Here is a 72,089-nt window from a genome sequence, read left to right on the forward strand (position 1 = left end):
GCTGCTACGGTCGCAGGTTCGAATCCTGCCTCGGGCATGGATGTGTGTGATGTCCTTAGGTTAGTTAGGTTTAATTAGTTCTAAGTTCTAGGGGACTTATGACCACAGCAGTTGAGTCCCATAGTGCTCAGAGCCATTGGAACCATTTGAACCATATGAGCTCCTTTTTGTCGAAGCAAGTAAGGAGGTCATCTGAATTTCCTTGACTCCGCTGCAACGTTTCCTCGATTCGGCGGTCTTTGTAAAGGGGAGTGAGCGGTCAAGAATTTCGTTTGTCATCTTCTAAATGTGCGTGATGCTGAACACTGATTCAAATGGTTCAAATGGCTCTGAGCACTATGGGACTAAACATCTGTGGTCATCAGTCCGCTAGAACTTAGAACTACTTAAACCTAACTAGCCTAAGGACATCACACACATCCATACCCGATGCAGGATTCGAACCTGCGCCCGTAGCAGTCGCGCGGTTCCGGACTGAGCGCCTAGAACCGCTAGACCACCGCGGCCGGCTGAACACTGATCCATGACTGATTTTTACTTTCCTCACTATGACCTAAATTGTATTCGGGCTCAGGGCTTCCAGTTCTCTTGAAATTCCTGATTCTTGACAGAAAAATAGTCGCAATTTTTCCTTTCGTAAAACAACTTACTCCTAATTTTATGGAGCCACAAATGACTAAATTTTTAACAACAGTATCATTAGAGTGAAATTTTCATTCTGTAATGATGTGTGCTCTGATCTTAAACTTCTACACAGATTAAAACTGTGTTCTGGACCGGGACTCGAACTCGGGACCTGGGCTGTGACTTAGCCATGTCTCCACAAAATCCTTTCTTCCGGGAGTGGCAGACCTGCTAATAGCTTCGCAGGAGAACTTCTTTGAAGTCTGGGAGGTTCTAGATGAGGTGCTGACGAAAGCAGAGCTGTGAGAACGGGTCGTGGGTCGTGCTTGGATAGCTCAGTTGGTAGAGCACATGCCAACCAGCGGCACAGGTCTGGAACAAGAGATCCGGTCCGGCAAACCGTATCAGTCTCCCAGGAAGTGACAATAACAATAATTCACAGGGTGATTCAGCTGCCCCTACCGATGCTGTTTTATGCAGCCTGCAATGTTATATCTGGCCTTCAAAAACCACTCGCGAGATTTTCGTACCCTTTCGCTTGCTACGTGCCAACTATTAGTGCTACAGAGAAAAATCGACAAGTGACTTTTGTAAGAAATTTGATTTAGTTAAAGTTTGTACTTGAGTACGTTTTCGCTGGAGGCCACGGTTTTCTAGTTACTCAAGAAAGACGTACAAAAGTGACCTCCTTGCACACTTCCAGCACCACACTCATCCCTCCCCAAAATTACGTTGACAATTTGAGCCGGATTTAAGCTCTACGACCACAGTAGTTTCGTAGTGGGAAGGCCTGACAAATATAACGACTAGATTGCTTGTTTTATGTTTTAGAGTTCACAAAACTGCTAGGTAAAATTTACGTGAAGTCAGTTTTACAATACGTGAATTCTTGTCTGACCCGATGGCGAAATAAGGCCAGGAAAAGGAGACAAAAAATTTTCAGCAGCCACGGGTTAAACAGAGTGAAAGAGGGTGAACACGCGCCGCATGATGTCAAAGTCAGCCAATGGGAAGCGATTTACATGTCGTGTGTTAAGACCTGAGCATCTATTTTTAAAAATGTACATGTGTTTAACTACAAGCAGTTTAAGAAAAGGAATTTCAGTACTCTCTGGATTTCGTATAGGTTAAAACAGTTTTATAAACATTAAAAATTAAGCCAGCATGATGGTTTAAACTGTAACCCACGACGCCGTCTGGTGGCAATAATTAGCACTACAAAGACACTGTTTCCACAGCAACTGCTTTTAAGTCATCAATTATATATTCGTAACAAAATAAGATGAAAAAGGACCTATGTAACGATTAAGTGCACCAGTATTTTTAATGAACCGGCTATAATAATGTGAATGCTGGTATATTTAATAGTTACGTGGATAAGTTTAGGTCTTATTTCGTTACGAATATATAGCTGATGATTTAATAGCAGTGTATATGGAAACAGCGCCTTTGTAATGCTAATTATTGTCTCCAGACGTTATAATTTAATCGGTCATGTTGTCGTGGTAGTCAATGTTATTGAAACTGGTTTTAACGTATATGATATGCATAGCATATTCAAATTCCTGTTATTTAGCTGTTTGTAGTTAAACCTATGAATATTTTTAAAATGGATGTTCAAATCTTAACATACGATATGTAAATCGCTTTCCGTTGGCTGACGTTGATCATTTGCGAATCATGCGAACCCTCTTTCATTCTATTTAACCCGTGGCAGCCCATCCATCAGCATCACTTTTGCGACTGAGGTCAGCACAGCTGTTCCAAGGGTAACGATAAATCATTTTAATTTGTATTCTTCCCTACGTAAATCAGTACCTTTAATTTTTATCTTTACAGTGCGTCATCTGAAGATGGCCTACTACTAGAGGACGAAATGGTCACACTTTTAGCAAATAACGGTGCGATTGGGATTGTTTTTTACTAATTTTAGGAGATTAGAAATCCTGACCAGAGAGTTGGAATGAGGGTTTATTTGAAGGTCACTTTTGTCCGATTTTCTTGAATAACTCGAAAACTGCGACATCTAATGAAAATATATCTCAAAACAAAATTTAGCTACATTAAATTTCATACAAAAAGCTTCTGTTGTTTTTTATCTATAGGACTAATAGCTTGCGAATGAACATTTTGCGATTGATTTTAGGTCAGGAATAACATTTCGCGTTGCATAAAGCTGCATCGGTAGTGGTTACTGAAACGTCTTGTAGAATGAATATTTTGATATCAAAATAACATGTTTATACCTCTTCAGTATAACTTCTAGAAATGTAAATAAGGAAAATAGATCACGTGGAAAGCTTCTGTACAAAAATTTCAGAAGTACAAGTGTTGTGAATTTGATTTAAGAACTATAATAACAAAAAACGTTTCAAAACTTCGACACATTAATAATTTCTACAGTATAATGTCGAATATGGGCTCAGAGATATGGTCGAAGTTCTTTAGTTACGAAAATGTGTTTATGCTGTGTTTTTCGAATAATATGTTCTGGAGTAATTTCACTAGTACATTGAATTAACAATATAGGTACACTCTCTATATGCAGACAGTGCGAGATTACAGACAACATGTGTCCGTCATTGAAGACAAGTGAACTGACATAAAAACTGTCTTACGTGCTTGTACACACAAAAATAATAAAAAAGTACCAACAATAAGGAACTTCTCTCTCCTGTAAGCAAGTCCAAAAGTACAAGAAAAAATTGGCCAGGTGCTTCGCACTTACCGTTCCAATCAAACTTTATTGTGTATATAGACAGTTTGTCCATACCGGAAATCAAGGGAATTGACGATTTTTGATTGTTATCGACTTTGATACTGGCAAGATATCGATTCCAGGGATTCCAAGTATTTCGAGAATGTTTTAATTTCAAGTTTGAAGTCAGATAACAAATGACAAAAGAATAATTTTTTTCGTCTGATTTACTTACTAATTAACAACATAAGGTTTTTTTCATTAGTTTTACTGTCGAACTTTGCATCATGCCAAATTTAACGGTAAGTACTGTATAGATTTTGATGAGGGAGTTGGAGTTTTAGAGTATCAAAATAAGTGACATAAATGGTCCTGTCTTTTGACTGAATTGAATTAGAAGTTCAAATTTTTTGCTTCGTCAAGAAACAATAGATTTTTTTATGACATAAATTATAACATCATACATCCACCCTTTCCTGAGAAAAAAGGGTTCTTAACAGTCAGAGAGGTAGACAGGCGACAAGTGGATTGATGGACAAATAACAAAGTTATCCTATAAGGGTTCCGTTTTTGCAGATTAATTAATTAATTAATTAATTAAACCACTTGTTATTGATCTGGGGAATTACGTTCAATTAGGAAACACAGTAAACAATAACTGTATGATATATTACCATATTTAGCACTTGTAATAACGAAGCAAACATAATAACAGAAGGCATTTCATTGGTGTATTAATTTAATGTGTTGATTGCTAGTTATAATTTTAGTCCTACAGGTGTAATTACATTCTAAATTTATGATACGCTCTCAAATGCCGCCTACATGGCGAGCAGCCGAATTCATTCCAGTCTGTTACCTTTGTTATACATTCAACACATAAATCTTCAAGAATTTCTTGAACACATGAGATACATGTTAAGAACTTGGACACTGAGACCATTAAATTTTTATAGAAAGCTTACGCATAATTTGTATTGGGTTTCTTGAGAAAAGATGAAAATGTTGAAGCGTATGTATTTATTGATAGAGAAAGCAACATTTAGGAGATGATTCTTAAAAAAATTATTGATAGATACTTTATATGTGTACTACATTTCAAAGAGCAGTACATAGTTCTTCAGATAATTAAAATTAAACTGGTGAAGCAAATGTCAACTGACATGGTATTCAGACATTTCTCTGCATGTGCCCGATAATGATCAATCAGCTCCATTGCCTAGACATTAATTGAATCATCTTTTATTGCTCTGAGGCGCTCCGATCCACTAGAAAACATAGCAAGTAATTAGACATTTATGTGTGTCGAACAAAACAATAACCCGAAAAAGAAAGGTTATCAATATCGATATATTTAACCTTGTTAGAATGATACGCGATGGAAAGTGGATATTAAGAGTTTTTGCAAAATTAGAAGTGTGGTGAAGCAGTATGATACAGCCGGTTTGCGTAGCATATTCCGATATTTTAATTGGTATAGTGTTGGAGGAAACTTGTTTGATACTGCGTATAGAGTTTTAGTCTGTCAGGCAAGTTTGTGTAGCATGTTCGGATGTTTTGGTAGAGTGCTAGTGAAGAAAAGGTGTGAGTCTGCAGGTGCAGTATTAATCTTTCCGGCAAGACCATATTGACGAGCACTCACTGACTGTTGAAACTGCTAATTTGGATTTAGTGTAACGCTGAGTACGGAAAAAACGAGGAGTTTGCTCTACCAATGTTATCAGTTTACTATCCTTTTTCCTACGCTGAATCGTCCGAGGGAAAAATGACTGTCCATGTGCCCCTTTGACATGCGCAAATCTCTATTATGTAATTCTCACTACACGAGTTATAGACTGAGGTGACAAAAATCATGGAATACCTCATAATTACCTGTGTGGCGTCCTTTTGCCCTTCGTAAAGTAACAAATTCACGTGGCATGGACTCATCAAGTACATGGGAGTCCCCTGCAGAAATATTGAGCTATGCTGCCTCTATAACTGTCCATAATTGCGAAAGTGTTGCCGGTGTAGGATTTTGTGAACGAACTGACATCTCGATTGTGTCCACAAATGTTCGATGGGATTTATGTCGGGCGATCCGCGTTGCCAAATCATTCGCTCGAATGGTTCCGGTGATATAGCGCATTGTCAAATGAGTCTGATCACTATGGGACTTAACATCTGAGGTCAGCAGTCCCCCAGAACTTAGAACTACTTAAACCTAACTAACCTAAGGACATCACAAACATCTACGCCCGAGGCCGGATTCGAACCTGCGACTGCAGACTGAAGCGCCTAGAACCGTTCGGCCACACCGGCCGGCATAGCGCACTGTCATCTGTAAATAAATCCTTTGTCGTTTGGGAACTTGAGGTACATAAATGTCTGCAAATTGTCTCCAAGTAGCTGAACATATTCATTTCCAGACAAAGAAAAATTCATTTGGACTAGAGGACCCAATCCACACCATGTAAACACAGGCCACACCATTACTGAGACACCAACAGGTTGCATAGTGCCTTGTTGACAACTTGGATCCATGGCTTCGTGGGGTCTGCGACGCACTCGAACCTTACCATCAGCTCTTACCACGTAAAACTGACTCATCTGACAAGATCAGGGTTTTCTACTCGTCTACGATCCAATCTTTATGGTGGTGAGCCGAGGAGACGCGCTACACGCGATGGCGTGCTGTTAGCACAGAGACTCGCTTAGGTGATCTGCTGTCATGTCCCGTTAACGCCAAATTTCCACGCACTGTCCTAAAGGATACATTCATCTAACTTCCCATATTGATTACTGCGTTCAGTTCACGCAGTGTTGCTTGTCTGTTAGCACCTATAACTCTATGCAAACGCCGCTGCTCTTGGTCGATAAGTGAAGGCCGTCGGTCACTGGTGAGAGGTAATACCTGAAATTTGGTATTCTCGGCACAGTCTTGACACTGTGGGTTTCGAAATATTGAATTTTCTAACGATTTCCGAAACGGACTGTCCCATGCCTTTAGCTCAACTGCAACTCCGCGTTCCAAGTCTGTGAAGTCCCTTGGTGCGCCATAACCACGTAGGAAGCCTTTCCACATGAATCACCTAAGTACAAATATGTGCTTCGCCAAAGCACTATCCCTTTATACTTTGTGTACGCGGAACTACCGCCATCTGTGTACGTCCATATCGTTATCCAATAACTTTCGTCAGCTCAGTGTACTGTGCTCCAGACACCTAGCGGAAGTCCCTAACCCCGCAAGAGCTTGCACTTTCCTCGAGTGAAATAATCCTCAGGGTATTCGTCTTTCGACTTTCGAAAGGCGTTCGACTCAGTTCCGCACTGTCGCTTGCTCCAAAAACTGTGTGCTTAAGGTCTATCCGATAACATAAGCGGTTGGATAGAAAGTTTTCTAACAGACAGGGAGCAGTATGTTGTCCTGAACGGGGTGACTTCAACGGAAACAAGCGTAACTTCAGGTGTTCCACAGTGCATCGTATTAGGTCCTCTGCTTTTTACGATTTACATAAACGATCTGGTTGATGGTATTGACGGCGGCCTTAGACTGTTTGGCGATGATGCTGTAGTCTACAGGAAAGTAGTATCACACGAAAGTTGTGAACAAATCAATGAGGATTTGCAGAAAATAAATGCGTGGTGTAGTGACTGGCAGTTATCTCTCAATATTAGTAAGTGTAACTTACTGCGTATAACAAGGCGAAAATCCCCATTATTGTACGAGTACAAAATAAATGCTCAGTCTTTGGAAGCGGTAACGTCCGTCAAGTATCTGGGTGTGACTATTCGAAATGATCTCAAATGGAATGATCAGATTACACAAGTCACGGATAAGGCGAACTCTAGATTGCGGTTTATTGGTAGAATCCTGAAGCGATGCAGTCCTTCAACAAAGGAAATAGCTTACAATACGATAGTTCTTCCAGTCTTGGAGTATTGTTCGTCTGTGTGGGACCCTTACCAGTTGGGTCTGATTCAAGAGATTGAGAAGGTCCAAAGAAGAGCGGAAAGATTCGTGAATGGTACATTTAGTCATCGCGAGAGCGTTACAAATCTCATAGAAAGTTTGAAGTGGGACACTCTTCCAGATAGACAGCGCGCTTGACAGAAGGGGCTGCTCACTAAATTCCGAAATCCGATCTTCACCGAAGATGTAGAGGATATATTATTACCACCAAGTTTCAAATCGCGCAATGATCACCATTCAATGATAAGGGAAATAAGAGAGGCGTTCAGACAGTCGTTTTTCCCTCGCGCGATCCGTGAGTGGAACACAGGGGGGGGATAGAACTTTGGCGCGAATTGTGCCCTCCGCCACACACCGCTTTGTTGCTAGCGGGGTATATATATATAGATGTAGATGTAGAAAGAGAACCTGCTGGACGGATGTGGGAGGCTGCGCCAACCACACGAGAGACGAGCTGCCGCGGCGACAGGTCAACGACCTCTAGCGACGCCGAGGTAGACGCTACAGCTGCCTCCGGGTCGTGTGATGTACTGCGGCGCAGCTTCCGCCTAGGAGAGCGAGCGACGCGTTCACAGTAGCGTTTCTCTCGTTACGCAAGGCGAAAAGAAGGGTGCACGAGGAAGAAGAGGATGATGTAGGTGGGGAAGGAACGACGTCAACGAATTGGGGACGCAGAGGACGGACAGGCAGACCGCCTGCCAACAATGCGGTGCAGACGGCGGTTCCCTATCAGCGCCCGAATCATTCAGCCAGCGGGCCGTGTTCTGGCATGCGCCAGCCAATGGACAGCCGAGCAGTCATTAGCTCTTGTGACCGATCGCACAGCATATGTCTCCTGCTTGTACCTCTGACTGCGATACGAGCGTGGATTCTTCAGGTGGAAAAACAAAAGGCACCTTGTCCTTTGTCACTGCTTTCCTACACGCTCTAAATTCGTTCTGCGTGTATAACATGCGGTCCCATCTATATTCCTTTGTTTTTCTGATCAGGTAGAAACGCGTTTCTATTCTAGCTCTTCTGGAATATTCCTCATTCCCTTTCTAACAGAGTGAAAGAGGAAAGTGGAAAGACATCTTCACCGTATCAAATCAGCAGCGATTTCCCAGTACCTGTTGCAGTAGAATTGACACATTAGGTGCCTATGCGTGAGAAGAACTGAGTGTATAACTTTTTTTCTTTCTGTGGAACGTCCCTACAATACAGCAATTATTTGATCTGGCTACATATTGGTGCACATCCTGACGGGACCCTCGAGACCAGTCTACTATGGAATGTACCCACATTTACTTCAGTTACAGGTGATGCGAACTTTCTTTTCTATGAGAAGAAACGGAATGTTTACGGTTGGGACAACGGTCACTCCCGCACAGATCCAAAATTCCAACATTCAATTGTGTGGTGCAGTCAGGACGTTGATGACAATCTTGTTCTGTGATGAGAGCAGGTTTCCCCTAACTATCATAACTGAGTCGAGAGGAAGTAAAGCCTCCCTGGTTGCTATGGATTTCTTCTGGGGAATAGAGAAGAATCGTTGACAGGGGTGGCTATCTTCCAAAGTAGATGGGTGATATGAACTCTGTAAACAAGTTTGGCTGCTACGGTCGCAGGTTCGAATCCTGCCTCGGGCATGGATGTGTGTGATGTCCTTAGGTTGGATAGATTTAAGTAGTTCTAAGTCTAGGGGACTGGTGACCTCAGATGTTAAGTCGCATAGTGCTTAAAGCCACTTGAACCATTTTTCTAAACAAGTTTATTTACCATTAGACCAACAAATGCACTAGCTCATACACATCAGTCGGAATCCCTTTTCACTAATATTCGTCCTGTTACAAATGGGCTCCATACTATAAAGAGGCAAGGAACACCTGGCTTCCTGGTCTAATCGTTATTAGATGCGTTATCTGGCATGCCTAACTCAAAGACAACTGCAAACGTTGCCACTTGTTCTAATGTCTACTGAATCAATGGTCAATTATCCTAGCTCCTAAATCAATGGCCATTTGACCTAATTATTATATCACTGGCCCCTTGGTCAAGTTCACAGGAGACAACTGCTTTGGAGTTACTTTTTACTACTAGCAAATGAAATCCGCTGCACTACTATTTGAGACAAAGACAGACAGTCTCTGTTCAAGACTATTCGATGAAATATACACGATCGAGTCACAATAATGTGACCATCACCTACGTTCGATGTCAACGTCCAGTAACAACTCACAGACGCTAGATAGCAGCACTAACCTTGCACGGTATATGAAGCGTATCGGGAAGGATGCGAAAAACAGTAGAGTCGTTGCGGAAACGAAGAAATTTATCTACGTCCAAAAGGGATCCGTACCAGATCGGGTTTACAGAGGAGATAGAGAAGATCCAAAGATGAGCTGCGCGTTTCGTCACGGGGTTATTTAGTAAGCGTGATAGCGTTACGGAGATGTTTAGCAAACTCAAGTGGCAGACTCTGCAAGAGAGGCGCTCAGCATCGCGGTGTAGCTTGCTGTCCAGGTTTCGAGAGGCTGCGTTTCTGGATGAGGTATCGAATATATTCCTTCCTCCTATTTATACCTCCCGAAGAGATTACGAATGTAAAATTAGAGAGATTCGAGCGCGTACGGAGGCTTTCCGGCAGTCGTTCTTCCCGCGAACCGTACGCGACTGAAACAGGAAAGGAAGGTAATGACAGTGGCACGTAAAGTGACCTCCGCCACACGCCGTTGGGTGGTTGCGGAGTATAAATGTAGATGTAGATGTGAGGCATGATCATTGGCGCTCGAGCCAAGGATGTAAGCATTTCCGAAACGGCGAAGCTTCTGAACTGTTCACCTAACGCCGTAGTTAAAGTACAGTATACCATGCATGGTAAAATGGTGCCATCCGAAAGAGGCGCCGTGGCAACTTTGGTACACCATGGGTGATAAATGACACAGGTGAACGATGTTGTGGAGATGTGTACAGGCGAAATGACGTGCAACTATTGGGCAACTATCCACACTGATGAACCAAGGCGTACCACACTGTCTCGGTAACGAGCCTTCAGCGAATGTCGCTGTTTTTTGACCTCTGCAGAAGGCGTCCGCTTCGTGCACCCCTGCTGACTGCCGTTCATCGCAACGAAGACTGGAACTTATACGCCCATAACGTAACTGGACGGCCAATAAGTGGCGACAGCTGGCCTTCTCAGATGAAACACGTTCTATCCTGCATTGGGCAGATGGCCGTTGGCGTGTGCGGAGTGAAATGTTTGAAAGCAAGCACACTGTAACAACCATCGGAAGGATCCAGCCCATAGCAAGGAGCATTATGGTCTGGGGAATGTTTTTGTGGCACTCGCTGGGTGATCTTTTCACTGTCGTAGGCACAGTGGATCAACACAGCCATGCACCTGTCCTTGAAGACCATGTCCAAACCCACATGCAGTTTGTTTTTCCTCCGAAATATTGCATCTAACAACAGGCGAGTGCAACGTCTCACACAGCTCGCAGTGTACGTGCGTGTATCGAACAGCACCAGGATCAGTTTACCGTACTTTCCTGACCACCACAATCCCCGGATTCAAACCCAGTCGAGACTGCACTCGGGCTATTCGTGCCATGGATCCTCAGCAGAAAACTTAACGCAGCTGGCCACAGTACTGCTGTCAGCATGGCTCCGCATCTCTGTCAGTAACTCGATGAACCTAACCGACTCTTCTCCTGCACGTCCCGTAGCGTTCCGCGCTCTGAAAAGTGGTTACTCAGGCTATTGACAGGTGGTCACAATAATATGTCCCGACAGGATTTTCTGGGTAATTAGCGATCCGTGAGATTCACTGCCGTTAGACAGGCGACCGATTACTGGAACCGGACACTGTTTTAACTATTTAATGAGACAACCATCGCGTTAGTGGCGGGGTCACTAGAGACAGAGCACACACTCCGGGAATAAAATCGACAGTGTCCTTTCCAAAGGACACGTCACAGTGTCATCCTTGAGTGATCCAATGACCCCACAAACACCTACACCTGGATGCCAGTATGGGTGTTTCAACCGTCGCCGCCGGCCGCAGTGGCCGAGCGCCTCTAGGCGCTTCAGCCTGGAACCGCGTGACCGCTACGGTCGCAGGTTCGAATCCTGCCTCGGGCATGGATGTGTGTGATGAACAAAGTTAGTTAGGTTTAAGTAGTTCTAAGTTCTAGGGGACTGATGACCTCAGATGTTAAGTCCCATAGTGCTCAGAGCCATTTGAACCAATTCAACTGTCGCCCTCAGGAATGCATGTACAGGGTCGTAACATTGTGCGACTTCTCGGGGAAGTGGCGAAGGTTGATGAAATGGGGATTTGTCACTACAAAAACACTGCATTTAGCACGAATAGTATATTGACGATGTTAAGAGCGATGGTTGAACAATACGCTGTTTATGCCAGATGCGGCTGTAAGAGACTTGCTCTTGCTTCAAACGTTGAAAGCGTATGTGAGCAAAAGCGAAATTTTGAGATGTTTGTGGGGATGAAACGAAGTCAAAACGAGCATTTAGTAGAGTTGTCTGGACTCTTTTACATCGTAAGTTCAAAAAATGCACTTAGATACAGAAGATCTATAGACATCTAAATATATCCTTAGGTTCGACTCTTTATAGGAAGCCAAAACTACATATAGTGAAAATTGCTGTTGCTTGAATTAGCTCACCACATTTGTAGCGCTCCAAATTTGATTTTACAAATTGATTGCCACCTCTGTGTTCCCACCCAGTACTGTATCGGCACCTTCAGGTATTAAAATATCTGAAAAATCTCTAGCCTAACTTCAAGAAATGTTAAGTAGTAAAACCACAAATATATCGTTTGAGAGAAACTTTGGCCTTCAAAATTGTCCGTAAATTGAAGTATTATTTTCTTACACTGAGCTATCATTCAGTTCCGCGTATCTTCGTATTTCCTGAGTTTTTATTACACTCGATGTTTCTGACTAGATTTATCCCCCTTAACGGTATCGAAACTGTAAGGTTCTTAACAAGTTTCGCACGTACCGTCTTTCTGTGAAGCTTGTGCGAAAGAGATCAACAAAACTTCTTTACTTCCGTCAATGATCACAAGACTTTATTTCTTTAGACTATCGGTTTCAGTTAGCAGTGACCATCTGCAGATGTGTTTTACAACATATCCCAGTATAATGAAGCCATGTACTGGGACATGTTATGAAACATATCTGAAGATGGCCGCCGGCCGCTGGTGGCCGAGCGGTTCTGGCGCTACAGTCTGGAACCGCGCGACTGCTACGGTCGCAGGTTCGAATCCTGCCTCTGGCATGGATGTGTGTGTTGTCCTTAGGTTAGTTAGGTTTAAGTAGTTCTGAGTTCTAGGGGACTTATGACCTGAGCAGTTGAGTCCCATAGTGCTCAGAGCCATTTTTTTGAAGATGGCCGTTGCTGACAGAAACGGGTAGTCGGAGGACCAAAAGTTTTGTAATCATTGACGGAAATAAAAGAAATTTATTCTGCACTTCCTGGATCAAGGCCATAATCCACGACAATGTTGCAGCTTGTGAAATGTTCAAGAGCATGAAATATTTGTCATTGGTTCTAATAGCTTAGTTTTACGATCAAATTCGAAGATAATATAATAGATTTCCTCTTCTGTATTTTGCTCAGGAACTAACTGCGCTGTGTTAACATTTTATGAGGTTTTTCGCGGTAGTCTGCATGATTACAGCAGACCAAAGTGGTTCTTGGGAGCATATTAACAGTTTATAGAATGGGCGTTGTAACATCACTCGGGATCTCAAAAGCGGGATCCAACACTGTGTTTGAAGACAAGCGGCCCCGTCCGTGAGCGGAGGAGATTCTGTGCTTACATCAGGTCTAACTTTTGCCTTCATTGTTTACGCAGGGGAAAAAAACAAGCTTATTAAAGTGCTTCGCGTGTTTGCCACCGGGCGAGAACATGCACATTGTTCGCATGTTGCGTAAATTGACAGCAGAACTCTGTGCGAGCGCTGGACATAAGCGATGGCCTGGAATGCGTGCGCACTCCATTGTGTCTTAGGTTTCGTGTGTAGCGGCCAGGATAGGCGGCTGATGGTGCAGTCGCGTGAGAAGGACGGACGATAATGGATGAAAGGGGGGAAGGGGCAGCAGACAAGGTAAAGGCTGTTTGTCAAAGTTTTTATATCACCACAGGAAGAAAAGAGATAAACGTGACCGGTGATATCCTTCTGTTAAGTGATATCCTCTGTCAGAGCTTGCTTTTCCGTCACGTGAAAGTGGATTACTTGATTAGTGGCTGCGAAATCCGGTGTCTTTGCTGTTGTCATAAGATTTCTTTAGTCTGAAAATCTGTCACCGTTTTCAGTAATTTCGAGGAAAACCATTTCGCCTCGTGGAATGTCAAGACATAATGCTAACGATTTAACGCAACGAGTTTTGTGTCAAAAACTAGCAAAAAGGAGGCAGTATCACGCACCGCGTAACGTCAGGCAGCAAAGATCATCGCCGAGTCGATGGCCGAAAACATTACAGAGCGAACGCTGTTACTTAAACTACCGTGAGCTCAAATCAGGACAGACAGTAACAAATCTATAATCGTTTATGTATTTATTATTTTGTTTAACGTATGGAAAAACTACGGAAAAATGTGACATAAGTAAAACGAAATAATAAGATCTAAGACAAACATACAGAAATATTAACAAATAGGTATAAAACTAGCCAGAGGAAAAATGTTACTGTCAGAGCATAAAAAAGGCGAATATGTTAGTGTTAAAAACACTCTGACAGAAAAGTGGAGAAGTAGCTGCCTCAAAAATCATTCCACCTGCCACTCCAAAAATTTGGCATATGAATTCCTCGCGCTCTTTTAACACAGAACATTCTAACTTTTTCTATCCAGTCACTCTTTGTAGTTAATCCTTCATGCTCAGCATCGCCGTCTCACTGGTGCTGTCTGTATATGTGTCTCTCCCACTATCCCCTTTTTCTCCTATTGGTTTACAGTGTATCACACTGCAACTGTCTCCTTTCTCACTTACACTGTCTCGTTTTGTCTTTCTTTCCCACTGCCACTGTCTCCACCATACCTTGGCAGCTCAAAAGTTCTGGTGGTCCAATTTATTTTTTTCCTCGTACCCATGTGTGTAAAATTTCGTTCCAAAATTTGCTCTGCCCTTCACCTACGTGTCAAAGCTCACTTGTCTGGAAGTGTCCAGACCCCCAAGTCTTTGTATGGTATCCATTCATCTGTATTTTTTATTCCCACTGTCCCCTCTCTCTTATGATCCCACTGCTTCTCAATTTTTCTTTTAGTACCACTGTCTCTAACTCATCATCAATATCTCCTCTCTCTTTGGCCCCACTGCTAATGTCTTCAACCATCTCTCTTTCTATTTCACTGCCACTTTCTCACTCCCAGTATCACTGTCTCCTCTCTCTTTCTCTCCCACTGGCTCCCTCTCCTCTCTCTTTCACTGTCACTGTCTCTCTGCTCCTCCCTCTCAGCACAAAAAGCGCGAATATGTTCGCATGCCAAAATGTTTGGTGAGGATGGAGGAATGAGATTAAGGCTGCTTGTTCCGCCCTTTTTTGTGAGAGTCTTTTAAAGAAGAAAATATTAGCATTTTTGCGTTCCTACAGGAGCGTTTTGGCCTGCTACAGCAGGGTGTGCTGCTTATATAGAACGAATTGCATAGGTCAGCAAAGTCTTGAAAGTTCATTTATTTATCTCGACACATTTATATGCTTCGACACATTCAGGGTGTTCAGGAATTTCCGTTACAAACTTCTAGGACCTGTAGAGCATCTCCGGAAACGTACCGTTTCCCTGCTGCAACCACTTGAAAACATGTTGGTAACGTGATCACTTTCACAAGTAATGATTTGGAGAGATCCAGTACGTCTCTTGTTTCACACTTCCACTCACTACTAGCCAAAGAAACTGCTCGAGTACTCGTTGGCGGTTTCTCTTCAATATGAGCCTCGCCATTCAGAAGGATCATGTCGGCGTGTTCTGCAAAAGTTGCTCTAACACTCTCTGATACGAGAATGGGGTTTCAACCACATCAGAGAGGAAGAAGAGATGTCAAATGACATCAGCTGGTCCGACGTGAGCACTCTCCACTATAACTATCCCGTAGCACACCTACCTAGTAAACAAGTTTTGAAACGGCTGTTGTACGGAAACGGTATGTTTATGGACATGCGTTGCTATTCAAAAAATTATCTACTCACTCCCCTCTACGAGTCCTAGAAGTTTGAACGGAGATTTTCGAACACACTGCATGGACAACAGAAATACGCATAACATGAAGTTAACATTTGTCCTGAATCCTTTGCTCATCAGTCGGCAGTTCGCCGAAATAGATATATTATACGAGTGTTCGCCACTGACAAAACCTACCAACTCATTAACGTGTCCAGGATATATCTGACGTCAGCTATTACCAACCTCACCACGTCTACCACAGAAGTCTAACATGTATGTGTGTTCAGATGCAAAGCTCTTTCGCTGAATTAGCAGATTACAGCTATAGTCCGATTCACGAATGATGGCGGTTCGCGCAGGTATGAACACGGACGGGATTGCAATGTTGCCAGTTCTACGCCACAGTTACAGTATGCACGTACACATTCTTTGTGACTCCAGATAGCGTGTATATCGCAAATAATGTCTCTTGCTTGCTTATTCGGAATTTGTCGCTTACCACCACTATCAGCGATGCCAACTCGCAAAAAATGGAATAGAAGTTCACTAAGGAAATCGCTAAGATCACGTTTAATGCTCGCTGTGGCTACGACATTTACAGCAGAACGTTCAGAACACTACTGAACGCTAATTGGCTGTCAGTAAATGGGTAATGTAGGTGCGAAGTACAAGACTAAACTCGACCACCACCGTTCCTGACTCCACTTACACTACTGAGGAGGCAAAGAAATTGGTATACCTCCCTAATACTGTACAGAGCCCCCGAAAGCATGCAGAAGTGCCACAACATGAGGTAGTATGGACTAAAGTAATGTCTGAAGTAGTGCTGGAGGGAACTGGCACCATGAATCCTGCAGACCTGTCCATCCTGCAGACATCTTCTGAACAGCACGTTACAAGGCATCCTAGATATGCTCAATAATGTTGATGTCTGGGGAGTTTGGTGGCCAGCGGAAGTCTTTAAACTGAGAATAGTGTTCCTGGAGCCGGTCTGTAGCAATTCTGGAAGTTTGGGGTGTTGCATTGTCCTCCTGGAATTGCCCATGTCCGTCGGAATGCACAGTGGGCATGAATGGATGCAGGTGATCAGACTGGATGCTTTCGCACATTTCACGTGTCAGAGTCGTATCTAGACATATCAGGGGACCAACATCACTACAACTGCGCATGTCCCACACCATTACAGAGCCTCTACCAGCTTGAACAGTCCCCTACTGACATGTAGGGTTCATGGAATCATGAGGTTGTCTCCATACCCGTACACGTCCATCCGCTCGACACAGTTTGAAACGAGACTCCTCCGATCAGGCAACATCCAGTCATCTACAACCCAATTTCAGTGCTAACGGGCCCAGGCGAGGCGTAAAGCTTTGTGTCGTGCAGTCATCAAGGGTACACGAGTGGATCTTCGGCTCCGAAAGCCCATATCGATGATGTTTTGTTGAATGGTTCGCACGCTGAGATTTGTTGATGGCCCAGCATTGAAATCTGCAGCTGTTTGCGGAAAGATTCCACTTCTGTCACGTTGAACGATTCTCTCCAGTCGTCATTGGTCCCGTTCTTGCTGGATCTTTTGACGGGCGCAGCGATGTCGGAGATCTGATGTTTTACCGGATTCCTGATATTCACGGTACACTCGTGAAATAGTCGTACGAGAAGAAAAAAATGGTTCAGATGGCTCTAAGCGCTATGGGAGTTAACATCGGAGGTCATCAGTCCCCTAGAACCTTGAACTACTTAAAACTACCTAACCTAAGAGCATTACACACCTCCATGCCTGAGGCAGGATTCGAACGTACGACCGTAGCAGTAGCACGGTGTACGAGAAGATCTCCACTTCATCGCTACCTCGGAGATGTTGTGTTCTATCGGTCATGTGCCGACTACAATACCACGTTCAAACTCGCTTAAATATTGATAACCTGTCATTTTAGCATTAGTAACCGAGCTAACAATAGCGCCAGTCACTTGTTGTATTATATAGGCGTTGCCGACCGCAACGTGGTATTTTAATTGTTTACGTATGTCTGTATTTGAATACGCTTACTTATACTAGTTTCTTTGGCCTTTCAGTGTATAACGGCAACGGCCTTGCCGCGGTGGCTATACTGGTTCCCGTGAGATCACCGAAGTTAAGCGCTGTTGGGCGTGGCCGGCACTTGGATGGGTGACCATCCAGCCACCATGCGCTGTTGCATTTTTCGGGGTGCACTTAGCCTCGTGATGCCAGTTGAGGAGCTACTTGACCGAATAGTAGCAGCATCGGTCAAGAATACCATCATAACGACCGGGAGAGCGGTGTGCTGACCCCACGCCCTCGCTATCCGAATCCTCCTCTGAGGATGACACGGCGGTCGGATGGTCCCGGTAGGCTACTCGTGGCCTGAAGACGACGTGCTTTTTTTCGGTGTTTAACGCCGTAGTGGCTTATACGTATTCCCACACCTCTGAGTGTATGGAATTATCAGCAGGACTTCCGTCCAAGGGATTCCATTCCTTTTTGCGCCGCGCTCTTGGTCTTCGGAGCGGGGTATTTGGAGTGGTGCCCTGTGGGTTGTTGCCCACGCGCGCTAGGGTCCAGAAGACAGTGCTTCAGGCGGCGGGACGCGAGGAACGCGCGGCCACCTGCGACAGGTGGCGGCCGCCTTTTGTTTCGGCGAGTGCTATTCCTGCCGCGGTTGCCATTCCCAGTCCGTATTAATAGCGCGCCGCCGCTCGCCCCTCCTCCCACACGACGAGACGCCTCGCCGGCCGCTGACACTCGCTGCCGCCGGTCTTCTTCACCACGTCTCATCCGCCCCCGCCCAGCCCCCAAACCCACCCCTCCTACGCTTTCCGGATTCTGCCCCCTTTGTGCCCTTCTCTGCCGCCGCCACATTTCGCGGAGGAATATTAATTACACTAATTATCGCGCACAGTCTGCTACGCTTCGTTTCGCCAGTGCCACCTTTTTTATCATTGTCTTCCCGTCTTTGTGCCACGCGAATAATCCTGCTTTTCATCCCACCGTCAGTTTTGTTCTCAGAATGCCTTCCTAAGGCTGTCGTACTCCTAGAATAGACCTACACCTGATTTATCCGTCAGCATACGGCTCCGTCTCGAACACGTGCTACTGCAGTTCGACACGACCCACAGTTAGCTTAAAGCGCAACATAGAACCCTACTAGCTTCGAGACTGCCACAGAATCCAGTCAGCTGTACATCACTGTGGTTAAGACACTAGATTCGCTTTCAGGAGTAGCGGGGTTCAAATACCGTATCCACTCTGTGCGCTAAGAGTATAGAAAAATGCTCTCAGAAAGGAATGGAGCAAACGAATAAAATCATCGAAATGTTGTTAGGTAGTTGAAACAGAAATGCGTGTTCTTACTATCTGTGTTGATATCACTCCGATAGAAGCTAATTACTTGTATATATATATATATATATATATATACTTGGTAAAACCTGAAAAGAAATCTTATGTGATGCACACCTGGAGGCAGTGTGTACAAAAATGATGAAAAAGCAAAAGTATGTGCTCAATAATCCCAACATTGTCGGAAGAGCAGAAAGTTTTACTGATTTTCCGACTGGGGAGAAATCTGAAAGGGAACCCCACACGGTTCAATTCTGCATCCACTCCTGTGCATTATATATAGAAAGGGCGTTAAAAAAGTTTTGCATAATCGTCTCTAATTTTTTTTTATTTTTTGCTGGAGGAGAATGACATTTTTTGTGAACATACTTGGAACATTTAGCTATACACTGAGCCTACTCAATGTAGCCTCCATCAGCTGTGATGCACCTGGTCCAATGTTCTTTCTATGATGTAAATGCAGTTTGGTAAAATTCTGGGGATTGACACCACCGCTTAGCAAAGGAAATAAGGTCTTTCACACTAGCAAATTTTTTATCTCGTACGTGGGCCTTCAGACGACTAAAGAGGTAAAAATCAGACGGAGCCAAGTCTGGACTGTAGGGAGGACGAGGAACAATTTTCCAACACATTTTCCTGATTTTCTCTTGCGGCATTAGGGCTATATGGGGTTTGGTATTGTCATGGTGTAGTCTGATGAGCTGACCCTGAAGCTACGGTTTGTGGGTCTTGATGGTACGTCGCAGCTTGTCCAATGACAAACAGTAACGGTCCCGGTTAATTGTGGAGCCAGGTTCCAAAAAGTCAATGAAAATGACACCACACTGATCCCAGAAGAAGAAGGCCATCACCTTTCAACCTGCGGTTCGTGAAAGTCTTGGTTTCTTCTTCCGAGGGAACCCGGATGACGCCACTCCATGGATTGGGTTTTCCTCTCAGGTTCTACATCCACATCTACATCCATACTCCACAAGCCACCTGACGGTGTGTGGCGGAGCGTACCTTGAGTACCTCTATCGGTTCTCCCTTATATTCCTGTCTCGTATTGCTCGTGGAATGAAAGATTGTCGGTATGCCTCATTGTGAGCTCTAATCTCTCGGAGAAAAACAACCATGTTTCATCCTGGGTAATGACGCCATCAAAACACTGTTTCCACTCTTCAGTAAAGGTCTTCATAAGACTCTCGCAAAAATTCTTCCTTATCGCTTACAAATTTAGCTGTACTGTAGTGACTGTACCTGTAATACCACACTACCCAATGACAATCGAGTCATTTCAGCAAGCTGTCGTGTCGTCATACGTCTGTCTTTTTGGATGATTTGATCAATGGTTTCCTTATTCACGTCACTCACTGCCGTCGACTGCGTACCCCATCGTGGATCGTCCAGCAGAGAGAAATCACCTTCTTTAAACCTGTGCAACCACCGCTGGATACTACTGCGAGCCACTGTGTCCTCCCCATAAACATGGAGCAACTTCCTGTGAATCGATGTGGCAGAGTCATTGCCGGTCTTAAAGAGGAACTCCATCGCCGACCGTTGTCGCAACCTGACACCTACTTCACGGTCCATTATGGCTCACATGTAAATAAAAGAAAATACTCCTGTATACCAACTTATAGCTAAATGTTCCAAGTACGTTCACAAAAAATTTCATTCTCCTCCTGCAAAAAAAGAAATTAGAGACGACTGTGCAAAACTTTTTGAAGGCCCTTTGTATAAATGACCTTCCACTTAATACTCGACAAACAGAATTGGTACTTCTTGTAGACAATACTAGTATTAATAAATACCAAGAGAGGAAGCAACAAAACAGATGGGAAACAATATTTTCCAAAGAAATAATTAAAAAAACAATATGTTCAGTTCTGTACAAGTAATCATACCAACAATTGATGTAGCACATTGACAGGAATCATTAAATACGGTAGAATCCTCCAAATTTTGGGGTACACATACTATTGAAGACCTAAACTGGAAGAAGCATATTACTGAGCTTCTCAAACAGTGAAGTTCTACTGCTCTGGCTGTTGATATATCAACCTGTTTACATATTTCGCATATTTCCACTTAATAATGTCTTATGTCAAGTACGATGTCACAATCCATATATTCGCTAACAAAATTTGTTATACACTGCTGGCCATTAAAATTGCTTCAGCAAGAAAAAATGCAGATGATTGACGGCTATTCATTGGACAAATATATTATACTAGAACTGACATGTGATTACATTTTCACTCCATTTGGATGCATAGATCGTGAGAAATCAGTACCCAGAACAACCACCTCTGGCCGTAATGACGGCCTTGATACGCCTGGGCATTGAGTCAAACAGAGCCTGGATGACGTGTACAGGTACAGCTGCCCATGCAGCTTCAACACGATACCACAGTTCATCAAGAGTAGTGACTGGCGTCTTGTGATGAGCCAGTTTCTCGGCCACCATTGACCAGACATTTTCAGTTGGTGAGAGATCTGGAGAATGTGCTGGCCAGGGCAGCAGTTGAACATTTTCTGTATCCAGAAAGGCGCGTACATGACGTGTATTATGCTGCTGAAATGTAGTGTTTCGCAGGGATCAAATGATGAGAACAGCCAAGGGTCGTGACACATCTGAAATGTAACGTCCACTGTTCAAAGTGCCGTCAATGCGAACAAGAGATGACCGAGACGTGTAACCAATGGTACCCCGTACCATCACGCCGGGTGATACGTCGGTATGGCGACGACGAATACACGCTTCCAATGTGCTTTCACCGCGATGTCGCCAAACACATATGCGACCATCATGATGCTGTAAACAGAACCTGGATTCATCCGAAAAATTGACGTTTTGCCAATCGTGCACCCAGGTTCGTTGTTGAGTACACAATCGTAGGCGCTCCTGTCTGTGATGCAGCGTCAAGGGTAACCGCAGCTATGGTCTCCGAACTGATAGTCCATGCTGCTGCAAACGTCGTCGAACTGTTCGTGTAGATAGTTGTTGTCTTGTAGACGTCCCCATCTGTGGACTCAGGGATCGAGACGTGGCTGCACGATCCGTTACAGCCATGCGGATAAGATGCCTGTCATCTCGACTGCTAGTGATACGAGGCCGTTGGGGTCCAGCACGGCGTTCCGTATTACCCTCCTGAACCCACCGATTCCATATTCTGCTAACAGTCATTGGATCTCGTCCAACGGGAGCAGCAATGTCGCGATACGATAAACGGCAATCGCGATAGGCTACAATCCGACCTTTATCAAAGTCGGAAATGTGATGGTACGCATTTCTCCTCCTTACACGAAGCATCACAACAACGTTTCACCAGGCAACGCCGTTCAACTGCTGTCTGTGTATGAGAAATCGGTTGGAAACTTTCCTCATGTCAGCACATTGTAGGTGTCGCCACCGGTGCCAGTTTTGTGTGAATGCTCTGAAAATGTAATTATTTGCATATCACAGCATCTTCTTCCTGTCGGTTAAATTTCGCGTCTGTAGCACGTCATCTTCGTGGTGTAGCAATTTTAATGGCCAGTAGTGTAAGTAAACCTCCCCTTAAGAGCGCAGCGGAATGGAAGCCCGTGGACACGGGTTCAGTAAGTGGTCAGCGCCGCGCCTGACGCTTCCGGGTTCGTGAGACGGCAGGCAGTGGCAGACGCGACAGCGGACGGCGCGGCGGTGACCCGTCGCCGCGGCGCCAGCATCAAAGCGTGGCTGCTGCCGCGGTTGATGGCGGTGGTTACGTCGGCGCTGCGCGGCCAGCCGGCCTTTGCAAATGAGAGCCGTGGCGAGTGAGTGCCGCGCACTCTGCCGGCTCAGCCGGACTTTGCACACAGCACAGTCACAGGACGACCCCGGCGGCTGCTTTTGTGCCGCAGCCGTTTCTGATCTTCGCCTCTGTCCTCGGCACTCCACGCCACCAGCAGACGTAATGCCGGGACTGCGCCTGCACAGAGGTCTCTGGCACGTTCGCACATCAAATGCATCCAACTGCTGCTGTCATCTCATTGCTCCTATCTCCCCTTCCTACATTCACCTTAACACCATGCTATGCAACCTTTTGTCATTACAGAACGTCCGATGAACGGTATCGTAGGATGGTAGCTACAAACCCCAAAGTTCGATGAATAATAGGGACAAACACAAACACACACACACACACACACACACACACGTACATATATATATATATATATATATATATATATATATATATATGGTGTTACAAAAAGGTACGGCCAAACTTTCAGGAAACATTCCTCACACACAAATAAAGAAAAGATGTTATGTGGACGTGTGTCCGGAAACGCTTAATTTCCATGTTAGAGCTCATTTTAGTTTCGTCAGTATGTGCTGTACTTCCTCGATTCATCGCCACGAGTTCATACGGGATACTCTACCTATGCTGCTAGAACATGTGCCTTTACAAGTAGGACACAACATGTGGTTCATGCACGATGGAGCTCCTGCACATTTCAGTCGAAGTGTTCGTACGCTTCTCAACAACAGATTCGGTGACCGCTGGATTGGTAGAGGCGGACCAATTCCATGGCCTCCACGCTCTCCTGACCTCAACCCTCTTGACTTTCATTTATGGGGGCATTTGAAAGCTCTTGTCTACGCAACCCCGGTACCAAATGTAGAAACTCTTCGTGCTCGTATTGTGGACGGCTGTGATACAATAAGCCATTGTCCAGGGCTGCATCAGCGCATCAGGGATTCCATGCGACGGAGGGTGGATGCATGTATCCTCGCTAACGGAGGACATTTTGAACATTTCCTGTAACAAAGTGTTCGAAGTCACGCTGGTACGTTCTGTTGCTGTGTGTTTCCAGTCCATGATTAATGTGATTTGAAGAGAAGTGATAAAATGAGCTCTAACATGGAAAGTAAGCGTTTCCGGACACATGTCCACATAACATATTTTCTTTCTTTGGTTGTAAGGAATGTTTCCTGAAAGTTTGGCCGTACCTTTTTGTAACACCATATATATAATATATATATATATATATATATATATATATATATATATATATATATATACGCAAATATTTTAATATGTTATCCTACTAGTGAAACTAAAGAAAAGAAGTTCATACAAACATAGGTCCGCAAATGTTTAGTTACGAAGTTACGACTAATAAAAGATTTTGCCCGAAATTTAGCATCTTCTATAATATGAAGCCATCGCAAAACTGTACGAGGTGAAAGTAATGCACGATTTCCATTTATGTTGTAGTTATTGATTTGGTGAATCTCATAAAACATGTCCCTGACGTGTATCTGCAGTAGTTTACAGAATATCCAGAGAAGCAAAGATTGTTATACAACTAATTTCGTTTACTTTCGCCGGTCGCTGTGGCCGACCGGTTCTAGGTGCTTCAGTTTGGAACAGCGCGACCGCTACGGTCGTAGGCTCGAATTCTGCCTCGGGCATGGATGTATGTGATATCCTTAGGATGGTTAGGTTTAAGTAGTTCTAAGTTGACCTCAGCTGTTAAGTCCCATAGTGCTCAGAGCCATTTGAACCGTTTACTTTCCGTTAAGAATGTAGGAACCGTTATGCGATTTATGCCACCATTAACGAGTATTGTGAATTTATTGTGAAATTTTATGTACACTGTAGAACTTCTTTAACACTGAACTTTGTTTTTTCTGGTTTAACATGAATTCACACGTGCTACGGTATTAATAATTGCAGGCTATCTGACACATTCGTACACTTTCAGTTAACGTTATTTGCATCATTTTTCCAAAATCAAATTCTCTACAACTTCTGTTGAAAAGTTTCTGCAATTGTCTGGAATTTAAAAAACAAATTGGTCAAAGTAGTTAATAAATTAAAAATTTTACGAAATTACGTCTTTTCTTCTCTGGATGTTCTGGAATACTACTGCAGATACACGTCTGGGACATGTTTTATTAGATTCTCCAGATCAATAACAACAAAATAAATGGAAATCGTGCTTTACTTTAACCTCGCACAGTCTTTCGATTGCTTCATACTAGCGATGTAGCCGTAACTCCGTAACTAAACATTTACGGACCTATGTTTATATAAACTTTTTTCTTTAGTTTCACTTGTAGAATAACATATTAAACTATTTGCATATCTTCGTGAATCACCCTTCCTAATTCAGCACCTATGAACATTAAAATATACTAGCTCACGTCAGAAAAGTTGACACATTATCTGCCTCGGCTTTATCTTAGCGCTATATTGACTCTCAGTGGGTTTATTGCGGGTGCCATGTCTAAGCTACTTCAGCTTGTCCACTGATAAGCGAAACATAATGACCACTTCCCACCACGTCGTTGGACGCCGCCTGGTAGCGTTGCGGACAGTTGACGTGGTAACATGAGTATGTAAGCGGAGCAGACACGTACGATCACCCTAGCGAAGATATGGTCTAAAACTAAAAACTAAACTCCTCCCGAACAGGCCATGAAGGCCCAGAGGTACCGGCCGACCGCGGTATCATCCTCAGTCTACAATCATCACTGGATGCGGATATGGAAGGGGCGGCACACCTGGTCAGCACACCGCTCTCCCGGCCGTATGTCAGTTTCCGAGACCGGAGCCGCTACTTTTCAGTCAAGTAGCTCCTCAGTTTGCCTCAGAAGGGCTGAGTGCACCCCGCTTGCCAACAGCGCTCGGCAGACCGGATGGTCACCCATCCAAATGCTAGTCCATCCCGATAACGCTTGACTTCGGTGATCTGACGGGAACCGGTGTTACCGTTACGGCAGGGCCGTCGGCGAAGAAATGGTGTGAAAATGGGGAAATCCATTGACACAAGTGACTTTGGCAAAGGGCAGATTACTATTATTCAAAGCCTGTGAACGAGTATCTCGAAAACGGCGAAGCTGGTCTAATATTCACCTGCTACTGTCGTAGATGGACAGTGAAACTACCACCAGGCGCTTAACGTTTGGAAGTCCACGATTCTTCACAGAACGTGGCGTTCGGAGACTTGTCTGCTCTGTAAAGTGGGATAGTTGGCGATCTGTCGAAAGAGCAGAATGCTGGTGAACGCACAAGTGTTTCAGAGCACACCGTTTATAGTACATTGTTGAATATAGAGCTCCACAGCAGGCCACCCCTACTAGTTCACATGTTGACGCAATGATATCGTCAATTACGATTTCAGTGGACATGGAACGATCGGGATTCGACCATCGATCAACAGAAAGGTGTCGGATCTTCGGATGGATGACATTATTGCTACACTAGGTCAATGGTTGTCTCCACAAACGCCGTCTTAGTGGTGAACGACGGTTCGAAAAGTGCATTGGCACTGACACAGGCTGGTGGGAGGAGCATTATACTAAGGGAGACATTCTCCTACGCTTGCATCGGATCTGTGGTCGTAATCGAAGACACGCTGTCAGCGGCGAACCATCTGCATCCCTTCATGCTTGATGTCTTCCCCGACTGCAGTATAACGGTCCGTGTCTCCCAGCCAGAACAGTGCTGCAGTTGTTTGAGAAACGTTATAGTGAACTCACTTTGATGTCTCAGCGGCCAAATTTGCCTGACGTAAATCCTTGGAACCCATCTGGATGACTATCACCGCGTACGCAAATTAGCGGCCCGTTATTTACTCGAATTACACGACCTCTGAGTAGACATCTATTGCCATATACCTCTACAAATCTATCAAAAACTGTCGGATCCTTGATACGCAGAATCAGTGATGTATTTCGTTCCAAAAACGGACAAACAAGCTATTATGCAGGTCCTTATAATGTTCTGGATCATCGGTGTAGGCCTCCATGACAGTGTACTCTCCTTGTTCGTCCTTTCGAGCGAAACATAAGCAAATCGACTGCTTTACAAATGGTTCAAATGGCTCTGAGCACTATGGAACTTAACATCTCAGGTCATCACTCCTCTAGAACTTAGAACTACTTAAACCTAACTAACCTAAGGACATCACACACACCCACGCCCGAAGCAGGATTCGAACCTGCGACCGTATCAGTCGCGCGTTTCCGGGCTGAAGCGCCTAGAACCGTTCGGCCACAGCGGCCGGTGACTGCTTTACAAAACACCATATGATACAAAAAATGGTTCAAATGGCTCTGAGCACTATGGAACTTAACATCTTAGGTCATCAGTCCCCTATAACTTGGAACTACTTAAACCTAACTAACCTAAGGACATCACACACATCCATGCCCGAGGCAGGATTCGAACCTGCGACCGTAGCAGTCCTGCGGTTCCGGACTGCAGCGCCTAGAACCGCACGGCCACCGCGTCCGGCCCATATGATACACCCTATTCCGAAGGCGAAGCTAAGACTTTAGTCATGCTGAAACGTATCATTCAGCAAAGTGATGAAAAGAAAATTTTTTTTCTGTGAATGCGTTATACGAGGTGTGGCTAGAAAAAAACCTGACTGGTACTGGTGAAACAATAAAACGAATGCAATAAGTCTGAAAGTCGCGTGGCCTGTCACGTGACTCTCGCTCCGCCTACTGCTCGAGTTTCATCTGCCTCCTGCACTCAGTCTGCCCGTGGCGTCTGTTTTAAGTAGTTGACGTTTTGTCTGTGCGTCGGAAAATGTTGAGTGTACAGAAAGAACAGCGTGTTAACATCAAATTTTGTTTCAAACTAGGAAAATCTGCAAGTGAAACGTTTGTAATGTTACAACAAGTGTACGGCGATGATTGTTTATCGCGAACACAAGTGTTTGAGTGGTTTAAACGATTTAAAGATGGCCGCGAAGACACCAGTGATGACACTCGCACTGGCAGACCATTGTCAGCAAAAACTGATGCAAACATTGAAAAAATCGGTAAACTTGTTGGACAAGATCGCCGTTTAACAATCAGAGCAGTGTCTGAGTTAACAGGAGTTGACAAGGAAAGTGTTAGGCAGATTCTTCATGAAAGTTTCAAGATGAACAAAGTGTGTTCAGAAATGGTTCGAAAGTGTCTCACAATTGAACAGAAGGAACGCCGAAGAATGATTTGTTCTGACATCCTGGAAAACATTGAAAGTGATCCCACCTTCTTACAAAATGTTATTACTTGCGATGAATCGTGGTTTTTTACTTACGATCCCGAAACTAAACGCCAATCGATGCATTGGAAAACTCCTGGTTCTCCACGACAAAAAAAAGCACGAATGTCAAAATCGAAATTCAAGGCAATGATGATTGTTTTTTTTTTGACATCAAAGGGATTGTGCACATTGTTTGGGTACCAGAGGGACAAACAGTGAATCAGCATTACTACATTAGCGTCCTGGCTACCCTACGTGAGCGAGTACGGAGAAAACGGAACGATTTGTGGAGAAAAAAGTCATGGATCCTTCACCAAGACAATGCCCCAGCTCACAGTGCGTTGTCAGTGAAGACGTTTTTGGCAAAACACAACATTCCCATCTTAGATCATCCACCCTACTCACCTGATTTGGCCCCCTGTGACTTTTTTCTTTTCCCTAAAGTCAAGGCAGCTTTGAAAGGAACTAGATTTGAGACTGTTGAAGCAGTAAAAGAAAAAGCGACGGAAGTAATATATGGACTTACCGAAAATGATCTGCAGCATTGCTATGAACAGTGGAAAATTCGTATGGAGCGGTGTAGAGACCGAGGAGGAGAGTACATTGAAGGAGATAACATGAAATTGCAAATAATTGTAAATAAATGTTTTTTCCAGCATCAGTCCGGTTTTTTTCTAGCCGCACCTCGTATGTGGCTGGTGTCGAACATCTCGCCCCTTTGTTGTCGTACATGGCAACTGCTGACCCAGACAGGTCGAAGGACATGTCAGCAAGTCATTCAAAGTATCATTAATTGGTAGGGTAATGGTGCTTGAGCGGACATATCCTTCACTCACTGATTACAATAACTTATTTCTAAGCAGATATGTGGATTCTTCCAAACTGTAGTTTAACTAATAACGTTTTCTAGCGATACGCTTTCAAAGGTGATATGTTACTTTCCTGCGGAACGACTAGGTGAAACTCAATCTGTCTCCATGTTTCTGCCAACATCTCTTCTATCACGAGCCCTACAGCATGTCGTATTCGTGCCGTAAAAGTCTGCATATCTGGAACTTGAAAAGAGAACAGTTTATCCTTACGGTAGCTCCACGAAAAAATATCCAAGAGGAGTTATGTCTGATGAATGTGGATGTTGGACCGTCACTACCAGTTCATGTGTCCTGAATGGATTCATCCAAGAAGTGGAGAACACGTAACTCCCAATATGGCGTTGCACTATCTTTTGCAAAACAAACGCCACAAACATGTGTGAGTGTATACACAAAATCTTTATGATTTAGGAGACGATTAGCAACAAATCGCATAGCTGCATCCATACTGGTGTCCAAAACATAAGGACAAATGTGTCACTGCCAAGCTCGATGAAACTTGGACCATATATGCAAAGAACTGCTGCTGCGTAGTCCAGAAGGTAACTGAAAGATATACACAATGACATGGGCAGTAATGACACTTTTATTCAACGAGACTAATTACACTGAAGTCACCGCGATTTCCGCGATTTATGACGGCCCCCTGGACATTACAAAAGGCTGCACCCGCTTCTTAATAGCGTGTGTGATCACCGCGGACGGCAGTGCTGCACACGAGGTTACCAAGGGCTCGTTGTGGTACGGCGTTCCATTCCTCCACCACCGCGGCTGACAGCTGTCGAATGGTCGATTCTGCATGTGAAAGTGCTGTCATGCGTCTCCCAAACCAATCACACAAGTGCTGGTTGGGTTTAAGTCTGGGGAAACAGGTTATCCGGGCCTTCGCCCCATTCTTCTTGCAATAATTCGCCGTCCGGAGTGGCCGTGCGGTTCTAGGCCCTGCAGTCTGGAGCCGAGCGACCGCTACGGTCGCAGGTTCGAATCTGCCTCGGGCATGGATGTGTGTAATGTCCTTAGGTTAGTTAGGTTTAATTAGTTCTAAGTTCTAGGCGACTGATGTCCACAGAAGTTAAATTGCATAGTGCTCAGAGCCAATTGAACCATTTTGCAATGATTCCTCCACGTACACTGTCAAATGGAGTCACGCATTGTCATCCGTAAAAATGAAGGCAAAGCCGAACACACCCCTCAAAGACGCACATGGGGAGAGAGCACAGTGTCGCAGTAACATTGAATGGTGACAGTGCTGTGTTGCAAAATATGGAGGTAGATATACCCAAGCAGTATTATGTCTCCCCACGCTGTAACACCTAAACCACCAAGACGAACATGTTCGACAGCGTGCCTGGATACGTTACGTATTCCCACCTACTGCAATATAGGGCTCAGTCCGGTATCGCTACTCGGAGTGATTCTGTTGTCATCCCAGAAGAACACGCTAACCACTCCTCGTTAGTCGAGTCCCCCTGCCCTTGTCTCTATCGCAAACAATGCCAGTGATGCGCGCGTGTCAGCGGAATACAATGTACAGGGCTATTACAAATGATTGAAGCGATTTGATAAATTCACTGTAGCTCCATTCATTGACATATGGTCACGACACACTACAGATACGTAGAAAAACTCATAAAGTTTTGTTCGGCTGAAGCCGCACTTCAGGTTTCTGCCGCCAGAGCGCTCGAGAGTGCAGTGAGACAAAATGGCGACAGGAGCCGAGAAAGCGTATGTCGTGCTTGAAATGCACTCATATCAGTCAGTCATAACAGTGCAATGACACTTCAGGACGAAGCTCAACAAAGATCCACCAACTGCTAACTCCATTCGGCGATGGTATGCACAGTTTAAAGCTCCTGGATGCCTCTGTAACGGGAAATCAACGGGTCGGCCTGTAGTGAGCGAAGAAACGGTTGAACGCGTGCGGGCAAGTTTCACGCGTAGCCTGCGGAAGTCGACGAATAAAGCAAGCAGGGAGCTAAACGTACCACAGCCGACGGTTTGGAAAATCTTACGGAAAAGGCTAAAGCAGAAGCCTTACCGTTTACAATTGCTACAAGCCCTGACACCCGATGACAAAGTCAAACGCTTTGAATTTTCGGCGCGGTTGCAACAGCTCATGGAAGAGGATGCGTTCAGTGCGAAACTTGTTTTCAGTGATGAAGCAACATTTTTTCTTAATGGTGAAGTGAACAGACACAATGTGCGAATCTGGGCGGTAGAGAATCCTCACGCATTCGTGCAGCAAATTCGCAATTCACCAAAAGTTAACGTGTTTTGTGCACTCTCACGGTTTAAAGTTTACGGCCCCTTTTTCTTCTGCGAAAAAAACGTTACAGGACACGTGTATCTGGAAATGCTGGAAAATTGGCTCATGCCACAACTGGAGACCGACAGCGCCGACTACATCTTTCAACAGGATGGTGCTCCACCGCACTTCCATCATGATGTTCGGCATTTCTTAAACAGAAGATTGGAAAACCGATGGATCGGTCGTGGTGGAGATCATGATCAGCAATTCATGTCATGGCCTCCACGCTCTCCCGACTTAACCCTATGCGATTTCTTTCTGTGTGGTTATGTGAAAGATTCAGTGTTTAAACCTCCTCTACCAAGTAACGTGCGAGATCTGCGAGCTCGCATCAACGATGCTTTTGAACTCATTGATGGGGACATGCTGCGCCGAGTGTGGGAGGAACCTGATTATCGGCTTGATGTCTGCCGAATCACTAAAGGGGCACATATCGAACATTAGTGAATGCCTAAAAAAACTTTTTGAGTTTTTGTACGTGCGTGCAAAGCATTGTGAAAATATCTCAAATAATAAAGTTATTGTAGAACTGTGAAATCGCTTCAATCATTTGTAATAACCCTGTACTGGCCGTCAGGCATGGGCCACACCAATGCAGTTGCCGTGCCACTATGAAGAGTGAAATTGCTTGCAGCCCTGTTGAATGTGGCTGTAATTGGAACCATTGCTTGACGTGGGTCCTTTCTTACCTCTTGCACAGTGTATCGCTCATCAGCTGATGTAAGTGACCATGGTCGACCACCTTCTCTCCTTTGGGCAACAGTGCCTGTGCTCAGAAATGCTCACCACGCACGTGAAACAGTACTACGAGCAGTACCAAACTCATGTGCTACACTTGTCACGCCTTGTCCTTCACCAGGTTTCCCAATGATTCTTCCCCGTATGAAGCCATCCAGTTGTTCTCTCCGGGTCATGTTGTAATGTAAAACACAACCACAGCCTAACGTGATTTACACACTCTGTCGTTTCCCGTTCCTCCTACTGCCTGGTGTTGCGGGGCCAGCCCCATTTAGCGATACAATCACGCTGACATAACGTTACGTGACGTCCACTTTTCTGTGCACGACTGGGAGACGTCTGGAAACATCTTCCCGCACGTTCACTAATTTCCAACGAGTTGTTAATATGTTGCTGTAACTATCTCCTCCTCAACTTTAGTAGAGCAGTGTAGCACAATTCCTTAGAAATAAATTTTTGAAATCAGGGAAGGACTTCACGCTCACCCGGTTCTACGTTACTTTTAGCGTAGTTCTTTTACTAATCTAGCTTTACAATTAAATACAAGGTGTACAACTTTGCTTCCGCCGTTTGCCGCAAGGTGGCGACAACGGTAAGTAGAGGTCTAAAGAAACAGATCGCAGCCGTCAGGCAATTAGCTTGGACCTCGGTCAACATAACCTCATTCAAACATTAGTCGATTTGGGACTATATCATAAAGTTGTTCTTGATTTAAAATGTCAGTTTACGAGAGTAATTCTCGTCATTTGCGGGAGGTGTTACTGTTTAGTTTCAATATGAAGAAAACAGCGGCTGAGTCTCATAGAATGCTCTCAGGTACGTATGGTAAGGATCTATTAGTGAAAGAACGTGTCTTGAGTGGTTTCAACGCTTCAAGAACGGTGATTTTAACGTCTTAGGTCTGCATAGTAGTGGAAGAGAGAAAGTTTTCAAAGATGCAGAATTAGAGAATTGCTGAGTGAAGACTCACATCAAACTCAAGAAGAATTAGCACGATTAGTGGGAGTGACACAGCAACCCATTTCAAAACGTCTCAAGGCTATGGGCATGATTCAGAAAGAAGGATCTTGGGTCCCGTGTGAGCTGAAACCAAGATACGTTGAACGGCGTTTGTGTGTTTGTGAACAGTTGCTTCAGAGCAAAAACGAAAGGGATTTCTGCATCTAATTGTGGCCGGGGACAAAAAATGGGTTCATTACGATAACCCTAAACGCAAAAAATCATGGGGATATCCCGGACATGCTTCCACGTCGACGGACAAACCGAATAGTCACGGCTCCAAGATCATGCTCTGCGCCGTGTAGTATGAAGTGTTAAAACCAAGTGAAACGATCACAGGTGCTCGTTCTCGAATGCAATTAATTCGTTTGAGCAGAGCATTAAAAGATAAACGGCCGCAGTACAGCGAGAGGTACGATAAAGTGACTTTGCAGCACGACAACGCTTGACTCCACGTTGCAAATGAGGTCAAAACGTAATTGGAAACGTTAGAATGGGAAGTCCTACCCCACCTGCTGTAATCTCCAGACATTGCTCCCTCTGACTATCACCTGTTTAGATCAATGGAGCATGGCCTGGCTGACCAACACTTCCGATCTCTTGAAAGAGTCACAAATTAGATCGATTCGTGGATCACTTCAAAAGATGAATAATTTTTTCGACGCTGGATTCGTACACTGCCGGAAAGATGGGAGAAAGTAGTAACCTGCGATGGAAAATACTGTTAATGACGTATGTGTAACCAATTTGTTTCATTAAAGTCTCAAATGTTGGGCAAAAACGGTGGAAGCAAAGTTGTACGCCTTGTATCAAAGAGAAATATTTAGGTTTGAATATCAGTTCAAAGTTTGACTGGCTGTGGACTGTCAAGTTGACCTTAAAAGAGTGACCTCGGACTGAAAATGTGACCAGAAACTGCGTTCAGTTACACAATAGGTGTTATCTGGGATGTTCAGGTTAAAAGGACACCGCACACATTTTCGCTTGCTCTCTGTCGATTGGCTGCAATCTTACACGATCCAGTCGCATAATTTTGACCACTTGTCCAAAGCCTGCATAACCACATTTTGCAGCGTGGACGGCTGCGAGACGTGTAGTAAGGGACTCAGTGTGCATCTGAAAGGCAGCGACAGGGATTTGGAGCCAAACCGACTCCACTGCCATGGCCAGCTGTAGTCGGTTTCTCGGCTGAGGATCTATGGAGTGAACAGCCCGATCGAGGTGGTCCCACAGATTGTCGATTGGGTTTAAATCCCGGAAACTGGTTAACGAGGGGAATTTGTTAGCCAGGGGAATGCGGACCACGCACATACGCTGCGAGCTGTGTGACACGTTGCATTGTTCTGTTGGTAGATGCCGTAGTGCTGAGGAAAACCAAATTACATGTAGAGGTGGACACGATCCACAAGGATAGATGTATGCTAGTGTTGATTCATTATGTTTTCAGAATCGCCCAGGGAATCCCACGAAAGGATTCACCAGATCAAAACGCTCCCACCTCCAGTCTGTACCCTTCTGATGACTGTTGCATTTTGGCCGCTTTCAGACGTTCCATGCGGTACACAGCAACGGTCATCTGGCCAATGGAGCATAAAACGAGATACATCTGGAAAAGACACCTGTCGCCACTCAGTGGTAGTGCAAAGCACTCGTGTTATCTGCGTGCAAACTCCAGCCTTCGTCGCCGATGAATAGCAGTCAGCGCCCGCAGCTCGTGGTCGTGCGGTAGCGTTCTCGCTTCCCACGCCCGGGTTCCCGGGTTCGATTCCCGGCGGGGTAAGGGATTTTCTCTGCCTCGTGATGGCTGAGTGTTGTGTGCTGTCCTTAGTTTAGTTAGGTTTAAGTAGTTCTAAGTTCTAGGGGACTGATTACCATAGATGTTAAGTCCCATAGTGCTCAGAGCCATTTTTGAATAGCAGTCAGCACGGGTGCACGTGCGGCCCCGGTAGTTGAGTGGCAGCCGGCACGGTAACTCAGCGTGTTCAGTCAGAGGGCTAGTTGCCCTCTGTAATACAAAAAAAACTGAGTTAATGGATCAACAACGAACTAAAACGGGTGGCTTTCGACGTCCGTCCAGAGCAGATACAACGAACAAAAACGAACAAAATGAGATTTAAAAAAAAAAAAAAGTGGTCAGCGCCGCAGAATATCAATCCTAAGGTCCCGGGTTCGATTCCCGGCTGGGTCGGATATTTTCTCTGCTCAGGGACTGGGTGTTTTGTTGTCCTAATCGTCATAATTTCATCCCCATCGACGCGCAAGTCGCCGAAGAGGCGTTAGATAGAAAGACTTGCACCCGGCGAACGGTCTTCCCGACGGGAGGCCGTAACCACAAGACATCTACGAGGCGTGTTTTTTTAAGTAAGGCCCGTTTTGTTGTAGACACTAGTAGTTCGCGCGCATACCGCAACGAGCGCTTGCGTCGTGTACCGGCATGCCCCGGGAACAACTGTGCTCAGTTTCAGCTCTGTAGCTAACGTGTACGGTTCTGTTCTGTGCTTTCAAAATGTTTAAGACTATTAACTCGCCCGCCGTATGTGAGGTTCGCTCAGTGATACGGTTTTTGTCAGCAAGGAACCTGTATGCTGCAGAAATTCATCAACAGATTTGCGAAGTGTACGGTGATACTGTCATGAGTGAAAGCAAAGTGCGTAAGTGGGTATGAGAATTCAAAGATGGCTGTGTCAACGTCCATGATGAGGACCGCTCCGGTCGCCCTTCTTTGATTACAGACGATTTGTGGCTTCAGTTGAAGCGAGGATTCGTGACAACAGGCGCTTCACAATAACAGGTCTCTCAAACGAATTTCCTGACGTGTCGAGATCAGAGCTTTCAAAAATGGTCAAATGTGTGTGAAATCTTATGGGACTTAACTGCTAAGGTCATCAGTCCTTAAGCTTACACACTACTTAACCTAAATTATCCCATTGACAAACACACACCCCATGCCGGAGGGAGGACTCGAAACTCCGCCGGGACCAGCCGCACAGTCCATGACTGCAGCGCCTTAGACTGCTCGGCTAATCCCACGCGGCTCAGAGATTTACAACACTGTTTCTGAACACCTAAAGTTTAGGAAACTGTCTTCCGTTGGGTCCAGAAACTCCTAACAGAGGACCACAAAAACCAAACATTTGAGTGTGCGATGAAGTTCTCGACTCGTTATCACAAAGAAGGTGACGGCTTCTTGAGTCAGATCGAACTGGAGACGAAATATGGGTTTCGCATATCACGCCCGGATCGAAGCAACAGAGCATGGGAGCCGGCCGGAGTGGCCGTGAGGTTCTAGGCGCTACAGTCTGGAACCGAGCGACTGCTACGGTCGCAGGTTCGAATCCTGCCTCGGGCATGGATGTGTGTGATGTCCTTACGTTAGTTAGGTTTATTTAGTTCTAAGTTCTAGACGACTGACGACCTCAGAAGTTAAGTCGCATAGTGCTCAGAGCCATTTGAACCATTTGAATTTGAACAGAGCATGGAATGGAGACACACTCACTCGCCTGTAAAGGTGAAGGCCAAACAGTGTTTGTCCCAGCGCAAAATCATGGCGTCGGTGTTTTGCGATAGGCATGGTGTTTTGTTGGTCGACTTCATGCATCGAGGAACCACTATCAATGCAGAAGCATACTGCCAGACCCTGCGAAAGCTGCGCCGAGCGATTCAAAACAAAAGACACAGCACGCTGAGAAAGGGAATTGTCCTTCTGCATGACAATGCGAGACCTCACACTGTAAGTCAGACCCGCGATTTATTGGACAGTTTTCGCTGGAAAGCTTTAGACTACCCACCCTACAGTCCCGGTCTTGCGGCGAGCGATTACCATCTGTCCCTCCACCTCAAATAACACCTCAGTGGCAACCGTTACAGTGATGACGACGACGTGAAACGGCAGTGAACTCTTGGTTATCGGAGCAGGCGGCAAGTTTTTATGAAGAGGATATTTTAAAATTGGTTGAGCGGTATGATAAGTGTTTGAACAAACTTGGCAACCATATCGAAAAATAGAGTGAAGTATGTTCAAAAAATGGCTCTGATCACTATGGGACTTAACATCTGTGGTCATCAGTCCCCTAGAACTTAGAACTACTTAAACCTAACTAACCTAAGGACATCACACACATCGATGCCCGAGGCAGGATTCGAACCTGCGACCGCAGCGGTCACGCGGTTCCAGACTGAAGCGCCTAGAACCGCACGGCCACACAGGTCGGCCAGTGAAGTATGTACACTGCTGGCCACCGTAAATGCAACACCAAGAAAGACAAGAGGTAGCACAACAAAATTTATTTTGTAGATAACATGTTGACCAAGTATCAAATGATTACGTTTACAGACGTCTGTGACATGTGGTTCCTGCCAGAATCAGTAGCCAGAGTAGCCGCCATCGTTGAAAATCACCGCTGCCACACGTCTCGGCATTGAGTCAAAGAGACGTTGGATGTGTTCCTGGGGTACAGCAGCCCAAGCAGCTTCCACACGTTGCCAAAGATCATCTGGTGTGGCAGCTGGGGATGTAATCTGGGTCACTCGTAGAGCAACCATGGACCACATGTTTTCTATCGTCGAAAGATCCGGAGAGCGAGCCGGCCAGGGAAGCAATTCAATCTGGTTATTGACGAAGAACCTTTGGACAATGCGTGCCACGTGTGGTCGCGCATTATCCTGTTGAAATATGGCTGTAGCCGAGCCCTGAAGGTAAGGAAGGACAACTGGCTTCAGCACCTCGGATATGTAGCGCCGGCTATTTAAAGTACAGGCAATGCGTACTAGAGGCGTGCGAGAGTAATATCCAATGCCGCCCCATACCATAATACCCTGTGCAAGACCAGTGTGGCGGTGCATAATGCAGCTGTCCAGCATCCTCTCTCCGCGGTGTCTCCACCCTCGAATCCGACCATCGTGGTGCTGCAGACAGAAGCGTGCCTCGTCAGTAAAGACAACGTCATTCCATTCTGCCGTCCACATCCGTCTGTCATCACACCATTGGCGACGGAGACATCTGTGGTTCTGCGTCAATGGTAGGCGAAGCAATGGACGTCTTGCGGACAGACCACTCTGCTGTAAACGGCGTCGAATGGTACGCGCAGACACTGGATGATGCGTTACAGACGCAATGTGCTGTGCTATGGTTCGGGATGTCACTGAGCGATCCGTCACTGCCATGCGGACAATTTGCCTATCAGCACGTGCAGTGGTGCACCGAGGTGAATGCGATCGACCACGTCGGTCCGTCGTACCCTCCTGCATCCAACGGTCACATATCCGCATTACAGTTGTTTGGTTTCGTCCAACACGACTAGCGATTTCTCTGTATGATAATCCACAATCTCGGTAAGCCACTATCCTTCCTCTGTCGAACTCGGATACTTGATCAAAAGATGTTCGCTGTTGTCTACGAGGCATAACTGATCGTCTTGTGAAACAACCACAAGGTAAACACACGTGCCGAACGTACACTCGTCGAAATCGCCAAGCCTTAAATGGCACTATGAGGTGGCGCCACAGGCGCGCGTGATGTGCGTCTGCGCTGAAATTCTAATCAGTTGCATATCTCATCGCTGCAAACCCATGGTGTAAATTTCACTTGATTCGGATGCTTCCTTCAGGGTGTTGCATTTACGGTGGCCAGCAGTGTATTTTCCGAAAATAAATTTACTTTTTTAAAATAACCTTTCGTTGTGTTCTCATGTTCAAACGGATCTTACTTAAGAAACACGCCTCGTACATTTCGCACGGGTGCACTAAACAGGCTTCTGTTGCAGAAACCCATACGCAGCAACGTTTGCTGAACTGAGACACTGTTGGTAGTCCCTTAGTGCATATGGGCGGTCAGTTTCTCAACGATTAGACGTATATTCGCCTATACACGTCTCCGCAGCTATCGTTCACCCCTGTGGTGCAGAGTTGTCTCGTCACAGGTGTTGGACAGCGCCATTTTACCACGCACGGTATAGCAAGGGGGCGAGGGGGCAGTTTACAAACTTGGCCGTTTTGGAAATGCTTCCGCCATTGGCTTAAAAGTCAATGATCGTTCCCTTTTGGAAGTCAGATAAATCGCTCCGCATCTGCGACGTGTGCACTGTTATCCACGTTCCTCCGACACGCTTTTTATACCCTCCTATGCTAGTGCTGCCACCTGCTGTGAGTGAATTGCTATTAAAAAAATGGTTCAAATGGCTCTGAGCACTATGGGACTCAACTGCTGAGGTCATTAGTCCCCTAGAACTTAGAACTAGTTAAACCTAACTAACCTAAGGACATCACAAACATCCATGCCCGAGGCAGGATTCGAACCTGCGACCGTAGCGGTCGTGCGGTTCCAGACTGCAGCGCCTTTAACCGCGCGGCCACTTCGGCCGACGAATTGCTATTACAGGCTGACGTCATACATAGGTGCTGGTGCCATTAGTGTAACTGGACCGTATATGAATAGTAGAACGTCGATTATCCGAAGTAATTGGGGGACATGGGTGTTCGGAAAATTGATTTGTTCGGATAATCGAACTGTACATGTTTATTTGCCATAAAGAAGTACTGTACAGTAAATTTATTCCGAACTGTACATGTTTATTTGCCATAAAGAAGTAATGTACAGTAAATTTATTCATAAAAACAGGCATCTCTTTTAGTATTACAAAGTAACATACAAAGGCAACTACAGTAGGAATATATAGTATGCGGCACAGTTTACTAAACAAAAATATATACATATTACATACACATTTTGCATGAACAATACACACAGTATACAAAATTAACGTTTAAACAATCCTTTATTTTGGTCTGTCTAAGCAAGCCTACACGCTTACGAGCAGCTAAGTCACGTACTTTTTTCATTACAGATATCTGAAACTGGTCACTTTCATCTTGGCCTTCAAACCAGCGCAAGGCAGTATCTAAACAAGTGATCGTTTCAGAAGCCGTTGGTATACTTTCATCTTCACTTTCTGGAGCACTGATTGATGAGATGCTGGCGGCGTCATCTTTACCAGTGACGACGTTTACAATCTCGCTGTCCTGCATGATTTGGTGTCCTGGATCTGCATCATCAATATTCATCCATTCATGAACGTCTTCTTCATCACATTCGTGGCAATCTATTTCTTTTAGCATACCGAGAATTTCGGACATATCATTCTGTTCGCCATTTTCAATCATACCTTGTGGGAAACTTGGTTTGGGAGTGAGGTGGATGATGGACGGTAGGGTGGGAGAGTAACAGGTGCGAGCGAGTACACAGTTCGGTTAAGCGGTTGTTCGGTTGGTTGGTTGATTTGGGGAAGGAGACCAGACAGCGTGGTCATCGGTCTCATCGGATTAGGGAAGGATTGGGAAGTCGGCCGTGCCCTTTCAGAGGAACCATCCCGGCATTTGCCTGGAGTGATTTAGGGAAATCACGGAAAATCTAAATCAGGATGGCTGGGGACGGGATTGAACCGTCGTCCTCCCGAATGCGAGTCCAGTGTCTAACCACTGCGCCACCCCGCTCGGTAAGCGGTCGTTTGGTTGATCGACGTTCGGATAATCGACGCTCTACTGTACTAATTTCGACCCACAGCTATTTTTGTCAAATTTTGCTCTATGCGAAGTACGGTATCGTGCTGTGAGCTTATTACTAGATTTGGTTTTGTTTCCTTAGCATGCTATGAACGTTACCATGAATACTTGTCACAGGATTTCAAACGGGCATTCGTAAGGAGAGTAATTTGCAAGTGCATCGGCGTGAAATCCGGAAATGATGAAATGCTTAGATTACGGCTGTGCCATCTGGGGCGCGGCGCGCCACTCGAAGTGATCCGGATTGATTTGCCGAGCGGCTGCCGAGTGCGCCAGTGGCATGACGTTCGCTAAGTGCAGCGGTGCGCGGCGCGCCCATTACGCGGCCCCCTCTGTGTGTTGGGCCCGGCCGCCTCATTCGCGGCCCCAATTACACCACGCGGCAGCCGCATTCCGCTCGGCGCGGCTTGTTCCGCACGCCACTGCCACTGTCGCCAGCAATTCGCCGCGCCGCGCAGGCACTGGCGCGCCAGCCAGCTCTTTCAGTCCGCAGGCCGCGCTCCCGCGGAACGTAAAACAGCTGAGAGATGGCGCGCCACTGGCGCCGGCTGCAACCCTCCTGTTTCGTAGCGAAGTGGTCGGAATGTTCCATTCCGCCTGCTTGGCCGCCTAAAGAGCCGCCAACGATTTTCCATTTCCGGCATACTCATCGAGAGACGAAACACGCAACGAGAAAGTTCTGTTTCATCTGCTACTGGCAGTCCGTATTCGCTAGTGGGCTGTAGCCTGGATTCTTCTCTCACAGACAGCGCCTGTAAACTGAGTGGCTCCCCTCTGATCAGTAATCCTTGTACACGGCAGGGCTGGCAGCAGCCCATCACACCATCCCTACACCGACACGCTTCATACCCGATCGCCGCGCAACTTCATCTGACTCCCTTTTCAACCAATGAAACCCACTCGGATATTTATCCTTCCAGGAAATTGTAAGGCGCGGTTCTTATATGCGATACGACAGGAGGTCTTGTAACACCATGCTTATCAGTGCGATAATCGTGCTCCTACAGGAGCTATATGAAAAGTAACAGAGCAGACAACTATAGCCTCTCATATAGTGCATTGCAGCCAGTCTCATCACAGACAACATCCAGGTATACTTATATGGATATGGTGTCTGTTCTTTCGGACATGTCCGAAAAAACACACACCATATCCATATAAGTATACAGTTCTGACAATACCAGCCATGACCACCTCCTTCTGTGCAGATGCACATATATTCCCCGAACTCTTACGGGACTTGTAAGAATGTTGTGGCGTTCGCTGCGTTATTCACTGGTTTGGTACTTAACTAATTTGTAAATGAAAATGATAATCTTATTTTATTACATTGAGTAATTACTAAATAATTTTTCTCCCGGATAAAGATTTGGTCAAGTTGCTAAAGAACTCCAAGTTAACGTCGTGTTAAAGTGTTGTCTTCAGCAAAATGATCCTTAAAACCACCGAATAGCAGCCGCGCACAACACTGACGTATGTTACCTGAAACTATATTCTTCGCAACTTGTGCTTAATTAATTTAGGCTCCATACATCAGCTAGAAAAGTTTGTTATAAGGCTCGTGCTATGAGCATTGTTTTTAAAGAACCAATCTGATTCGAATTATTTTCATTAAAATGAGTTCGGGGCCACCGGTGCACATTTATTTTTACACATGTGTATTACCTTCGGCATTCATGTATGCAGAGTTGCGTAATTTGAATTTGCCGCTGAGATAATTTTTAAGATGGCGGCAGACAATTGCTAGAGACTTTCTATTGTTAGAGCAAATAGGATAAGTATTTGAAACGCTTATTAAACTTTATTTTCGTATTGTGCACTATTTAGACTTCATCAAGCAAACATTTGATTTTTTTCTAAGAAAAACACAGACAAAAACGCGACACAAATCGCTATCATCAATGGGTGCGCTCCTTGCAGCGGAAAGAAATAATTAACACAGATAATGCTTACTGAGAGAGGAATTAATGTTACAAATAATTATTCACTCATATTTATTATAACAATAATGAACTCTATTCTCAACTAATAATTAACAAATAATTACAATTTCTTAACAGACCTCAGTTTGATATGCGTCCGCAACCTACAAAAGCCAACCAACAAAAGGTAAAAACAAAGGAAGACAAACGGAGATCATAAAAGGAATTTACAATTATCATTGTCTTTGTATGATACACATCGATATGTCCGATTACATCATCAAATAATATATAAATAATTAATATTTATCATCGTTTTCACTGTTTTTTGTATGTGGAATAGATAATGTTTATAACTGTTAGAGGCATAATTTCCTCTCGTCGCACTGTAGCTAAAATTTATCTCATAGATGTTACAATGTCTTCAACGAGTAATGATTGTGTTGTGGTGAGACACTACGAATGTAGTGTGTGGACATACAAGGTGAGAATGTGTGTCTCGCGGGAAGCGTGCACGAGATAGTCCCTGCAGTCGCGCTGTCCTCTGTGCCCTCGGTGGCTCAGATGGATAGAGCGTCTGCCTTGTAAGCAGGAGATCCCGGGTTCGAGTCCCAGTCGGGGCACGTATTTTCACCTGTCTCCGTTGATATATATCAACGCCCGTTAGCAGCTGCAGGTATTACTATAATTCTAACATCCGGGTATGTCAGATACTTACTCGAAACTGGAAAATGTGGTACCATGTATCGATACCACCCCACAGGTGTCAAAGTTGGCAATGGAATTGCAAGTTTCCATCAGACACCGATAGCGGTCACGCGGAATCTGACGGACCCAGTGGTGCATGCCCGCTAAGCCACACATGCAGTGGCTCAAAAATGGTTGAAATGGCTCTGAGCACTATGGGACTTAACAGCTGAGGTCATCAGTCCCCTAGAACTTAGAACTACTTAAACCTAAATAACCTAAGGGCATCACACACATCCATGCCCGAGGCAGGATTCGAACCTGCGACTGTGGTGGTCACGCGGTTCCAGACTGACGCGTCTAGAACCGCAGTGCCTCTGTACTATGAATGCCCTCTGCAACCGCTATATAGGATTGTCAGGGGCAGCCACACAGCCCATTCGCACTTGGAGCCACTTCGCTGTGTGACAGTACGTAGATGGCACCTAGAGTGGCTGTGAAACCATGCTTTAGTTCGGAGAGCCTCATTGTTATTCTAATTTAGAGCTGAACTCTATTTCTTGCCTCGCTCTTTGTACTGAATCTTCATACACTTGGAGAAATACAAGTAAAGTAAATCTTCTGTTAGCTCACTAATCATTTCTGTTCGCGTCCAGCATTCCTATGACGACAGTTGCTACATCACTCTGCAGCCCACGTCTCCTTACAGTTGTGTTTGGAGTCACACACAACAGAAAAACGTATGGCTCTCCTTCCAGCGCTAAAAACATTTTCGATATATCAGCTACATTTAGCACGCAGCAATGCACTAAAAGTAAACTTGCATGCAGTATGGCCTTTCACGTGAGTTTTCGTTGGTTTTGAGCGGTGGTGGGCTAAGAAGACCCACTCCATCAAACTCCTGAGAGCTGCCTACTGCGTGCTGTACAGAGCCATGTGTCTGCCTACATTCATGTCTGGCCGATGGGAACTATTTTTGTGATGTAAGGCGGATGCCTAACATAGCACTCGTCGGTTGCACCCTCTTTTGGAGCTAACTGCAACTAAGCTCGGTGCTCTTCCATGTAAACTGTGTTCCATATCTTTTACAGGGCCCAACAGTTTCAACAAACGACGGACGACTCGTATCCCAGGGCCTTTCCATGACTTGTAACCACCAAGTGCATTTACTAAGAATGTTCAGATGTTGCTGCAACTCGTAGTTTCGGCTTACTAGTGCAGCAAAGGACACAATTCATTTCGCAAACTGAATGTCGTATTTCATCCTTAGCTATTGTATTGCATTGTTCTATTTGTGCTTCGAGGCCATGTCTGTCAGCCATCCGGAGGCTACAACAAGCTTGTTAAAGAAAAAAAGACCACGGCTGAAGTCTTTCGTCGTATTTAATTAACCAAGTGAACTCTCCTTTGCACCCCCGATGGCGACGGGACATTAAAATTAACCTGACTTCTCTTTCGCTGCAGCATTTCGATTATCAACGTCTCGCCTCAGGGTGCCTCGTTAATTGAAAAGCTATTTATGTCTCAGAGGATGTTACGAAATTAACAAGGTGAAGGTTATGTAACAAGATTCGATAATCGGCAAAACCGTTTCACCCCCTTTTCCTTATTGTTAATTAAAACGCCTCGGTGCCGACTCCGCCAAGAGGTGTTTATGTCTGTTGTTCAGCCAAACGACCCGAAATAACTGGAATTTTAACATCAGATCTAATAAATTAAGTGGTAAAAATGACTTGCAATGATCATCCGAGAAGTCAAACCTCAATGGATGGTCGGCTATTGGCAGTGTAGTGATGGGTGGTAATCAGCGAAGCTCCTATCATAATGTAGCGATAACTTGGTAGTATTGTGATGTTCAAGCGCTAGTGATGTCAAAGCTTTTGTTGCAAACCTCCCCTCCCCCATTCTTTAAAGTATCAAACTCCCATGAGTAAAACTGTGATAAAATGTTTTGCTTTCATTATCTTGTGAGGCTATCAACGAGAAAAAATGAAATCTTATTTAAAGTTTATGGGGCGGCGTATGTCCTCATTATCAAACACAGGATGACTATAGCGTAAGTATTTTGCTATTCGTTTGAAGGTAAGCACCTTCTCACGCATTCGACGCTGTTGACGTCGTATCTCCAGAAATATGTCTTGCAGAATGATAAAATTTTTCAGGTAGGTTCGTAGATACTATCTGAGAAATGTGATGTGAATGGAGTTAGTAATAAACATGTAAAATATTAAAACGCCATGCCTGATGCTGAAAAGTTCACACAAAATATAGTAAGACGTGGAACTAAATTCCTTTCATTATTTTGCAGAGGATGTCAGCGACGAAAAGTTTCGAAAATGCTTGGATTCATGTATATAATTTGTTGAAAGTCACTAAGTTTTCTCATGCTCAGTTACTAGATGAATATAGTGTGGATCATTTCCACGCCGTGATTTAGGCTGCCTCAAAATATAAAACAGTTTGTAACTTAAATACTTTCCTTACTGTGTTAAACTGTTAATTTTTTATTATACTTCTTAATGGGTAGATTGTGGCACCATTTTAAGTTTTTACCTTGGGTCAATAATTACGAGTACATGAGATACCGAAAATCAAATTTTTGTCGCCTCAGGAAGGCGTTAGGTGGACAACCTGCAACTACAACCGGGTGATCGAATGACAATTTTAGCTGTTTTACAACAGAGATGTTATGAAATGATACAATGCGATTCAGATTTTGCATACAGAAGGGGTGTATGTGTCAGGCAGCTTGGGTATTACAAAAATCTAGCGTATGTATTCTGATCACAACCACAGCCAATAAGTTTTGGTATTCCTCGGTCGTTTGGCACAGATAAGGTCAAAAATAAACGAAAAGACGAGATATCCCTCGTTGATAACGAACTATTATGTCGAGATGTATTAGTGAGTGACTGTTTCTCGACGTTGACCTGAGTCGTCAGAATGCGATAAATTTAATCGAAATCGGCATATCAGTGTAGGGATTAGTGGGAAGGGAACTAGAAGTAAACTAATCTCAAATGTAAACATGTGTCTACAGCAACAAGTAAGTATGGAGGAAAGAGTGAATCATTTAGTAGGTACCATCCACATCTGTACTCTGAAAACAACGGTGAACTGCACGAAAGGAGGTTTTTCCCATTGCACCAAGTATTACTATTTCTTCTCATTCCATTCGTGTATGTAGCGCGGGAAGAATGTCAGCTCAAATGCATCTGCGGCATTACTGAAATCTCGTATTCATGGGCCCAACAGGAACGATACGTAGTTGGTTCCATTCCGAAAGTCAAACAAACCAGTGACCATTTGTGCTGGCGTTCCGCGTATATTTTCAATATCTAGATCTACATCTACATTTATACTCGGCAAGCCAACCAACGGTGTGTGGCGGAGGGCACTTTACGTGCCACTGTCATTACCTCCCTTTTCTGTTCCAGTCGCGTATGGTTCGCGGGAAGAACGACTGTCTGAAAGCCTCCGTGCGCGCTCGAATCTCTCTAATTTTACATTCGTGATCTCCTCGGGAGGTATAAGTAGGGGGAAGCAATATATTCGATACCTCATCAAGAAACGCAACCTCTGGAAACCTGGCGAGCAAGCTACACCGCGATGCAGAGCGCCTCTCTTGCAGAGTCTGCCACTTGAGTTTGCTAAACATCTCCGTAACGCTATCACGGTTACCAAATAACCCTGTGACGAAACGCGGCGCTCTTCTTTGGATCTTCTCTATCTCCTCCGTCAACCCGATCTGGTACGGATCCCACACTGATGAGCAATACTCAAGTATAGGTCGAACGAGTGTTTTGTAGGCCACCTCCTTTGTTGATGGACTACATTTTCTAAGGACTCTCCCAATGAATCTCAACCTGGTACCCGCCTTACCAACAATTAATTTTATATGATCATTCCACTTCAAATCGTTCCGCACGCATACTCCCAGATATTTTACAGAAGTAACTGCTACCAGTGTTTGTTCCGCTATCATATAATCATACAATAAAGGATCCTTCTTTCTATGTATTCGCAATACATTATATTTGTCTATGTTAAGGGTCAGTTGCCACTCGCTGCACCAAGTGCCTATCCGCTGCAGATCTTCCTGCATTTCGCAAAGCAGTCTACAGCCAGGGTCAAAGCCTCAATGATTATTGAAAGTACCCACGCACCGCAGTCCGTCGAAGGCACAAAACAATAACGGCATAAGCACCGACGCATCGAACCGCAAGTCTGAAAAGTTGTTTCCATTAGTTGTTCAATACTTTACTGAAACTGACGGAATCCGACAGAAGCTGTTCGAGTTTGATTCGCTGAATAACGAAACATCGGAGACACCTGCAAAGTTTTGTCAAGACACTTTAAGACAACTGACATTCCATTAAATAAATTAATCGCTCTTTTAATCCTCTGTTACTTAAATGATCAAATGGCTCTAGGCACTATGGGTCTTAACATCTGAGGTCATCAGTCCCCTAGACTTAGAACTATTTAAACCTAACTAACCTAAGGACATCACACACATCCATGCCCGATGCAGGATTCGAACCTGCGACCGTAGCCGCAGCGCGGTTCCGGACTGAAGCGCCTAGAACTGTTTGGCCACAGCGGCCGGCCCTCTGTTACTCCTGTCTGGTATGGGTCTCACACATGTGAGCAATATTCTAGAATGGATCGCACGAGCGTTTTGTAAGGAAAACTCTTTGCAGACTGATTGTATTGTCCTAGCTTATGTGATCTCTGCATTTCACATCCTTAATAATTGTAACACACAGGTGTTTGAGTTAGCCGATTCCAGTCGTGACATAGTGATAATAGAGTCATAGGATACGACATTTCTTTCTTTTTTTAATGTTATACAGTGCACTGTAAAAAAAATTCTGAATAATGAAACCAAATTGCTTGCAGTTCGTTCCACCACTTTGAAATCTTATCAATATCTACGTAAGTATATCGGCAGCTTATTTTTCAGACAGTACTTCATTATAGATAACGGCATCATTTACAAAAGTGGGGGGTTACTTTTAATAATATCACCCTGTTCATTAATGCTGCCGCAGTGTTAATATCGGTTCCCGTCAGATCACGCAAGTTAAGCGCTGTCTGATTGGGCTAGCGCTTGGATGGATGATCTTCCAGTATGCCAAACGCTATTGGCAAGCTGGGTACATTCAGCCCTAGTGAGGCAAACTGAGGAGCTACTCAACTGAGAAGTAGCGGCTCCTGTCTCGTAAACTGACGTGCGGCCGGGAGAGCGGTGTGCTGACCACATGCCCCTCCACATCCGCTTCCAGTGTCGCCTGTGGGTTGAGGGTGATGCGGCGGCCGGTCGGTACCGGTTGGTCTTCATGGCTTGTTCGGGCGGAGTTTAGTTTACATTTAGATCATGAATGTACAACATTAACAGCAAGGGGCCCAACACACTTCCCTGAGCGTGTGTCCTCCATATTACGAAATCCTAAATCCAGCCACATGTTTCCTTTCATACTCTCTACGACCAAACTTTCTTTAATATCCATAGATTTGGTATTAACTCAAATGCTTTTCGGAAAGCAGGCATTACTGTGTTTACTTAATTGTCTTTATCCAAGGCTTTCTGGATGTCGTATATAAAAGCTCGCGTTAGATTTCGATTGACAGGTGGTTTCGCAATCCATGCTGGCTGACAGAGAGGAGCTCATTCTATTTGAGATACCACATTATGTTTGAGCTCAGAATTTGTTCTGAGATTGTAGAATAGGCGGATGGCAAAAATATTGGATGGTAATTCTGTGAGTCACTTCTGCTACCTTCCTTGTAGACAGGGTGTACCTGTGATTTCATTCTTCAATAGATAACTGCTGTGCTATATTGTGGTTAGGAGAGGAGCTAATTAAGTTACAAATTCTGTGTAGAATCTCAAATGGTTCAAATGGCTCTGAGCACTATGGGACTCAACTGCTGTGGTCATAAGTCCCCTAGAACTTAGAACTACTTAAACCTAACTAACCTAAGGACAGCACACACAGCCATGCCCGAGGCAGGATTCGAACCTGCGACCGTAGCGGTCGTGCGGTTCCAGACTGTAGCGCCTTTAACCGCTCGGCCACTCCGGCCGGCTGTAGAATCTCACGTAGATTCAAATGGATCTTTCAGTTTTGGCCAGTTTTAGCGGTTTCAAAAAATGGTTCAAATGGCTCTGAACACTTTGGGACTAAACATCTGAGGTCATCAGTCCCCTAGAACTTAGAACTACTTAAACCTAACTAACCTAAGGACATCACACACATCCATGCCCGAGGCAACATTCGAACCTGCTACCGTAGCGGTCGCGCGGTTCCATACTGAAGCGCCTAGAAACAGCTGGGCCACCACGGCCGGCTTAGCGGTTTCATCGATTTTTCAGTGCAACTGAAATGGCACATGTGCATAACTTAGGTTTGCAGTAGAACGAGAATTAAACTGAGGGAGTGCTCTTGGATTTTCGTTTGTAAACGATCTTTTGACAGCATGCTTTAGCATTTCTGATTTCGCTTCGTTTCCTTCATTTTCATTTCCTGTGTCACTAGTGAGAGAATACTATGCCCTGTATCCATACCACCACTCGGTTGCCTAAGCGAAATGAAGGTGAAATATTGAACACAAACTCCGTTATGTAGTCCGTACGTCGGAACACATTGATCTTAAACTGGCATTTATGATTAATAGATTCGGACATGTGCTTATAATAACGCTGCTTTCTTTTTTGGTGTAAGGAATGCGTAGTTACTGTTCGTGAAAGTATTTCTTATTCGCCCATGAAGCTTACTTTGATGATGAAGTGAGGCTTGATTTGCTTAGAGACAAATGAAATGTGAGAATGGAACGAATACGAAATTAATGTGTGCGTAACGTAAATCTATCCATGTTGAACGGATGTAGGAGACATCTCTCTCTCTCTCTCTCTCTCTCTCTCTCTCTCTCTCTCTCTCTCTCTCTCTCTCTCTCTCCCCCCCCCCCCCCTCTCTCTTTCCAGGTATTTATCCCGACTTGCTGGGTCTGCTGGTTAATCGGATGTGGCATGTTAATTTTAATGGGTGGCCGGATGCCCTTCCTATCGCCATCCCCTACCCCTGTGCAGGAATTAGGGTACCCCAACTGTCTGCGTCTAGCGTAATCCATGGAATAGTGCGAATGTGTTCAGATGTCTGCAAGCCATGTAACTAAGTCGAAACGTGGGGACCAGCCCAGTCTTCACTTAGTGGGATGTGGAGAACCGCCTAAAAACCACATCCAGGCTCGCCGGCCCACTGGCCCCCGTCGTTAATTCGCTGGGCGGATTCGATCTGGGACCAGCGCGTCTACCTGAGTCCAGGAAGCAGCGAGTCAGCACTCTCGGCTACCCTGGCAGGTGTAGGCCATACCTATGACGGTATAATTAATCTTATAAACAACGCAAACTGCGGATTCAGTCACATTTAAACGAAAATACGTATAGAACTTCAAGAGGAACAATTCACCTGCATACTTTTCTTGGCAAACTGTCATACAAAATGACCCCTAACATACATCATCAGTTTCCATTTCAGAACACACACTAAACAACAACAAACCCTCAGACGTAGGACAAAAAAAAAAGGCTCTGAGCACTATGGGACTCAACTGCTGAGGTCATTAGTCCCCTAGAACTTAGAACTAGTTAAACCTAACTAACCTAAGGACATCACAAACATCCATGCCCGAGGCAGGATTCGAACCTGCGACCGTAGCGGTCTTGCGGTTCCAGACTGCAGCGCCTTTAACCGCACGGCCACTTCGGCCGGCAGACGTAGGACACACACAGTGATCAGCCAGAACATTACGACCACCAACCTGCTGTGAATATAAACCCGTCCAGGCGACAGCAGCGTCACCTGGCGAGGAATGACTGCTACTCAGATACACGCCTGCTGCATGTAAGTGTCATTGATCGTCTTGTCCGTGCATAGAATGGGCAAGGTGCACACTCTATCTGAGATTGACCAAAGACAGATATTGATTACCCAGAGGCTTGGCACAAGTATTTCGGAAACTGCACGTCTCGCCAGCTGGTCGGGTAGTGCTGTGATGATTGTCAACAACACATGGCGAAACCATGGTGAAACCATGACCAGACGTCGTGGGGTTGGGCAGCTAGCCCTCGTTACAGATGTTGGACGCCATACACTGGGCCAATTGTTAAAGCAGGACAGGCGGTGAACTGCAGCATAAATATCATCAGACTTCAATGCTGGATAGAATACAAGTGTGTCTGCCTGAACACTCCTAACAATGGACATCCACAGACAACGACCCATGCATGTGCCAGTGTTAACATCATGACTGCAATGGGCGTGAGACCATTGGCACTGGACGTTGGGACAGCAGCAGAGCGTTGTATGGGCGATGAATCACGATACCTACTCCATCATGCTGATAGTAGTGAGCGATTTCGCCACCTTTCATGAGTACAACGCCATGACACCTGTACTGCAGGATGGAGATAAGTTAGCAGCAGCTCCATCATGCTCTGGGGAACGTGCTGGTTGACATCCATGGGTCCAGTGGAGCACAAGTAAGACACCATGATGGCCAAGGACTATCGTATGCTTATCGCAGACCATGAAAATTATGTTTCTCGACGGCAGTGTCATTTTTCAGCAAGATATGTGCCATATCAGAACGCCAGGAATGTGATGGAGTGGTTCGACGAAAACGGTGCCGAGTTCCAGTTGACATGCTGGGCCACCAACTCGCCATATTTGTATCAGATCGAACACATCTAGAATGTGATTGAACGTGGCATTAGAGCTCATTGCCTCCCTCCCCAAAATCTACGGGAATTAGGCGATTTGGGTGTGCAGATGTGGTGCCAGCTCCCTCCAGTGACCTACCAAGCCCTCATTGCTTCAATGTGACTATCCGTCACCAGTGTTATCCATGCCCAAGGCGGACATACCAGCCATTAAGTCGGTGATCATAATGTTCTGACTGATCAGTATACACAGACTGGTAGGCATACACGCTCTATTACATTCAAAATAGTTTGTGGTACCTGTGAAGCTCCTATACAGGCAAACTGGGCGAGATTTTCATACATGGCACAGTGACAGTAATCAGATCAAAACCAACTGCGAATTGATTTATACGATGTATCTGTATGGTGTTAAAGGTGGCAAGTAATCATAAATAATAAAAAGCTTGAGGCTGTATACATGATTAGTAAAAGGAATCCGTTAAATCTCCACTAAAGAGACTGCCTACACTACGCTTAAAAATGGTTCAAATGGCTCTAAGCACTATGGGACATGACATGTGAGCTCATCAGTCCCCTAGGCTTAGAACTACTTAAATCTAACTAACCTAAGGACATTACACACGACCATGCCCGAGGCAGGATTCGAACCTGTGACCGTAGCAACAGCGCGATTCCGGACTGAAGCGCCTAGAAGCGCTCGGTCACAGCGGCCTGCTACACTACACTTGTCTGTCCTCTGCTAGAGTATAGCTGCGCAGTATGATATCTTTAGCAATTAGTAGTGACGGAGGACATCGAAAAAGTTCAAACAAGGACAGCTCATTTTGTATTATCACGAAATAGGTAAGAGAATGCCACGAATATGATGTGCGAGGTGAGGTGGAAGTAATTATTAAAAGAAAGGCATTTTCGTTTCGGCGATATCTTTTCACGAACTTCCAATCACTAAATCTTTCCTCCGAAATCAAAAATATTTTGTTGACTCCCATCTACATAGGGAGAAATTAACACTGTAATAAAATACGAGAAATCAATGCTGACATGGAAAGATTTGAAGTGTTCGTTTTTCCTGCGCGCTGTTAAGAGAGTGGAACGGTAGAGTAAGAGTCTGAAGGTGGTCCGATGAACTCTCTGCCAGGCATTTAACAGTAACCATGTAGATGTAGGTGTAGATCAGTGAACATAGCAGCGTATATCTCAGTGACAATTGCTCGAAATCATTATTAATGGCACTGGATACCCATTCCAAAATACTGAAAATGGTCGTCAAATATCACAAAAAACGGACAAAGATTATCAAATCAATTAGAGTTCTTCAGAAATAAGGTACAAATGACTAGCTTGAAAGCAATAATTTGAATTTTTGAAAAACTTTTCATTTAGTAACATCGTAAACATCCGTACGATTTCTGAGTGTTTCAGCTTCTGTAATATTTCCTGTAATTACTGTAAGAAAATAATCTTTGCGTCCCCAGCCTATGCTTACATAAAACTTGCACTCGCACATACAAAAACATCTTACCTCTGGCGTATGTAGTTATAAAACATTGTGTTATATTAACGAACGTGCACCTGATGATGACTACATTCTGCCCAAACGCTCCGTGCTAAAGTGAATATTGTTGTTAAACGTAGCTGTAGCAGAAAATTGTGTTGTTTGGGAAATATATGTGTGTTTTAGTTGTTTGTACTGAGAGTATACAAGCGAATGTTCAGAGGAACGTTGGCAACATTGGAAAATATTTCTCGCTGGCAGAGCGGGCGCGGTTTGTTAGCGACTCCCGTACCCGGCCTTACTTAGTCTCGGCGGCATTCATGTAGCGGTCGTACGCTTGGCTACGGCGGCACAAAAGAGCGCTAACAAGATCGCGGGCCGCGGGCGGACGCAGGATAAACATTGAGCGGTCGGCCGCCAGGCGGCAGCAGCTGCAGCGTCGGCTGCGACCGCAGCGCCCGCGGCGGCCGCCGCGCAAGGCGAACCTCTGCTCCCGCCGGCCCCTTTGAGCCATCCCGATCCGAAAGGCTGTGCTTGCTCGCGCTTGCCAGCGTTACAGAATATATTAAATTCCCTGCGGGGAGAGTTAATTTCCTAGGGCCTAGGGGGAGCGCAAGGGCTGGCGCTCCCTCCTCTGCGTTCTTATCTTCAATAAAACCGACCAGGAATTTGCTCTTGTCCGATCGCGGGTGGGCGAAAAATGCGTGGAGCGCGGCGTCGCACAGTTCATCGATTTGCACAGCCAACCGGAGGTCGATACAAATATTGGCCCCCGTTCTATTTTTGCCCCATTAGCTCTGCCCTTCCCCTACAGAGCCAACAGTTGTGTACTTCATGGGGTAGACCAAGGTAGAAATATTTTTAGCCTGAGTTTTCTATTGGCTTAAAATGTTCCTTAGAGGGTCTGTTTCCAAGATTATTTCATATAAATTGGCCCGTAAAAGTTAAAATATGTTAAAACTGCGATATACTGCGCATGCCAGCACTCCAATGCACGTGATGTAATACTAGAGGGTGTTACAGATAACTGTATCCCGTGTAAATATAAAGCAAATGAAGAGAAATTACAAACAGGGAAAACTGAAATGAATTTAACATTTATTTACAATGAAAAATACAGTGAAAAATAAATTTACGGAATAAGCAGAAAGTGATCCACTGCTACATCAATACTCGGCTGTTCACGTGTAACAATAAGCGTATCCAGATACAGATGACATAAAGTCCGGATATCGACGGCGGAAAATTCATTGCTTATGTTGTCTTTCGGTTCTGTTATTGTGCGTGAATTTGTTTCATAGATCTAGTTCTTCAAGTATACCCACAGGAAGAAAATAATTACATGTTATTAGACCTGGCGAACGTGGTCGTCATAAACGTTTGCTGACAGTTCATTCCTCAGTGAAGACAGCATGGACTCGTTCCTGGTGCCGGCCGCGGTGGCCGTGCGGTTCTAGACGCTTCGGTCCGGAACCCTGCGACTGCTACGGTCGCGGATTCGAATCCTGCCTCGGGCATGGATGTGTGTGATGTCCTTAGGTTAGTTAGGTTTAAGTAGTTCTAAGTTCTAGGGGACTCATGACCTCAGATGTTAAGTCCCATAGTGCTCAGAGCCATTAGAACCATTTTTTCGTTCCTGTGATACCTTAGACGTGTGGCATGTTGCCCCATGTTGCCGGGAGAACCAGTATTGTCTCTCATATTCGGTGATTTGAGTACAAAACATATCAAAAATGTCATATACGCAACCGTGTTACGGGTAGTGTCAAAAATATGGGTCCAATGATGCGCGTTCCTGTTACACTGCATCAAACGCCGATCATGGAGTGGTTGCTGCAAGCAATGTTAGGGTTCTCGGTTGGACAATACATCGTATTCTATGAAACCACATGATCGGAAAGATGAAACCATGCTTCATCAATCATGATGTAACAGAAACATCGTCGATGCTTTTCAAAAGCCACGTGCAGTAATCTATACGTTTCTGACAGTCATCGTCCCGCAATTGCTACGGAACGATCACAAGATATGACATCAAATTAAGACTTTTCAGTATCCGCTGGCAACTGAACTAATTACATGCGCCAGTTGGACCATTTGCGAGTAGTCTTCTTTGCGTTCTGAAAAATTCTTCGGCCATCTACATCTACATTTATACTCCGCAAGCCACCCAACGGTGTGTGGCGGAGGGCACTTTACGTGCCACTGTCATTACCTCCCTTTCCTGTTCCAGTCGCGTATGGTTCGCGGGAAGAACGACTGCCTGAAAGCCTCCGTGCGCGCTCTAATCTCTCTAATTTTACATTCGTGATCTTCTCGGGAGGTATAAGTAGGGGGAAGCAATATCTTCGATACCTCATCCAGAAACGCACCCTCTCGAAACCTGGCGAGCAAGCTACACCGCGATGCAGAGCGCCTCTCTTGCAGAGTCTGCCACTTGAGTTTATTAAACATCTCCGTGACTCTATCACGGTTACCAAATAACCCTGTGACGAAACGCGCCGCTCTTCTTTGGATCTTCTCTATCTCCTCCGTCAGACCGATCTGGTACGGATCCCACACTGATGAGCAATACTCAAGAATAGGTCGAACGAGTGTTTTGTAAGCCACCTCATTTGTTGATGGACTTCATTTTCTAAGCAGTCTCCCAATGAATCTGAACCTGGTACCCGCCTTACCAACAATAAATTTTATATAATCATTCCACTTCAAATCGTTCCGCACGCAATGTCTGTAACAAGTCGTGCATGAGCTGAAGGAATTCTTTGTCGTTTTACTTTCTACACAGATCACTATGTGCGCCACTGTTTGTGCAGACTGTGTATGGTCCTCTTTGCTGGCAGTCGTCTATCAGAATACTTGACCCCGAAAATTTCGCGAGTGTCCTTAATCGAACCTGTTTTCACATACGCTTTCACAATTTCAGTTCTTTCTTCAGTCGATAAACTCATTTTGCAGACCGCAAAGAAAAACATCTAACTTACGAAATAAACAGAAATACTGAAAATATTAGATACAGGCTCCCAGATAGGTGCTATTTTTCTTGACTTCCGGAAGGCGTTCGATACAGTTCCGCACTGTCGCCTGATAAACAAAGTAAGAGCCTACGGAATATCAGACCAGCTGTGTGGCTGGATTGAAGCATGTTGTTATCAATGGAGAGACGTCTACAGACGTAACCTCTGGCGTGCCACAGGGGAGTGTTATGGGACCATTGCTTTTCACAATATATGTAAATGACCTAGTAGATAGTGTCGGAAGTTCCATGCGGCTTTTCGCGGATGATGCTGTAGCATGCAGAGAAGTTGCAACATTAGAAAATTGTAGCGAAATGCAGGAAGATCTGCAGCGGATAGGCACTTGGTGCAGGGAGTGGCAACTGACCCTTAACATAGACAAATGTAATATATTGCGAATACATAGAAAGAAGGATCCTTTATTGTATGATTATATGATAGCGGAACAAACACTGGTAGCAGTTACTTCTGTAAAATATCTGGGAGTATGCTTGCGGAACGATTTGAAGTGGAATGATCATATAAAATTAATTGTTGGTAAGGCGGGTACCAGGTTGAGATTCATTGGGAGAGTCCTTAGAAAATGTAGTCCATCAACAAAGGAGGTGGCTTACAAAACACTCGTTCCACCTATACTTGAGTATTGCTCATCAGTGTGGGATCCGTACCAGATCGGGTTGACGGAGGAGATAGAGAAGATCCAAAGAAGAGCGGCGCGTTTCGTCACAGGGTTATTTGGTAACCGTGATAGCGCTACGGAGATGTTTATCAAACTCAAGTGGCAGACTGCAAGAGAGGCGCTCTGCATCGCGGTGTAGCTTGCTCGCCAGGTTTCGAGAGGTTGCGTTTCTGGATGAGGTATCGAATATATTGCTTCCTCCTACTTATACCTCCCGAGGAGATCACGAATGTAAAATTAGAGAGATTCGAGCGCACACGGAGGCTTTCAGACAGTCGTTCTTCCCGCGAACCATACGCGACTGGAACAGGAAAGGGAGGTAATGACAGTGGCACGTAAAGTGCCCTCCGCCACACACCGTTGGGTGGTTTGCGGAGTATAAATGTAGATGATGTAGATGTAGACTGCCAGAAGAATACGGACAATTGATTATTGTATAAAAATGCCCATTGTTCTACTTGTTTACGCTATGTAAGAAGTTGAAATATCGCATTCGTATTCAGAGGAGAAGCGGACTACTTTTGACTGCGCTACTCTTTATAATAGTTACCGAGAGAATAGGGGACCTCTTGCCTTCGGACAATATCATACAGGGCATCAGAATCACCTCAGAGAGCTTTCCGAGCGCGACTGATAGGAAATCGTAAGTCAAATGAAAGAAATAAAACCACAGGGCAGGGCAGTTAAAACTCATATACATAGAAGAATATATCGCTTGAACACATCCAAGTACGAATGAAATATGATTCCTTTACATTCTAGAGTATAATCAGAACGATTAGTACACTCGTAAATGGGGCATTTTTGATAAAACACTTCCACCAGACGCTGAAGCTCGGGCCAGCTGAATTGTCGGTCGTCAGTTTTACGCCTTGGACGTCATGACAGCTTCCTTTATTACACCTCAGTGTGCGTGAAGTAATTATCGTCCCTGTATGAGGAACTGCGCTTTGTCGGCAGATATTGTAACTGTTTTGAACCCACCTTTTTCATCTAAGAGTTTACATATCTTGCTCCGCCTCACGGTTTTCGTATTAGAAACAAAAAATGTTTTGAATTTAAATTCCGCATTGGCATACATTCATACTCATTTCTCTTCCTTTACTAATAAGACTGTACCGAGTAAAAGGAAAGGAAAGAGAAAAAAAAATCGTAACCATTATGCGTATCAGACAAGTGCATGGCTTTATAAGGTTCAAATGGCTCTGAGCACTATTGGTCTTAACTTCCGATGTCATCAGTCCCCTAGAACTTAGAACTAATTAAACCTAACTAACCTAAGGACATCACACACATCCATGCCCGAAGCAGGGTTCGAACCTGCGACCGTAACGGTCGCGCGGTTCCAGAGTGTAGGGCCTAGAACCGCTCGGCCACCCCGGCCGGCCTTTATACGGTCTGGCTGTGACCTAAGTTTTGGGTATCCTCGAGTGATCTGATGGTAAACTAGTGTTTTTAATCTGTATTTCTGGCTGAAAATAGGCAAAAACGTGACAGTAGTCTCTGGACCACTGATTCCTGTTGTTTTTGTACCACGTCCACTAAGACAGATGTCGTACCTCATAAGTGCAATGGCCACGCCGTGGTTAACTAAGGTAGGAAGAATTTCTACCCCGATAACATATAGAACAGTTTCTTTAATCTAATGCAACGGATAAAGGCAGCACGATGTTTAACCATATCTCATGTATTTCTAACTCTATTGCCGGATGCGTCAGACCTGGGGCGGGGGGACTCGAAGTTCGCGTGCGTAACAACCACTGTTCTTGAATGCTACTGTCCATTATGAAATGAAAACTTGACAGTAATTTAGCAGACAAAGTTATCAGGATGGGGTATGGGGTGGGGGAGGGCGGAGATGGATCTATATGGGAACAAGGGAAAGGATTTTCTAAGCTCGTGCGTGATCCAAGATAAGCAGAGATAAACGTTGCCGAGGGCGATGAACAAGAGAGAAAGCTGCTGTTCCTCATTCACAGATATTCGCGGGGCTGCTGAATTTGAAGTTTCGTTACACGATTTGCAAGGAACAAATTCGGAGGGAGAGAATAATGGACACGAGTTACAGTTACTGAAACAAAAGAATGAACATACTGGTCAATCTAAAACAAGGCGGTGTAAGGAATTTAGCTTACCACAGACGTGAGAAAGATTTCAGCAATTCGGAGTGATTTTGCTACAAAAGGTTGTGACTATGAAGAAGCTCTGATGGCGATCTAGCTAGAAGTACGTCTGCAATCAGTTGCATTGCGTTCCACGTCATTGCCTCGTGGTACAGCTGCACAGCATACACCACCTGTCTTCAACTGACCACCAGTCACTCCTCAAGATCCCCTAAAGAACGCACTTTTTGGCAGAAATTCCGGCAAATCACCTTTGGCTGGATAAATCGTTCCACCTGCGTGCTCCAAGTCACGTACGCCAGGGCATAGAAGACTGGGGTCTTCTGTAGAATGAAGGCTTTCACGACCGGGTGACATGGCTGTTGATATACTTTCTGGGATGTGAGGTCGTGGTCCAAGAACTTTTCTGCTCCTTACGTTTCGTCCAGAACTGCGCTGGACTTGAGTCGGCAAGACTCAGCGGAGCAGCGCCTCTGAGGAAGTCCAGCGCATTTCTGGACGAAACGTAAGGAGCTGAAAAGTTCTTGGACCACGACCTCACATCCCGGAAAGTATATCAACAGCCTGGGGTCCTCTGCCAGCATTTAGTTCCTTTTTCTCCCACCTTGCTAGTGTCCTGTGCGTTCCAACGGTTCAACCCCCCGTTTCTGAGCTCGAAGAGAGCAGAAAATTCATCTTAGCCGACATCCAAACTAACACAAAGGATTTCTGCGAGACAAGTAGTGTTCACGAAACAGAATCTGCTCATCGTAAAGGAAGAGACAGGATTAAATAAAACAAACACCCTACAGATCACTTCCTACAGGTACTATTTCGAGTAGAATACGACAAAGATCGCAAATAAAAACGATTAAAGACCTATCTCATTCATAGGATAAACCCTAATGAAAGACGTGCTCAAAAATGGCTCTGAGCACTATGGGACAAAGACGTGCTCAAACAAACGTACTACTTTCAACTTGACGTGGGGCATATCGGTGTGCTACATTTCAAATCCTGTGTACACCTAATACACCTACAGACTTAATCATGGTTCTTCCTGCTATACTGCGTATACACAATAAGTAAAATTTCGTCAGTTGCCACCCATCCAGTTACCACAATTTTAGCGACGAGTACCGAAGTTTAATGTAGCAGTTGTCACGATATAACATTCCGGATAAGCCCCGACTCCCTGGGATGATGTACGAGAGCTGAAACGTCATTCACGTGCAAACACTCTGGAGAAATTTAGGTTATTCTCTGTGCAACTAGGAGTGGAGTAGTAGTAATCTTCCGCGAGCAACCGCCTGTGTGCCGGCGCACGTATTTTCCGTTTCGAGTCCCCGGAGTCTGCGATGATTTACGAGCGGAAGCGACTGCCGCCTCCCGCGACACAAGTCAGGGCCGTCGTTTTTCTCGAGATGAGCTCCTGACAGATTGCGCTTCCCGATACACCAGCCAGGCGCTGAGCGGGCGAGTGAGCTGCTCTTCCCTTGCGAGGTCACACTTCGCCACTACACTGAAATGTGCGACACTTTTTTTCCCTTCTTCCTGGCAAACGAGTGATGGAATGATATCTTCCAGCAAAGGTACGGAATGTAAAGCCAATTACTTACGCACTTATTCTGTGATGTTGATAGAAAGAGTCGTACATGTTGAATGTTCCTAAGCTCCTAATCGTAAGAGATATCAAATTGTGTTCACACATACTGGGTGATAAAAAAGTCAGTAAAAATTTGAAAACTGAATAAATCACGGAATAATGTAGATAGAGAGGTACAAATTGACACACTTGCTTGAAATGACATGGGGTTTTATTAGAACCAAAAAAATACGAAAGTTCAAAAAATGTCCGACAGATGGTGCTTCATCTGATCAGAATAGCAAATATTAGCATAACAAAGTAAGACAAAGCAAAGATGATGTTCTTTACAGGAAATGCTCAATATGTCCACCATCATACCTCAACAATAGCTGTAGTCGAGGAATAATGTTGTGAACAGCACTCGTAAACCATGTCCGGAGTTATGGTGAGGCATTGGCGTCGGATGTTGTCTTTCAGCATCCCTAGAGATGTCGGTGGATCACGATACACTTGCGACCTCAGATAACCCCAAAGCCAATAATGCACGGACTAAGGTCAGGGAACCTGGGAGGCCAAGCATGACGAAAGTGGCGGCTGAGCACACGATCATCACCAAAAGACGCGCGCAAGAGATCTTTCACGCGTCTAGCAATATGGGGTGGAGCGCCGTCCTGCATAAACATCGTACGTTCCAGCAGGTGTTTATCAGCCAGGCTGGGGATTATGCGATTGTGTAACATATCGGCGTACCTCTCACCCGTCACGGTAGCAGTTACAAAACCAGAATCACGCATTTCCTCGAAGAAAAAACGCCCGATAACGGTAGATGTGGTAAATTCAACCCATACCGTGACTTTCTCGTCGTGCAATGGAGTTTCCACGACAGTTCTAGGATTTTCGGTAGCCCAAATTCTGCAGTTGTGGGCGTTGACAAACGCTCGGAGCGTGAAATGAGCTTCGTCGGTCCACAACACGTTACTCAACCAATCGTCATCTTCCGCCATCTTTTGAAACACCCACACCGTAAATGGCCTGCGCTTCACTAAATCGCCAGGCAACAGTTCATGGTGCCGATGGATTTTGTACGGATAGCATCGGAGGGTACGTAGCACACTGGACTCGCAATGCCGGGATGGTTCCTGTGAAGGGGCACGGCCGATTTCCTTCCCCATCCTTTCCTCGCCCGAGCTTGCGCTCCGTCTCTAATGACCTCGTTGTCGACGGGACGTTAAACACTAATTTTCTCCTCCTCCTCGGAGGGTACGCCTCAGTGCCAACCAAACAGTAGTATATGGAATGCCGGTGCGACGTGCGACTGCGCGAGCGCTGACTTCCCCGTGCATAGATGAACCCGCTACAGTCTCCATTTCATCCTGAACTGTCTCAGCAGCATTACGCCTTGTGCTCGGTTGGCCACTACGGAGTGGCTTCGAACTTCGAAATCGTTCTCGCCACAGCTGCATTTGTCAACGGACCTTTACCCGTTCGAATCCCCTTCCTATGGCGATAGGATCGTAACGCTGAACTAGCACATTCCCCATTCTGATAATACAGCTTCACTAAAAGCGCCTTTTCAGGTAACGTCAGCATGCTGCGACTGCTGGCGCATCTGATTCTCTTTCTCATTACAGCTCCTTTTATACGCGATTATCATGCGCAGTCACTGATGTTTTGCTGTCCAGCGCCATCTGTTGGACATTTTGTGAACTTTGTTTCTTTTTTTTGTTCTAATAAAACCCCATGTCATTCATAGCATGTGTGTCAATTTTTACCTCTCTATCAATATTATTCCGTGGTTTATTAAGTTTTCAAATTTATACTGACTTTTTGATCACGCGGTATATACGAGGGTAATCCCAAAAGTAAGGTGTCCTATTTTTTTTTATAAGTACATAGACTTATTTATTTCTACAATGATTTACATCAGTTTACAGATTTAGCCAATTTTCGAGATAATCACCATTCTTCACTCTGGAACCGCGCGACGCTACGGTCGCAGGTTCGAATCCTGCCTCGGGTATGGATGTGTGTGATGTCCTTAGGTTAGTTAGGTTTAAGTAGTTCTAAGTTCTAGAGGACTGATGACCTCAGATGTTAAGTCCCATAGTGCTCAGAGCCATTTGAACCATCACCATTTCTGTCGATGCATTTTTGTAGACGCTGTGCCAGTTTTTGTGTGCCCATGTCATACCAGCTCGCCGCCATGCGGTTTTGACGAAGAAGGATACCGCCACTGGCGTGATTGTTGCCTGGTCTCAGGTGTAAAGTGGTATGCCCAGGTTTCGTCACCCGTGACAATTGAATCCAGAACGTTACCTGTTCGGCTGCAAGGCGCTGAAGAAATGCGCGGAAAGCATCAACTCGTTGCCGCATGTGGTCCTCAGTCAGCATGCGTGGCACCCATCCCGCGCACACCTTCCGGTAGTTCAATGTTACCGTTCTAATTCTGTGAGCGGTGCTTCGGGAAACCTCAGGAACTAACGTGCAGAGATCATCCAGGGCGATCCTCCGATCTTCACGCATGCTTTGCTCAACCTTCAGCACTGTCTCCTCAGAAATTGACGGTCTCTCGCTCATTTGTTCGTCCTGAATTTCGGTCCGACCAGCTGCAAACTCGCTACACCACGTATTCACGACTCACCATACACTTCCGTCAACCGGTGATGGATTTCAATCGGCGCATGTCCTTCGCGTTCAAAAACCGAATAACTGCGCGCAGTTCGCACTTAGCGGTAACATCCAACGGGAGCTCCATTCTCAACGGCTGCCAAGCCAAGACTGAGCGCCTCAGCGCGGCGTGCGCATGTTTACACCCAGCGCGTGAAACTCTTTTCATAACAATGTGACCAACTGCTACACAAACAGAGTTCTGTACTTATAAAAGAAATAGGACACTTTACTTTCATGATTACCGTCGTATATAAGTTGACCTTTCTCACTTTGGTAGCTGTATGGATGATATGTCGAAAAAGCCTACAGCAGGCTGAGGCGAGAAATGCCTAAATGCGCCTGCGACAGGGGGGGGAGGGGAGGACAGACTCCCTTACCCTCTTTCCCCTCCACCCCGCGCCAGCGATATTACAAATCGCTGTATTACTGGCCGCCCAAAAAATATTGTATTGGTGTTTTGCCCTTAAAGAGCGCATTTGGACAAAACTACTTGGCCAGTTCCTTTTGCTTCCTTCCTTGCTGCCCAAACTTTCCTCATTCGCTCGCTGTGTTTCTGTTTCCGGTCCTCTGTCCATGCTTTTTGTCGGCTTTGTGTCTTCGGCTTCATCTTGATTGCCTTTTTGGTTGCCCATATTTCTTTCATCTTCTGGCTGTGATCTTGCTTGCGTTCTTCGGTCCATTTTATGCCTGTTCGTTTGTCACATTGTATCTCATGTAGTTTACTTTTCTTAATGATGTTTCTGAATTTTATTCTGTCGTTTATTGTGTCTGCTGTTATGTTGAGCTGGTTCAGGTCGTTTTCTACCTCTGCCACTCATTTGTTGTTTCTAGTGGTTACCCAGTCAAGGATCTATTTGGTCAGCCTGTGTGATGGCATTCTGTATAGGTGTCCATAGAATTATAGTCTGCGTTTTCTAATCTTTTCTGTGATTGTCTCCGTATGTTTGTACAGTTCCTCTGTAGGTTTCTTGATCCATATTCCATTGTTGTTAGTGGCGCCAAATATTTTCCTAAGTATTTTCCGTTCTACTTTTTCTAATTGTCTGATACGTGTATGCCCTAGGATTAGTGTGGTCTCTGCTGCATATAGTGCCGCGGGGAGCACCACCGTGTCGTAATGGCGTAATTTGGCTTTTTGTGAGATAGACTTCTTGTTGTAATGATTCCACACTACTTTGTATGCCTTGTCCAGTTTAGTCTTTCTTTCTTCGTTTGAGTCTCTGTTATGTCCACTCATTTGTAGTGTTTCACCGAGGTATTTGAAGTTTGCCGTTTTGTAAATCGTGCCATACTTTGTGTTCAGAGATGAGAGTTTCTTTGTGCTCATAAACTGTGTCTTTTCGTAAGAGATCTGTAGTCCAGTTTTGGAAGCGATTTCGTGCAGTTTTTCAGTATCGTCTTTTGTTTCCTTTATACCTTTCGTGACAATAGCCAAACCGTCTGCAAAAGCCAGGCATTTAATCTGTAGGTTTCCTAAGGTTATGCCCTGTTGTGATGTTTCCCATTCTTTTATGACCTTATCTAACACCAGATTGAAAAGGAGAGGTGAGAGGTCATCGCCTTGTCGGACACCTGTGCGAATTTCAAAGGGCTCTGATAGTTCCCCAAAGAACTTTACTTTGGAGGTTGTGTTGGTTAAAGTTTGCTCTATGATAGCCCGTGTTCTGTTGCCTACAGAAACAGCTGAAATCGGTAGAACTGAGCAAAGCCCAAGGGAACAGCGCAACCTCTCTCAGATTTTATACCGAATGCGAAACTGAGTTAACTCCTCTTTTAATGTAATACTCCGCGGATCCCTAAAAAACTGGATTAAGACAGAAATTGAAATAAGTCATACTTTTGTCGTGGTAGTCATCCGAACTCCTCGTTAATGATTCGATGAAATCGCCGCGAACATGCATTATGGTTGCTGCCCGAGTACCCGAACGCCAGTACTCTAGATATGAGGATTGATGTAACACGTTCAGCCACCTGCTTAAATTTCTTTATTCAAATCTGATCGTTTCCTGTGATACGTTGCACCGTCATCGGGCCTGATGACGGTGCAGCGTATCACCAAATCGCTAGTATTTGAAGGAAGAAATTTATACACACAATCCTCGTATAATGGCCAGCTGTCGTCCCACTTCCAATAGAAGATGGGTATACGAAATGTTCTACAGTACGATTCAGATTCTTAACAATCACCCAAGCCCGTTCGGAATTCGTGCAGTAATTCTTTTTCCGATGTTTTCAATCGAATGCCTAGCTGATATCAGTCTGTCTTGAAGAAATACTGAGCAGTCTTTTATGTCTCACACATAATACTCTACGGAGGATGTATCCACTTTCACTATTGTTTTGAGCAGTGAGGTAAACATTTCCATCCTGCAGCAACACATCATTATATCGGCTCATTGCCTCAATGAGTGATGTACAAAATTAGCTTACTACACTTTTACGGAAGTATCGAGCCATTAATTTCGAAGTCGTTATTCTATAGTTCCTGGAAATGTGCGGCTTCCCTACACAGCAAAGTCCTGGGCGATGTCCGTATCGGAAAAACAATTAACGGCCGGCTTCGCTTCTCAAGTATCTCTCGAGAACTGGGAGCATTTTGTCTACAAGGGAAGATACAGAATGGCATTGTCTACCATTAAAGATTTATAGCCATCGACCCGAAGATTCAGGCTTGCCAGAGGTGCCGCTAAAACGTATTAAGGGGATGTTCCTTCTTTCCTTGAATCCGCAAACCACTTTAAAAGTACACGGCAGAGGGTACAGTGTCCTAATATTAGCCACCTTCCCTCGTATTCCATTCCCTTAAGCAACGAGTAACAAATAAATGTCATTTTGTTTCTGTACAGGCCATAATCTTATTTAATTTATTTTCATGGTCCCAGTGCGAGATATGAGTTGGAGGCAGCAGAATTGCACTGTCGTCCTCAAACATCAATCTTCTAAGTTAACACAATATGCTTTCACGACAACAAGTGAGCCTACCTTCTAAAGTTTCACTCTTACGTCGTCTTAGTGCCATTGTTATGATTTTTATATGGTCTATACTGACGTGATTCGAGCGTTGCAGCGCGATCCCATATTAATTTGATGTCTGCTTGTAACATAAACAACACAGTGCTCCACACGCACATATAAAATATATAATACATTCTCTTTTTCTTTAGTGTCAAAATTTGTTTCTGTTGTAACTCCTTACGTATTTCAGGCCACTTTCTGTTCCATATATGTGCACAAAACGTGCGTTGATGACTTAGCAGTTGGAATTAGCATGTGTCTTACGGAATGCTGTGGCCGAGCGGTTCTCGGTGCTTCATTCCGGAACCACGCTACTGCTACGGACGCAGGTTCTAATCCTGCCTCGGTCATGGATGTGTGTGAGTTCGTAGGTTGGTTAGGTTTAAGTAGTTCTAAGTCTATGTGACTGATGACCTCAGATCTTAAGTCCCATAGTGCTTGGAGCCATTTGGACCATTTTCAACCTTAAGGAATGGCGAGTTTTTTTGTAACAAGTGAATTGCAATCATACAGAATAACAGCTTTGTAGATACTTTGTTATAATAAACTTCTCTCTACCCTTGTGTATTTAATAGTACTGAAAGAGACGAGCCAAAACACAGCACGATTATTTTCGACTAAAAGATATGTATTTAACAGTGTGTTGATACATTAGCTGTTGTTTCAAAAAAGATGTCACTTACCATCATGCCTACCGGTAAAGTACTCTAAGTACTCTATAAATGGTTCAAATGGCTCTGAGCACTATGGGATTTAACATCTATGGTCATCAGTCCCCTAGAACTTAGAACTACTTAAACCTAACTAACCTAAGGACAGCACATAACACCCAGTCATCACGAGGCAGAGAAAATCCCTGACCCCGCCGGGAATCGAACCCGGGAACCCGGGCGCGGGAAGCGAGAACGCTACCGCACGACCACGAGCTGCGGACTAAGTACTCTATACGCTGGAGCACTGACCTGCAGTTGGTCATATAACTATCTTGTATACGGTTTCCTTAGTAGACGACCGTTACACGGATATTCCGTCCCTGTTCCTTTTACAGACGCACCACACACTGATCATAAAGAACATTAAAACCACCTACCTAATAGCCAGTATGCCTACCTTTGGCACAGGTAAAAGGGCGACGCGTCGTGGCATGGAAGCTATGAGGCCTTGGTAGGTCACTGGACGGAGTTGGCATCACATTTGCACATATAAGTCACCTCATTCCCGTAAATTCCGGTGAGGCAGGCAATGAACTCCGATGCTACGTTCAATCACATACCAGATGTGTTCAGTAGGGTTCAGATCCTCCGAGGAGGGAGGCCAGCTCATCAACTAGAGCTCTCCACCATGTTCCTCGAACCACTCCATCACACTCCTGACCTTGTGACATGGCGCATTGTCTTCCTGAAAAGTGCCACTTCCATCGGGAAACATGATTGCCATGAAGGGTTGTCGTGGTCTGCAACCTGTGTACGATACACCTTGGCTGTCATGGTGCTTTGCATCAGCTACACTGGACCGATGGATGCCCAAGTGTGTGTTTCCCAGCCTATAATATAGCCGTCGCCAGCTTGTCTCCATCCTGCAGTACGGGTGTCAAGACGACGGATTCTCACCCTCCGATCGGAATGATGAAGGTGATGTCAGGATTCATCAGACCATGCAACGCTCTACCGCTACGGCGGCGTCCAGTGCCGATAGTCACGTGGCCAGTTTAGTCGTAGTACCGGTTTCGTGGTGTTAACATTGACACGTGCATGGGCCGTCAGTTGCGGAGGCCCATGGTTATACTCATCATCGCTCCTGCATCATGACAATTTCTTCGAGCGTCACCTCGCACCAACGTTACACCATCGCATCATTAACGTTCAAGAGTGACTATATTTTAACAGTAATATAAAATCATCATTATGAGTTTTAAAAACCATCAGTATTTTCGCCCATGTGTATTTTATACTTCTCGTTTATTGTTTTTATGTAAAAATAGTCACTATCGTCCACCTACGTATTTTTTACGAAATCATCTCCTATTGTCACCTTTTGTATATTTTAACCATTTTAAATACAGTTTCTCTACACTTTGGCTGAAGAGCGGATCATCTGCTCCCACAAGAAAAAGAAAAAAAAAAGCTCACGACAGCCAGTTTTAGTCCGTGACTAAATATGGTTGAGATCATCGAAAGCCTGAAATTTTATCAGAATTTGATGAGTCATGCAAACTGAGAAATTCTGCAGCAAGACAAGTGTCCAGAGAGAGTGCGACGGCTCCTGGAGCACCACGGACTGTCGGCACGTCGACCATTGTTGCCGCTTCACTTCACTCTGCAACAGAGGGGCGACGAAAGTAGGGCGAACAACGGCAGCAATGGTCACGGGAGTGGCACCAGGTCATACGTCGCTCCTGTCGATGTAAAGAGATCCGGGACTCGCCTAAACACGCGCCCTGCTGATACACCTATGTGCTTTTACGTTGTTTAGCGCACAACTGTCGCCGCGCCTCTACCTGCTGACGCGTCAAGGGAAATCATAACTACGAAAACGTTTTGAAAACGCTACACACCACTGTGTTATACGCTATAGTTTGGAGCCCTCTAGCGGCAGAAGGTTGTAACCTGCGTCAACAAAGCAGGAAAGTTCACCAAATAATTTGCATATCGTATAATACGTCAACCAATGTTGAGAACAGAACAGAAAATTCTTAGGCATTAATTTTCACCATGCCCTCAAATGTTCACTGTGCTGATAGCCCACGGTACTTCAGATAGGCTAGTACTGTCCATGTGGATACTTACCTTGGTGTGAACAAGCCCATTCTGTGACTCAAGGTCGTTGGCGCTGCTGTACGTTCCTGGGCGACCACTAGGGCGCTAGTGCGTAGGACCATCGAGAGCCATTATGGCTGTGAGTAGGGCCCTCCTGAATCGATGGATCCTATAACGTCATGGCAGTCGAGGGATCACGAGCAAGTCGAGCAGCAGTGTCAACCGCTGTCGTAAGTTCACAGGTGCTGGTAGATACAAGGCCTAACATGTTCTTCTCATAAGAAACCAACTTTCAAATGCGACTTCCAATTACGTAATCTTTCCTCGCTTGCGTTGCTTCAACACACTAAGTGTGGTTGCGTTGAAATACTAACCATTTGCATACCGAAACATGTGGTAGACTTACGACCGAGCAAGCTCGGGTTGAACATAGATGAGGGAGGAATTTTGAGCGGTTTCGTTTCAAAGCAAGAAAGATTGGTGTTTAACATCCTGACGGCGAAGGTCATTACATATCAAGAATCAGTTTCTCAATATACATAAACGATTTTTCAACTAGGAACAGCAGCACAGTTACAGGTACTAGCTTATCATACTGCTGTCTATAACAAAGGGTCATTTTTGGGAGATAGTAAAATCCATATTGACTGGGAAAAATTTTCAGTTTGATACAATGAATGGCAGCTATTTCAGATGTGAAATAAGTGTAATGTCACGCCTTTAACAAACATAAAAAAACTGCTAGTAGCCGATTACAAAATAGGTGCTGAACAGCTTGAGTATATCGCATCGCACATATAATTTGGTTGGTTAGTAGGTTGGTTGGTTGTTGAGGAGAAGTCATCGGCCCCATCGGATTTGGGAAGGATGGAAAAGATAGTCGGCCGTACACATTCAAAGGAACTATCCCGGCATTTGCCTAAAGCGATTTAGGGAAATCACGGAAAACCTAAATCAGGATGGCCGGACACGGGTTTGAACCGTCGTCCTCACGAATGAGAGTCCAGTGTGCTAACCACTCCCTCACCTCTCCCGGTACGTGTAAATATTAAAGGGTAATAGTAAGAAGCAATGTGAAACGAGAAGGAGTATTAGGAAGTGCGAATGAAAGATTTACGTTTGTTGAAAAAACTCTGAGGAAACTGCATTAAAGATGCTAGTGCGACCAGTTCTACAGAATTGTTCCAGAGTTAGAAATCGTTATCAAGTAAGTATCACAGTAGGCACCGAAAGAATTCAGATAGACGCTGCTAGGTTCATAACAGATCGATATAGGCCATATGAAAGTATAACAGAGATACTCCGCGAACTTAAATGTGATTCTTTGGAAGAACTTTGTTCTAGCGAAACCGTGTTGAGTAAATTTAGAGAATTCTTTCTGCAGGAAGACTGCGTGACCATTCTGTTGTCATCTTCGTATATAGGAATAGAACAGATAATTCCCAATATGAGCATGAACTAGCTTACGCCATGCACTGCACAGTGTTTTGCGGAGTATACAGGCTGTCCCAGGAGGAATGGTCAACATTCAGGGATGTTACGGGAACGATCGTTCGAAGCAAAATAAGTCTGGTAAACATGAGCTCTAAAATGCATACCTTACGAGCTACGAGCACTTTTTCATCTTCGATACTGTAAACCAAAAGTCCTACACTGCAAGCCTATCGCTTTCCATATTTTGGAAGGAGGTGATGTGGACCTAAGCAAGAAAAAATTGTGCATTAAACATTGGCCCTAAAGTGCATACGTTAAGAACTGTGAGCACTTCTTCAATAAAAGAAATGTTTTTCACTGTACCGAACATGAACAAGTGCTCATAACTCTTAAGTTAAGCTTTTTAGAGCCCTTGTTTAATTTTTCTTCGAATGATCGTTTCCATTCTGTCGTTGAGTACTTAACATTTCTCCTGGTACACCTTGTATATGTAAATGTAGGTTTACACAAAGAGACGTGACAGCGACGTATTTCCATTTCTACGCTGTTTTCTGAAATTAGTAATACGCTTATTTAAGGTGACGAAAAGCATCTTTCATGGTATACGCTAACAGGTCATAAGATATGCTGCTAGAATATTGCAGTTTATTGATGCGACCCGCATCTAAGTCCAACGTTTGGTTCCAGGGTTTTTATTGTATTGTACTGTGTGTTAACCGGGGACCTAGAAACGACGGGGAGGCTCCGTCCCCGCCGCAGCCGCAGTGGTCCACAACCCCACGACGGCTACCGCAGTCCACTACACCTCTCCGCCGCCCCACACCGAACCCAGGGTTATCGTGCGGTTCGGCCCCCGGTGGACCTCCCAGGGAACGTCTCACACCAGACGAGTGTCACCCCTATGTTTGCGTGGTAGAGTAATGGTGGTGAACGCGTATGTGGAGAACTTGTTTGCGCAGCAATCGCCGACATAGTGTAACTGAGGCGGAATAAGGGGAATCAGTCCGAATTCGCAGATGGAAAACCGCCTAAAAACCATCCACAAACTGGCTGGTTCACCGGACCTCGACAGAAGTCCGCCGGGCGGATTCGTGCCGGGGACCAGGCGCTCCTTCCCGCCCGGAAAACCGTGCGTTTGACCGCACGGCCAACCGGGCGGGCGTTCCAGGGTTACGTCATTCTTAATCGAACTAACAACAGAATTCAGGCAGATGAGCGGCAGATAGGCTTAGTCAAGATTCTTCAACGTGACGAGGGTCGGTCGTGGGAGCTCGGGTATGCTAAAGAGAATGGAAGTCGGTTCCCAGCGGCGGGGAGTAAGTGGCGTCTCGAATGTTCTACAAGCTTCTCTTACGAATATTACAGTCGAAAAAACGTAAGGTGCAGTTTGAAGGGAGACACATCCCTTGTCAGCAGCAGAATGGATTCGTTCCACTTCCTGCAGGTTGAGAGAAAAGGATTATTCAATCAGTAAGAACATGGTTTGCATGAGAAAAAGAATTCCTATAACTTTCGCGAGAGCTGCTCTGAGCAAGCGGTAATCGTCGTTGGCGCAAATAAAAGTGGTGTGCGAAACTTAGGGCGAAATTAACTTACACATGGATGTCGCTGCCAAATAACGTAGCTCGATGAAGCTTGGACTAAACATAGAAACAACTGCTACACTATAGTGTAGAAAGTAAAAGAAAGAAATACGCAATGAAACAAACAGAAATGGCACTTTC

The 72,089-nt window shown here is 44.9% G+C and overlaps 1 non-coding gene and 1 pseudogene across 1 annotated transcript; one reads left to right on the forward strand and one right to left on the reverse strand.

Moving 5' to 3' along the window:
• Window positions 1-25,430: 25,430 nt before the first annotated feature.
• On the reverse strand, window positions 25,431-25,548 carry LOC126428995 (5S ribosomal RNA; annotated as a pseudogene).
• A 17,194-nt stretch (window positions 25,549-42,742) lies between these two features.
• On the forward strand, window positions 42,743-42,817 carry Trnat-ugu (transfer RNA threonine (anticodon UGU)). The gene has a single exon. It is a non-coding gene; the product is annotated as a tRNA-Thr (tRNA).
• Window positions 42,818-72,089: the final 29,272 nt, after the last annotated feature.

The sequence above is a fragment of the Schistocerca serialis genome, chromosome 1, assembly GCF_023864345.2.
Source record: "Schistocerca serialis cubense isolate TAMUIC-IGC-003099 chromosome 1, iqSchSeri2.2, whole genome shotgun sequence".
Classification (NCBI taxonomy): domain Eukaryota; kingdom Metazoa; phylum Arthropoda; class Insecta; order Orthoptera; family Acrididae; genus Schistocerca; species Schistocerca serialis.